At 41.4% G+C, this 72,089-nt stretch overlaps 4 protein-coding genes across 7 annotated transcripts in view; 1 reads left to right on the forward strand and 3 right to left on the reverse strand.

The window, feature by feature from the left end:
- clic4 (chloride intracellular channel 4) overlaps positions 1 to 14,139 on the reverse strand; it is a 17,797-nt gene extending 3,658 nt beyond the window's left edge. Inside the window, exons 1-4 of the mRNA XM_060879336.1 lie at positions 13,764 to 14,139; positions 3,219 to 3,328; positions 428 to 553; positions 176 to 282 (exon numbers count right to left, since the gene is read on the reverse strand). Of these exons, the coding sequence (XP_060735319.1) occupies positions 176 to 282; positions 428 to 553; positions 3,219 to 3,328; positions 13,764 to 13,829 (409 nt within the window). The 5' untranslated portion in view covers positions 13,830 to 14,139. The remainder of the gene's footprint in view (positions 1 to 175; positions 283 to 427; positions 554 to 3,218; positions 3,329 to 13,763) is intronic.
- A 6,244-nt stretch (positions 14,140 to 20,383) lies between these two features.
- srrm1 (serine/arginine repetitive matrix 1) lies at positions 20,384 to 33,100 on the reverse strand. Of its 4 annotated transcripts, none has more exons than XM_060880632.1 (17): positions 32,964 to 33,100; positions 31,120 to 31,209; positions 30,475 to 30,597; positions 27,350 to 27,520; positions 25,860 to 25,945; positions 25,551 to 25,739; positions 25,226 to 25,429; positions 24,979 to 25,095; positions 24,299 to 24,453; positions 24,029 to 24,109; positions 23,789 to 23,875; positions 23,564 to 23,711; positions 23,208 to 23,291; positions 22,757 to 23,065; positions 21,990 to 22,206; positions 21,496 to 21,672; positions 20,384 to 21,052 (listed from the first exon to the last, which is right to left on the reverse strand). In XM_060880632.1, exons 1-17 carry the CDS (start codon positions 32,982 to 32,984, stop codon positions 21,041 to 21,043), a joined length of 2,271 nt encoding a protein of 756 aa, XP_060736615.1. In that variant the 5' UTR covers positions 32,985 to 33,100; the 3' UTR covers positions 20,384 to 21,040. The 4 variants fall into 4 exon arrangements, with proteins under 4 accessions (XP_060736615.1, XP_060736614.1, XP_060736617.1 ...); XM_060880631.1 differs by having other exon boundaries at positions 20,384 to 21,059; XM_060880634.1 differs by lacking the exons at positions 30,475 to 30,597; positions 31,120 to 31,209; positions 32,964 to 33,100 and adding an exon at positions 30,015 to 30,423 and having other exon boundaries at positions 20,384 to 21,059.
- A 7,003-nt stretch (positions 33,101 to 40,103) lies between these two features.
- LOC132852411 (cytolytic toxin-alpha-like) lies at positions 40,104 to 57,155 on the forward strand. The gene is made up of 5 exons (XM_060879624.1): positions 40,104 to 40,223; positions 42,585 to 44,341; positions 44,498 to 44,617; positions 44,942 to 45,030; positions 56,948 to 57,155. Exons 1-5 carry the CDS (start codon positions 40,133 to 40,135, stop codon positions 57,153 to 57,155), a joined length of 2,265 nt encoding a protein of 754 aa, XP_060735607.1. The 5' UTR covers positions 40,104 to 40,132.
- Positions 57,156 to 65,601: 8,446 nt separating this feature from the next.
- Positions 65,602 to 71,201, reverse strand: tdh2 (L-threonine dehydrogenase 2). The gene is made up of 8 exons (XM_060879625.1): positions 71,117 to 71,201; positions 69,947 to 69,989; positions 68,293 to 68,363; positions 68,048 to 68,197; positions 67,052 to 67,224; positions 66,870 to 66,960; positions 66,475 to 66,744; positions 65,602 to 65,735 (listed from the first exon to the last, which is right to left on the reverse strand). The coding sequence occupies exons 1-8, from the start codon at positions 71,199 to 71,201 to the stop codon at positions 65,602 to 65,604; spliced, it is 1,017 nt and encodes a 338-aa protein (XP_060735608.1).
- Positions 71,202 to 72,089: the final 888 nt, after the last annotated feature.

The following is a 72,089-nucleotide window of genomic DNA, read 5'->3' on the forward strand; positions in this document are numbered from 1 at the left end:
TATGGATAAGTCACACTGTCATGTCTATCAGCAAACAATAGCAGAAAACAACGTCTCTGTGTGAGTGTATTTGTGTGTGCGTGTGAGCTCACAGGGCATGTACATTTTAGCCTAAACAACACGGTGGTGTTGTTATTGTTTGTCACTTAGGATCTATCGCAAGATACAATCTCACCCTCGTTGGCGTCCGGTTTGGAGTTCTTGATGTAGGCTGAGAACTTGGCAAAGATGTCCATCCCTGCTGTGTTGGACTCAGGGTGCCTGGCACCGAGCTTAGTGTACCTGAGCGTAAAAACACAGATGCATAAATACACAGCTCTGTAACATGCATCAGACAGAGCTCACACACACACACTCTCTCTCACACACTCGCGCACACTCACTCACTCGCACACTCACACACACACTCTCACACACACACACTCACTTGGGTGGGCTGAGTACATCTTCCAAGAACTCCTCGATCTTGTTAACATCAGTCTTGACTTCACTGTTGAACGTGATGAAAGGAGGGTGTGTTCCTGGAGCCAGGTTCTGAAGATCTGCTGGTTTCCTGAAAAAAAAAAACACACACACACAGAAGTGTCAGCACACAAAGACACACACACAAGTGGTGTTTTCCGGTTTCTAAGTAAATAGATGCTTTGAATAAAACAGTCTATTAGAAATCATGTGCATGATGCTCTTTACTTTCATTAACACTTTGGAGAAGGACAGCACTCTATCTCTCTCTCTTTTCCATGTTTTCATTACCCTCTTTAATGCCACTCAAGTCTGCTGTTTATATCTACAATGTTTACACCCCATCAAACTGGTACAATGTATTTTATATTAAAATTCTATTTTATATATTTAGAATTTTTGTTTCATTTATAACTTTGCATGTTTCAGAATAAATTTGCATCTATTCATCTACACATCCTACCTTCCATCCACGTATCCATCCATCCACCCACTCATCCACATACATAATCAAATCCATCCGTCCATCTATCCTCTCACTTAACCATTCACCAATCCACTCATTCATCTACCCACCAATCCATCCGTTGCTCAAACATATTCTAGAGTTGGTATGAGAGATAATAATAATAATAATAATAATAATAATAATAATAATAATAATATTCAAGCTATGAAAAGCTTCTCTGCTGTTAGTGTTTTTCCGCTTGTAAAATCACACAGGTTAATACTGTATGTGAATTTAGAGCCTGATTACAACCTGAATCACACTGGATTTGGGAAGAAAAGTCATTGCAATATACAGTAAATGCAGATGACTTCGGTTCCTCAATTACATCGGCTTTTTATTAAATGATTTCTTGCTGAACCAGTGCTCAATGTTGCACGGAGGTTATCTAGAACAGCCTAGCTTTTTATTTCCAGCAGCAATTTTCATCTATAGTGTGTGTGTGTGTGTGTGTGTGTGTGTGTGTGAATAGAATGATTGTTCCATTTTGTTTGGGCCGAACACATGCAGGTCAGGATTCATCTGGAGAACAACAATAACCAGCGGACCAGTCGTTTCCAGAAACCTCTGCGACACAAAGGGCTGTCATACGTAAGAGTGTGTGTGTGTGTGTGTGTGTTCGTTCCAGGTGTGTCTGTGAAGTGGGTGGCTTTTTGCTAAATATAATGAAATTCAGATGAAAGAGCAGTTTGCTGAAACGGAACACTCCTATAAACACACACACACAAACACACACAAACACACACACAAACACACACACACACACACACACACACACACACACACACACACACACACACTCTCCTACAGATTTGTTACAAATTTTAAAAGTCTAGAAAAATTTTGATTGGATTATGGAAGGTTGTACAACCTTTCATAGGGACTCATGCAAGCACGTTTAGAACGAAGCGCACATCAGAACAAATGCAAATAAATATCCCCTCGGGCACACGGCAATTTAACCAACTCAAAAAGGACAAAGAAATAATTTGCCATGAAAAGTCTGAATGCCCTGTGATGGGTTGGCACTCCGTCCAGGGTGTATCCTGCCTTGATGCCCGATGACGCCTGAGATAGACACAGGCTCCCCGTGACCCGAGGAAGTTCAGATAAGCGGTAGAAGATGAATGAATGAATGAATGAAAAGTCTGAAGCTTATTCAAAGACTGGAATACAACTGACTGGAACACGCTGTCATCGGTTAGCCCCACCCCGATTCACGACCACGCCCAAAACTTAGACATGACCTCATAATCTTGTCCTTTTCATAACAAATGCACACGAGCCATAAGAGATATGGGCCAAAGATCAATGCAACACTAAATCGTGACCGACAGGCCAATCTCTTGCCTGAGTACTATCTGTTCACCAAGTCTCGTGCCTCCGTCATGTCCTTTAAGGCAAAAATAAAATAAAACAGATAAACAAACAATAACGTTCCTGTACCTTCAGTGCTTGGGCCACTAAATGTACACAGTATATATCTATGTCAACGTTCATCATTATTCTGAGCTTAATAAGAGACCTGGCAGCCTGGAACACGCTGTTCTTACCACTGTTCTAGGCACAACAACTGGAAATGACCTCACATCTCTGGCATGAGCGCAGGAAGCACCCTCACCCTTGTAGCAATGTGGTGATGTGTGTGTGAAGTGGTCAGAGATGAAGAGAACACTGCCGTGTGAACTAGCGCTGTACAGAGAAGCTACTGTTCAGCTGAGGAGAAGTAAAACACACGATGACTGTTCTGTCTGCTGTAGTGTCAAGAAACTCTGTAGGCTGAATGGGATCATATGTGGAAAATCTCAGAGAGAGAGAGAGAGAGAGAGAGAGAGAGAGAGAGAGAGACCTTATTTTTTCCAAATGGCTCACAAGATGTCTTCCACACATAACTTCATTGTACAAAACAGCACCATCGACGACGACTTAAATCTCAGTATTGCTCGAACCTTGACGCCTTTTCACGTTATATTTACACTTTCGCTACACTCTGGGCTGAACGTGTGCTACATACGACTGAATGCTCGAATATTATCGGTCGGAATCGTATGTGCTTATGAAAACTCTGAGGAACTCTAATTTTAACCGAGACTCCGCCCACTTTACGCAAAACTATTATATGAAAATGAGCATACAGTGTTATTACACACACCCCTAACTTATTTAAATGAGGTTTCATCATGTCCTCTCAGTGTTTATATTGTTCATAAGGGATTAATGAATTTAATGTGTTTGTAGGTGACTGTACCTTTTCAGGTCAACGGTGGTGACATTAAATACCACTCCCTTCAGCCAGAGGATCATGAAGAGGCGCTGGGAGAAAGGACAGTTCCCTATGCTCTCTCCATCACTGCCAGCCTGAAACACAGACACACATGCATACATGTCATCATACACGCTGGGATTAAGCCCCATCACACTTGGTGGGATTAGCACAGTCCCACAGACTGGGATTAATCCTGTCACACGCAGTTAAACAGTGAAACACATTATTTCTAATTTATTTTTTAAGGAAATAAATGTTCTTTCCTGTAGTTCCTGAAGTGCTTCAAGAGAAGGAAACACAAACACACACACACACACACACACACACACACTATCAATGGCACTGTTAAAAAAACTGACCTAATTTAATTTGATATGATTATAATACGAAAGTGCAATGACATCCTCCGGTTTGAGAAAATACTAATCTGTCAGGATGGTTGACAAGTCATTTATAAAATGTTTTTTGGTCTTTATTTTATTGTGTTTAATAGTGTAGTGTGTGCTTTCTTAAACACACTCATCCCAGCTCTCAGTACAACCAAGTACCATGCTCAGATTGTGTGTGTGTGTGTGTGTTATGCATCTGTCTTATTACTTCAGTGTGTCTAAATCATGCAGCACTCCTCACATTCCTCAAATTGTACAAACTCCAACAATCCTGAATCCTGTGTGTGTGTGTGTGTGTGTGTGTGTGTGTGTGTGTTTTGTGGTGTGGGGGTTCCAGGTTACTGGGGGAAAAACAACACCACATTTTTATTGCCACATTCCTTTGTCTCCTTCTCTAATACGTGGCTTTAAAAAGTCCTAAATCATTAAATATTACTGAGAGAAGACAAAGAAGAAAGAGGGCAGGGTTTATGGAATTCCTCTTTGTGTGTGTGTATGTGTGTGTGTGTGTGTGTGTGTGTGTGAGAGAGAGAGAGAGCACATGGAAACAAGTAACAAGTGCTTAAAGAAATAAAAAAAGAAGAAGAGTTTTGTACAGTCTCTCTCTCTCTCCCTCTCTCTCTATCGCTGAAATCCCCTTCATTTTTATAGCCACTCCATCATTTCATTTTTAATTTCTCTCTCTCTCTCTCTCTCTCTCTCTCTCTCTCTCTCTCTCTCTCTCATTGAAAAAGCATTCCATAGATATCCTACTAATGAGTTTGTTTAGGTTTAGGCCCAAGCATTTGCTTTGAGATGAGAAAGTAAGACAGACAGACAGAACTATAGCTAGAGAGGCAGACAGACACAGACAGAAGACAAAGAGAGTAAGACAGAGGGAGAGAGAGCTTTGGCAGTAATGTGACTTATAACCATCATGCCCTGATGATGAGTTTGTTTAGGATTTAGTCACAGCCAAGCGTTTCCTCTAAAACAGGAGACTGCCTCCAAGAACTCTCACACACACACACACACACACACACACACACACACACACACACACACACACACACACACACATACACACACCTGCCAAGTCGTAATGCACACTGCTGAGAGTGTGAAATGTTTATATAAGTGTCCTGGTTGCATCCTGCTGATTCACTTCTCTACAGGAAGAGAGAAACAAGTCATCAACATGATCACCATCAACATCATCATCACACGCTTTGTCCTTTCACTCCGTCATCACCATTACACATCTACATCACTGTTATCTCCACTTTTAGTATAAAGTGGATGAAGCCAATCTCAGTCTTTGGCCTATAGTCTCACACACACACACACACACACACACAGAGCCATCTGGAAGAGTATTCTTTGCAAACAAACCAATCATCACAGTGCCCTTTTGTTCGACACCTCCCTCTGAGAAGCAGGTTATTCACTGCAGAGCAGAAATAAGAGAAAAGAGCTCTGAGAGAGAGAGAGACTCAGAGAAAAGATTCAATTATATTTAAATATAGATTTTATTATTAATAATTATTCATCAATGCTTTGGCAATAGAGTCATGCCTTTAAAGCTCATTATAGAAAAACGGAGAGAGAGAAATTTTTAGCACTACACACTATATATGGTGAAAAGTAACCACAGCACATGGAGGAGTTTACGCACGGCTCCACCCACTTTGTGCAAAACTATTTATTATATGAAAACAAGTATACAGTTCTTCTGAAATATGGATGACCAAATGTGACAGAGTTTCTCTCACACACACATGTGACTGTCACTGATTTTACAGTGAGACAAATCCATCACACACATACACACACACACACACACACGTGACTGTCACCGATTTTACAGTGAGACAAATCCATCACACACACACACACACACACGTGACTGTCACTGATTTTACTGTGAGACAAATCCATCACACACACACACACACACACACACACACACGTGACTGTCACTGATTTTACAGTGAGACAAATCCATCACACACACACCCTAACATTCAAATGAGGTTAACCACCCTAATGAGCACAGCTGTCCAACACAGGCAGTGAGTCATGCCACAGCTAAGTGTGTGTGCACTCTAAATCAGAGGCAGAGCTCATTCAGTGTGCGTCAAGATATCCAGCATGAATGGAAAGAGAGGAAAAAAAGGACAAACAGAAAGAAAGAAAGAAAGAAAGAAAAAAAGGACAAACAGAAAGAAAGAAAGAAAGAAAGGACAAACAGAAAGAAAGAAAGAAAGAAAGAAAAGGTGTTCCATCTGTATCTGACATGATCAAGTATCCACACAAACACACACACACACACACACAAGTGCACAGATACATAGACACACACACACACAAGATGCTCAGTTTAATGTTTGATATTTTACATTCAGAATCAGTTGTGTTACAGAATTAAAAGGCATCATTGCGTAGGGTTTATTTTTTTGCGTGAAAAGTACAATGTGTAGGGTGTGGTATTTAAGATGTAGCTTGCATGGCTTTAGTTTAAAGTAACATTATGTCCTTCTCTGAGTCTGAATATCTCTCTCTCTCTCTCTCTCTCTCTCTCTCTCTCTCTCTCACTCACTCGCTCTCGCTCCCCAAGGATGGTTGGCAAAATCCCAACCCCTAACACAAGCAATTTACTGTGTGTGTGTGTTTTGGGGCATTCCATCCTTCTGTAGTGGAGCACTAAATTTAGCTCTTTAACTGGCAAACACTTCTTATGAGACTCCAGACCACACTGTTACCCAAAAAAGGAGAGAGAGAGAGAGAGAGAGAGAGAGAGAGAGAGAAATGAGATTTTCCCTTCTTACAAACAGTTATGTGTAAAGAGAAACAGAACCAGTGTGTCAGTTGCTTGTGTGTGTGTGTGTGTGTGTTTGAGGTGGACGGTATGACACACTACCATGATGACATTAGGTGTATAAATAAATCCTGGGGAATCAGTGCTATCATTTACTCCACTTTAACACTGGTGTCTGTCTGTAGGGGTGCTTATTTACCCTTGAGGCCATACAGTCCAGTGTTTAGTTTATACGTTCTGTGATTGCTCACTTCCGGGTTGGGAAACAGACCGAGGCAGAGAAGACTGTAGGGCTGGGACAGTCTATAAACTGTCTCAACTCAGTGCTAAATCTGTGTGCTTACACCACTCCAAAACTGCACGCGCACACATAGTTCTGTCACAAATAGCACATGACAGAGAGAGAGAGAGGGAGAGAGAGAGAGGGAGAGAGAGATAGAGAGAGAGAGAGAGACTGGAAGACATCTTTATGACTTCAATTCTGTATTCAGTATAGGACCTATGGACTAAGTATGGGTCAGGTAGGCAAGGGGAGGGAGGGGGCTAGGTGAGGTGTGTCATGTACACTTTGTCATTAAGGATTTTTTTTTTTTATCCAAAAACCTACAACCAGGTCTTGGTGCAAAATTCTATGTTGAGATGCATGACATACCGGGAAGAAATATCACAATATAATACTGCTCCACCCTAAAAATCAAACCCGCTTACTCCCACAGTTATCGTTGTTTGCATCGACCACTCCCTTCATCTCTACACCGTCCATCTCTCTCTCTTTCTCTTCATCTTCTATTCCTCATCTCATCTCATTTAGTAGATCTTTCTAGTTTTAGGTTTGACTCTCATTTCTATTATTTATTTCACAGGAAATGTCTCATTAGTGATGAATTTCCTGAGAGAGAGAGAGAGAGAGAGAGAGAGAGAGAGAGAGAGAGAGAGAGAACAAGTACTACGTTCCTTGAAAATTTGCAAAAATCAGTCAAACAACGTTCTCTTAACAATGACAATCATTGATATCGATTGACAATTAATAAGAAACAGCAAACATGAACCCAATGTTATTGAATGACCGAGCAAACTTCCCCGAACGAGCCCCAGAGTGCGGCCTAAACTGTGACCCGTGAGTCAATATGAAACATGTGGGCACAAAATATTTTTGGCAAACAAAAGAGACAAGCTCGACCAGTCTGATGAGGACATCTTCATCCTTCATACCATGTCATCTGCATGTCGGAATTGTTCTTTGTTATATTATTTACACTACACAGAACTTTAGGCAATGTTGGAAACCTCCAGAGATACACACCATCCTAACAGGACACAGCACATCTTTACAGCCTATGTGTCTAGCTAGTTAGTAGACATATAATTATACAGTGCTAGCTTAGAGTGTTTATAATGTGCTGTGTGATAGTATGATTTATGATGGGCTACGTTATTGTACGTTCTTTAATAATTTGAGTAAATTCTAAACAAACACAAGAAGACCAGAAGAATATCCTGTTAAAAATCCAGAAAACATGCGACAACAGTAAAAGTGGTCTTAACTCAATATGGATACCAAGACAGAAGTATTTAAAATAACATTCTTGTTGTACTTTTACACACACACACATGCGCACGCACACACACACACACACACGATCTGGAGAGTTCACAAATTCCTGAAGAATAACATTTTTTCACACAAACAAGTGTAACGCGAGACGATGATAGCTGGACGCTGACACCGATGTGTATTTTTAAACACGCTTCTGTATCACAAGGGTGTTAGACACTGCATAACTCGGACGTGACTGACAAAGACCAGACGGAATGCAGATGATGATGGCTGGGTGGGGGGAGGGGTAGGGGTTGAAGAGGAAGAGAGCAGAACGAAACAAATGTTCCATGGGACGTGGAGTCTCTGAGGAAAAAAATGACGAGTGAGTGAGTATCATCGGTTGCTAATGTCTGGGTTTATAAAGGTTTTATGCTCTTTCTTTACAGTATTACACACACACACACACACACACACACACACACACACACACACACACACACACACACACACACACACAAAGCAGGGCAATAATTAATGCTATGGAGACTCTTGAGGCGTTTTACGAGAGTGCAGCCATGAAGAAAAACAGCCTCTTCAGCTGCTCATCTGCTGATCCGTCACTTTCCTTCACGTAGAACAGACTGAGGACTCGCTGTCTGGACCCTGCCTTCACACACAGGCCATTTTCTTTCCATACATGGTTCAGTACGCTAGAGGTTGCTTTGTCGTCTTGTGCTTTGACTGACGTTTGCATAAAGTTGAACTTGGCCTAAATGTTTCTCTGTGCCAAGCCACACCCACTTCACCTGCTAATTCTGTTATTAAAAGTGAAAAATGTGCGGCTGAAGGTTACAAGCATTTAATATGTGATACTGTGTGTGAGTGAGTGTGTGAGAGTGTGTATGTGTGTGTGTACACTCTCAGCATTACACAAGGAAGCATTGCTGAGCCAGCATTAATTTAGTCTACTGCAGTGTTATGCGTCGTGATAAATCACAGGTTTCTCTGGCTGTGTTTCGTAAATTGTTGCCTTTTGAACAGAATTCGTATTCTGTGTTATTGTCAATAATAGAATTGGTGCCTAAAGAATTCAACCATATTAGATTCACAAGTATCACCAAATACCAAATCTTGCCATATCAAAATTATATCGGATTGAATCATATTGTTTCAATAGTATCGTATCAAATAATCCTAACCTGAACATAGCCCACACACATCGTATACGTTCACACACAATCTTCTCGTTCTCCATCTCCTTAAACCTGACCGCATACGAGCAATCCAACTCCCATTTGTGTTGTGTTAATACGGGGGGTTGATACACATCTTAGTATTCCTGTTAAGAACATTTGAATTTCACTAACATTGTTAACTCTGTATCGTCAAAACAACTTCTTTCTTCTGCCTTCATGGCCCTCACAGTGGCCATGTCAACAGATATGAGCTTTACATTGAGGCTGTGTCGTTTAGCGCGAGCTCGTCCCGTGACTCAAACAAATAATTAAACTGAAGAGCAAGTGCAAACAGAGCTGAGGTTATGGAACAATAAATGCCGGCACTAAGGTTTAGAGCCCTTAGCGAGGTAACAGCACAGTTGACCTGGAGACACGCTGGGTGTCGAGGATCGTCCTGTGGAAATGCCCGCACTGCTCTTTGCCTTCGTTTTGCAAACAAACAGGTCTAGTGTCTTCAAAACTGCTGTGGCTACCTGTAAAAAGGTCATCTTTTGATTCGTAGGGAATCAAAAGTCAATCTGTGCGAGATCGTCATGTTGTCCTCCGTCATTACAACATTAAAATCTTTAGTTAAACTTTCCTCTCGGCTTCTCCTGACCCCGGTCATGACCTAATGTGGTTAAAATGGGTGTGTAAGAGACGATAAAACAATAAAGTGTTCAGTACAGAGTGACTAACACGCCGGGATTAGAAAATATGTGTTCACCTGTTAACAGAACAACTCAATAATTCAATAACTCCATTGAAATAATTGATTTACAGTAGTATTATCTCTCAGAAATTATGGGCCAAAAACCTGGCTGCCTCTGTCAGAAGGTTTATTCTTGGAAATCAACAGAAAGAGTTTTCACAGTAACAAAGCTTAACATGTTGTGTACAAAGAACAGGAGCAAGATAAGTGTCTTCAAGTTTGTGAGTTATTACAGGAAAAGCATCTAAATCTGTCCAAGGCCATCGCTTTGAAATAGATTATGTTTTTCTATCATTTTAATTTTTGCTCATGCTTATGAACGGTGGCAATTTAATTGCTAGTTAATGTGTACAACACATCTTTAGTTCTGCAGTAGAGCTACAAGGCTAGTGCGGTTGATAAGTAAGAAGAAACTAATGGCTACCAGTTTAGCACTGTGGTAGAAAATTTGTTAAAAGGTTCTGTAGAGATTTTCAGGTATCTCAGACCTCCTGACATGATTTCTGGCACTGTTATCTATCAACATGAACAAAAGGAGCATCACAGAGAGACGTAGATTAAAAAAAAAAAACTAAACTAAAACAATGAGCCTTTTGCACAACCTCCTCTAAAACGAAACCCGATAAAAGGAACGAATGTGAAAATATTTACAATGAAAACAGCAGTGCAACATCGTGTCCCGTCTTAACCGCTGGCTCCACAGGGGTGTGTGTGCGGTTACCACGGCAACCTGAAACTGCGGCAGGAACAAAAGAAACCGGCGATACACTCTGATGAACATAGCCACGTGTAAACGCCCGCAGAGACGGAGCTGTGATCACCGCTCACCCTTGTGTGTAAACACAGAACCGGTATTCTCTGTACATAGAAAGGGAATAAAAAAAAGGGAGCTACAGAAGGATCTGGAAAGAGGGTGTGGTGCGAAACCCAAAGCTCACACTGAACGATGCAGAGGGTTTTTTTTCTGTTTGGAAACAAAGCAATTGTAATTATACTAGAGATTCGGAATGGTCAGATACTGAACACTGGTGGAATAACTCAAAAGAGGAGACAGATCACTGTGACGACATCAAGCCGATGAGAAAGAAGGAAATAAAAGAGGGGAAAAAAAGAAAAAGCAAGAACCTGCCCAAGGATGACCTCTAAAATCCTTGCAGTAGAATCAAGTCTAGTTAAACACGTGCTGTAAAATTTGTTTAACACAAACTCCTCCTTAATAAACTGCAGCATTGAGGAAGCCTTCAACAGCTTCTTTAGCAGAGAAAGAGAATAAACCTAAAATCTCAAATCTCCATCCTTCATGTATACACGCACACACACACACACACACACACACACACACACACACAATACATTCTAACTTCCTTTCTATATATGAAAACACACAACAGATGTAAGGTAGCAGGCATGAAAGGAAGATGGAAAGGGGAAAGACAAAGGATGGGGGAAAGGATTTCCCACGGATGTACAGAGGAAAACACAACCCCCACTTGAGCAACGTAGGACCGGAGACACTCAGATAAACAACTCAGTATAATACTGAACTAATTAAAAATAGTGCAGAAGGAGAAAAACCAATGCTCATATTTTGTATAAATAATTATACGTTAAACACATCTGAGAAGAAAAACATCAAACTCTCGGTCTGTTACTATGGATATGTTGACCTAATACCCCTAGATCGTCTTGATTCCGTCTTTGGACGTTTTAATCAAAAGATCTCACACCTTGATGTTCGGGATGTCTGATGGTGCAATTCGTCATGCTCCAATCCATATTCCAATGGTAGTTCCTTTCATACATGCCAAGAACGTGTGAGTCTTTGACTAACACCGCATAAAGACTAGACTTTAATATACGTTGCGTGTAACGTTCACAGACTTAAAGACGAGAGAAATCGGCCCTCACTACAGTATCTCTGATGCTTGACCTATGAATCACTGTAGATATTGTTTTATTTTCAAAAGCTATCAAAATCGTACAGGAATAAAAGTGAAACTAGAAAAGGTTCGACTAAAGCGGTCCCCTCAGAGGACTGAAGCGTTTTGCTGCTGCAACCTTTTCGCTAGAATACAGTCTCCCACAGATTCCAGGAACATCGATCCCAGTTCAGTCGGATAGAATGCAATCCTGGAATCCTGAACTCTCTGTAGGCCTCGTGTAGGAGGAGGCCAGAGCGAGAGAGAAGAAAAGATACCACCCTGTACGGGGGTGAGGCGAACATTTATAGCTTTTGGATAGGCAAAAGGACGAAAAAAAAAAGTTATAATGGGTTGTTCCATATTTGGAATTTTTTATGCTGTAGCTTGGCAAAGTGAAATTTGTTCAGACAAAACAGCGGTTCGATTGAAATGCTCATTTTTTTTTTGTTTTTTTTTCCACAGCTTAAGCAACTATGGGCTCCGAGTGAATTCAGACTTCTTCTCCCCCTCTCCCTCTTTGCCCTCCCACCGAGTTCCCCTCTCCCTTCTCCTTTTTTCTCTCTGCCATTTTCCCGCTCTCTTCCAAAACGCTGTGCTTCTAAGAAAGACAAAAGCCAAAAGAGAGAGAGAGAGAGAGAGAGAGAGAGAGAGAGAGAGAGAGAGAAACAGCAAAAGACAAACGTCTCGATCTTTCCATCAAACATAATCGGGCGGAAACATTTTTCAACCACTGTCCTCTTTCTGAGTTTGTGTCTTATCCGTGTTTTATACCAGCAATTTTAGCAAATGAGAATGATGGTGTGGTACCAAAAGAGGACAGATGCTCCACCCGTTCATTCTTTATTTTTTGGTACTTTCAGTACTTCATCCATATGATAACTACATATTACTTTAAAGCCACCTAACACTTAAAATATTTCTTTCCAAAGCACTGAGTATGATGCTAAATAACACAAGCTTAGGCACTAATAACATCGAAGACCTGAGAATAAAACACTTCTTATCGTATCATTTTAGGAAAAATAATCAACCACCAGGAAGTGCTTTATTCCTTTTATACTACAGCAATTCACCAATGATAACAATACAGTTTTTATTCAGCCAACAAAGTCTGAAACGTGCTAGTTCCTGTTTTAGCCTCTACACACGGTCATTCACTGACCAGCTTTGCTTTTTTCTCTCAAAGTTCTTAACACACACAAAAACAAAAAACCCACAATACTTCATTACATTATTGACATTTGTTTGGTTTCTCGTTACCTCTGACCCTGGAGACTCCATCCATAAACATTAACTAAACATCATCTTACATATATAGAAACGCCAGATCAACTCTTCTGACCAATCAGAATCCAGAATTCAGTAGCACTTATTTTACCTGACATAACTTAAATATCACAATAAACTAAAGACAAAAACTATGTTGCTAGTTATATATAACAATAAAAAGTACACGAATTTAAGATTGTATTTTGTAAAACAGCTTAACAAACCTGCTGTGTGTGATTAATAGCTACAAGACAAGAGCTGCAACAATTCACCAGTCAGAGATATATCGCGATACAGAATCCTGATGGTAAACCCAAAAGTGCAACATATTCCTTCTTCTCCTGATGGTTTTAATCATTAAAAATACTTTCTGTTTAAATATCGGTTAACATTTAACATCCCGTTCGGTATATCACGATAATATTGTGTATTTTATATCAGAACTATGTTAATGATAAAAAATGTTAATGATAAATCACTGCTGACTAATTTAGAAATAACAATAACAATTCTAATCGCAATTTTTTATCCTAATTTCGATGAAATGCTGAATATTTTGTCCACATTTAGCTAGTTTAGCTAGTTTTAACTGTTTAAAATGGTACGATTAACGGTTTGAGCTCGCGCAGCTGGCTCGTGAAACGTCACAACAATCAATAAAGGTATACATTTGTGACTTACCTTGACAAAAAGCTCGATAACGGGCTCGTTATCGCCCTGTCCGTTCTGCGGTACCGACAGAGACATTCCCGAACTTTCCGTGTGAAATTTGATTTAGAGGAGAAAAACCACACACACACACACACGTACACGCGCGCGCGCGCGCACAGAAGGTGGTCCTCGCGCAAACTTTCCTCAGCGCTGAGTTAGCTTGAAGCTAACAGTCTGTCAGACCGGGACGATAAATCACCGTCGACGGGCGCTTATTCCGGTAGATTATTATATATTGTTTTGTCACAGATTCAGGATTAGGACTCAGTTCGGCATCGCTAGCCAGCAGCAGCAGCAGCGTGTGTGTGTGTGTGTGTGTGTGTGTGGACTCGAGGGCGGGATGATTGTGGATGTGGATGTGGACAAACTGAGGAGGACAAAAAAAAGCAACGGGAATATTTAAAGGCGTGACGTCACCACGCACAAAAGAGTGGGCAGGGTTTTGCAGAAGGAACGAGACGCGGTTATCCTGTACTGTGGAAAGCCGTAAGGGACAGAATTGTGGGTTGGGGTCTGCCTCACTTTTTCTCTTTCTCTTTCTCTCTCTCTCTCTCTCTCACACACACACGCACGCACACGTACACACACGCACACGTGTCCAGATCAGAGACAGTAATATATGTCTGGACGTCACAACATTTGTCTCTGAGGCCCCCCAGTGGCTGTCTGCAGTACAGGTTATAACCTCCCCTAGAATGATGTAATGACCAGTTCAACATTAGCAAAGGTTTTATTTATGGTTAATTATCAGAGGTGTGAGTAAGTCACACATGCTCAAGTCACAAGTCTCAAGTCATGAATTTCAAGTCAAAGTCAAGTTGAGTCTTTTTTTAATATTTGTCAAGCAAGTCTCAAGTCTGGGGGGTCACCGTGTCTTAGTGGTTAGCACGTTCGCCTCACACCTCCAGGATTGGGGGTTCGATTCCCACCTCCACCTTGTGTGTGTGGAGTTTGCATGTTCTCCCCGTGCCTCGGGGGTTTCCTCCGGGTACTCCGGTTTCCTCCCCCGGTCCAAAGACATGCATGGTAGGTTGATTGGCATCTCTGGAAAATTGTCCCTAGTGTGTGATTGTGTGAGTGAATGAGAGTGTGTGTGTGTGTGCGCCCTGTGATGGGTTGGCACTCCGTCCAGGGTGTATCCTGCCTTGATGCCCGATGACGCCTGTGATAGGCACAGGCTCCCCGTGACCCGAGGTAGTTCGGATAAGCGGTAGAAAATGAATGAATGAATGGGTCTCAAGTCTCAAGTTTGCGACTTAATTCTGACTCGAGTCAAGTCGAGTCCCCCATCTCTGAGTCATTTAACTCAAGTCCGAGTCAAGACTCAAGTCATGAATGTCAAGTCAAAGTCAAGTCGAGTCTTTTTTTAATATTTGTCAAGCAAGTCTCAAGTCTCAAATTTGCGACTTAAGTCTAAACTCAAGTCATATGACTCGAGTCACGTCATATGACTCGAGTCCCCCATCTCTGTTAATTATACAAACTCCTCTGACTGACAATGAGTGAACAAGTGCTGCTTCCTATCCAGCTGATACCTATCCATGGCTCCAGTTTTTCCCTTTCAAAACAAAAATGTCTACAAAAGTACAAAGGGACTGAATGTTGTCCTACTGTTCAGTCATATATACAGTTTAAAATACACAAATATGCAGGTCAATAGGTGTTTCCAGGTTCATCTGCACCGCGTCTCAGGTTTGGATACCGAGGCCACATACAAATAATGTCTATTCAACCAATACATAACGTCATCATACTCCATTCTCACTACCGCTCTTTTCGGTCACTAACGATTGAAAATAAAACACTTTACAGATAACAGTCTATGTCCACATGAATCCAGATCAATCTCAAAGCTGTTGTGTCTTTTTAAGATAGGGAGCTATTGCTGAGACCGCAAAAAAATAATGAAATAAAAAAACATTAACATAATCAATATAACACGTATATTGACACCACAGCTCTGTCAGATTCTGTATTGTGATTGGTCAGAAGCTGTCCAACTCGTTCAGGCCGCCCTGTAAACTAGCCGTTGCTATGGAAACGATAACCTAAGTAACATGATAACACGAAATATATAACTATGATGTTTTTTATTCCTCAGAATACAAATGAGTTTCGATCGGTTTGCCTGCTCTGGCTGCTGAAGATAAAGTCGCTAAGGGCATCTATGGTGTTCCCCGAGGGACACCAAGGAGACCTGAAAACATGTACACACACACACACACACACACACACACACAGTTATCTTATCTTTCAGCCAAACAGGTTTCAGCTTACTAAAGTACCTGGAATGTAATAAGTTTACAATAGGACAACATCCCAAGTCAGTATCACAGTTTTTAATACTATTTAAATAAAATCTACAAAAAAAAATATATATATATATACATGAAGTTATATACATATACATATACATATACATACATCTGAAATAATGAACATTCAAACAACAGTAAATAATATAATTCACAAACAGAAAACTAACATGATTTAGAAACAGGTTTTACTATTAGTTATAAAAATAATCTCAAGAGCTCATTAAAAACAAATCATCTGGGTTGAAGAAGATAAAACAAATCTGTTAAACTCTGGCCAATTTTTCCATGGGAGGTGTTTGTCAGCTAAACTGTACTCTAAACCTTTTTAAGGAGGAACACGTTTTTTGGAAAGAGAAATATTACCCTTGAGGAAATGGTAATGTAAAAGGATAATCTCCAACTTTAATCTCCAGTGTTAAGAGGAACTTCACTGTATCGAGTCAAAAAAAAATCCTTTATTCGATTCAAAAACTGATGCACAAGAAGTTTGAACAACAAATTAATTTTACATTTAGTTTCAGGAATATTATATAAATGTGAACATAAAAAGAGAAGAGGAAAAGGACGAGGCTGGGCTTATAAAGGGTGTGCGTGTAATAACTAAACGAGACAAACCCAAGATTTACACATGAACCCTTGAACCACTTGGTGAAAATCTGCACCATAGGCCAAAGACCACTGCAGTAAAACAACACACAGACACAATACTGATAATTACACAATAACTGACTGGCTTCAGAATGTTCTGTTATTGCGTAAAATAATTGTCCATTTTTTTTTACTAATAACATTTTTTTACCAATTTTTTTTAAATTGACATTGTGTTTATCCCCAATGAGCAAGTCTGAGGTGACTCAGGTGACTCCCTTAGATGGTAAAGGAAGAAACCTTGAGAGGAACCTCATCCTCATATGGGTGACACTGGAGGGGGTGATAATAAATATACAGTCTGATAAATGTTGTATTTATGATTTGGTTCTTGTCCTCAAAGACCACATGGAGTTGTGTCTCCTCTTTAGTACAGCAGAGCCTAACTGGAGCTGGTAGATCTCTAGATGCCTCAGGTTTCTCACAGAGTCGCCCTCATCTCAGCGGAGATCCAAGATCTTCATGGCACAGAAGACAATCGGAGCTGGTACAATTTCTGGATGCCTCGGGATGGGTAGAAAGAGAGAAGCAGTGGGGAGAAATTAACGTAGCTGATGTTCATAATATTAGCAAGCACTAGATGATAATGTGCATTTGGTCAGATGTATTAGAGCACAATATTATGGGATGTATTATGTGTATGAATGAATAAATACAAAAAAGCTTTAGTAGACTTAGATATCCTGGGAACTACCAGGAGTCCTGAGTTTTGTGATCTCAGAGAGCGTGAAGGATTGTAACGTGTTAGAAGACTAGTTAGATACATGGGAGCTAAACCATTAGGAGCCTTGTGCATAAGTAGCAGCAATTTGTAGTCGATTCTAAACTTTACAGGTAGCCAGTGTAGAGATGATAAAATTGGGGTTATATGGTCATACTTTCTTGTCCTAGTGAGAACTCTGGCAGCTGCATTTTGGACTAACTGTAGCCTATTTATTAAAGATGCAGGACAACCACCTAGTAATGCATTACAATAGTCCAGTCTAGAGGTCATGAAAGCATGAACTAGCTTCTCAGCATCAGATACAGACAGGATGTTTCTCAGCTTGGCAACATTTCTAAGGTGGAAGAAGGCTGTTTTTGTAATATGTGCAATATGATTTTCAAAACACAGGTTGCTGTCTAATAAACACCAGGTCTTTCACTGTCGAGCTACTAGTAACAGTACATCCCTCTAAATGGAAGTTGAATTGTGAGAGTTTCTGTGTACTGGTTTTTGGTCCGATAAGTAGTATTTCTGTCTTATCAGAGTTTAACAACAGAAAATTACAGCTCATCCAATCTTTTATCTCTCTAAATCTCTCAGTTAATTTGAACACTTTAGCTATTTCATCTGGTTTTGATGAGATATATAACTGTGTATCATCAGCATAACAGTGGAAACTAATCCCATGTATTCTAACAATGTTCCATAATAGAAGCATGTATATCAAGAAAAGCAGAGGTCCTAGAATTGATCCTTGAGGGACCCCATAATGAGGATTTACCATTTAATTCTACAAAATGGTATTGATCAGACAGGTAGCATCTAAACCAGCTTAAAAGTGCTTACCAAGTGCTCAATTTACTTTCTTTCCTAATTTGGTCTCTTCCATTTCCTATCTGTCACTCAGTTCTTGTCCATCACGATGGCTTTGAATAGTGAAGGAGTTTAACATGTGACATTTGGAACAAACCAGCCGATTCTCCTTAAATTCCTGCTGGATCACATAGCAGCGTAACACACAGAAATAAACCTTATGAATTCAAAGCCAAGTCATTATTAGATCAAAAGACAATCGCTCAAGTTGTAAATCAGTTGAGGAAAACCAGACACTTTCCACATCGACTTCGGTTAGCGACAGACATTTACGTGATTTAGTACGTTTACCATCTCAGAGCTAATCAGTAAACTGTAATCAAATTTAAAGATGTAGTCTATCTGCATGTTTATTGATCTAAAGCTAATATACAGAATAACTCCTTTGTACTTATGGTGCAGATATACACTGTTGAATTTTATACCCAAACACCAAATCTCCTTCCAAAAAAGTTGCTCCGCCCACTAGTAAATCAGGGTTTCTGCAGGGTTTAATCAGTCAAATTTAAGACTTTTTATGACCATTATGATTTGAATTTATGACCTACACGAATTACGATAACTTCAGTCATTAAAATTCCTTTCAAAAGTCTTTATTATTGACTTTCATTGAAAGTAACAAGTTTTATTATTTAAAGAGTAATTCTATTATTTCTTACTTAAGATGAAGAAACTAAAGCCTTCGCCTTCTTTTTCTTGAGTATCAAGAACACAGGAACACTTAACAATTGTAACATTGTAAAGTAACAATTATTTTATGGCATTACTTTCCAAAATAACAAGTCAGTCAGTCAGTCAGTGTCTGTCTACATTTTTCTCAGTTCGTCTCCCTTAATGGTGATCTCCTCCTCAAGGCCCCGAGACCTTGGACATGAGGTGTTTTTTAATACAATCTGCCAAGTCAAACCGGGTGATGTATGAGGTCTTATCTTTCCCTCAGGTAAATGTTTTGGCTATATCAGAGTCTTGGAACATTGTTCGGAAAAGTGCGGCAATATCCTCGTTCCCGTTGTACGACTGGTGTTTGGTCACAGTATTCAACACTCACAGGACCTCCGCTTTCAGTGTGGAGGTTGATCCTAAACCACTGTGTGTGACACTGGATGCGACAGAAACGGAATCCCGCGCTGTACTTGGACCGGTAACGTTAGTGACGGAGCCGAACAAAACTGACGGATCGCCTGCACCCGCTGCAGGACTTTTACAGCAACGATATGCTTTTCCGACTTTGCATGCGACTTGAAGGCTTTTATGCCTAAACTAGACTCCAACGTCTTCTTACACAGAGTGCAATAGGCTTGATACCGATTGTTAGCGACGGGCTTGATCCAGCTACTAAACGCACCGTCTTCGAGCCACAGATCGTTAAAGGTACATTTTCCCATTGTGATAGTCAGGATGATGTTAATTAAACTAAGCAGTGACTCAGTATGATACAGTATGTTCGGAGTTCGCGCGGGTTTCTGTGAAAGTCCTTCCGACAAGTCTGTATGCTGCCGCATGGACCTTGTAGTTCTGGAACGCTGTGATACCAGTGTGACACCACCCAGATTCATCATACAGAACTACAACAGGCCAAACAAATGAACGCCATCGCATTTTGATCGAAGAACAAATGAATGGACGAGCAGATCAATTTAAGACCATTTAAATGTTTTTTATGACCTTGTATGGAAAATCCGGACGTTTTTATGTCTTTTTATGGCCTTAAATTCTTATTGTTAAATGTATGACTTTTTATGACCCCGCGGAAACCCTGTAAATGTTATTACTATGACAACCGGAATTAGAAACACTGACCGGAGTCTCGCAGTGATAAAATCACAGCATGTCAAAATACTTGAGACGTGGGAGAAGGGGCGGGGCTTCTAAGTCGTATCGTACATGTAATTTCACACTTACACATCTGTCAATCATTCTAGATTCCTATATGGATTTTCTCAATTCCCTTTTCTTCACATGGAAATTGATAGATTGTGTATTCGAGTAGAAACCGAGTGAGAAACAAGATTGAAACTTGTAAATAAACCACCGCAGACACGATGCCAGTTTTATATTTTCATTTAATGCGACTTTTTCAAAGCCAGAAATCTTTAAACGGTTCAACAACTTTAAACAACTTAAAAAGTTACAAAACAAATGTTGGGACGAGAAGCAGAGCTTTTTCGCTTGTTCTCAGAGTTTGCACAGTGCAGTGTGTGTTTTTACTGTACGGATCATGCGCATGGGGGGAAATCGTGAAACAGATATGTGCATTGAAACCCCAGAAAACTTCTAAAAAAAAAAACACTGGGCAAGGTTATGATAGAAAAAAACAAACAAACTACACGCTAACTCTGTCTCAATCTCGATCTCAGTTATCAGTTGCAGGAAAAAGAAAAAAAAAGGGAGGAAGGAAGGACAAAAAGGATGTTTATTAATTTTGTAAAACTGCATTTTAGTGGATGAAGAAACAAATATCATGCTGAAAAGTTCAACACAGACTGCATCAAAGAAAAAAAATAAATCCACCATGCCGACGTCGGGAGTGAACCTCGAACAATGTATACAATCTAAAGCTGAACAAAATGTCCAAAATAATAAATGTGAAAGAAAGACAGAGAGGGTGGTGGTTCAAGACTGGGGAGGAGACAGCTGGGCTTTCCTCATGGAACGTAGAGCTTTTTCCCTCAGGTGCTTCTCCAAATCATCCAGACTGTCCTCTACTTCACTCTCTGATTCCTTCAGGAAAGGTAGCATTAATTAAAATCTGATCTGTGTTAGTTACATGTTCGCATACAGAGCAGTAGAACAAACTTTAATCATTAATAACACACACACACACACACACACAACACCCCGTGCTTGGATAATTACTCCTGAGACTCTACAATCACACACTATACACACACTCAAAATCTCTCTCTCTAATTCGACCTCTAAACATCTTCGTGAGATTACAAATGTTGGGAAGAAAGGAGCAGAGATTTTTGTTTGTGTGTGTAGTCTGTGCGTCGCTAATCTAACCAGAGAACGAAGCATGCACGGTGTCACGGTTCACTGAATAACATGCTGTTTAGATTGGGCTGAGCTTTAGAAGTGTGTTGAACAGGCCACGCCCTCATGCGACCTGCTAGCACGAACGTCGGTTTCAGCGGATCAGAAGTGCACACTTCACCTTTTTCTGACTGGGTTCGTGCTCTTCCTCCGTCCGGACGTTTTCCTGGCCGTCCCCTGACGGAGCGGCGCCGCCTTTCTCCTTCTTGTGCTTCTTGTGTTTCTTGTGTTTCTTCTCCTTCTTGTGTTTCTTCTCCTTCTTTTTCTTCTTTTTCTTGCCGCCGTCTATGTCAGAGTTCTAAACGGTTTTGAGAGAGAGTTGCGTTCAGTTTTAGAGAAAAACACATTAGTAAAGGGTTAATAACCGTCACACAAATAAGGCATGTGGCACAATCCTGGACGGTTTAAGATAACAGCTCCCCTGATGCCAGATCTGATGATCATATGATCAGATCTTTAACTACCGAGACACTTTTTCCCAAACAAAGTGACAAAGTCAGCACAGATGATCACAGACACTATAATACTGGTTTCTATATTTGGCTGAAGATTTATTTGGTTTTTTCTTCCTGGGGTTTTTCCGAGATGCAATATATTAAATGAGACGTATATTACCTTGTTGGGGGAAGGGCTTGGAGAGGCACTGCTGGCCTTCTTAGCCGGAGGTGGGGGAGAGCCGCTGGCCGAGCGAGCGGGGGACGGAGAGGGGGACGCAGACGCCGGCCTCTTGAGAGACACGGGGGCTGCCGCTGAGGATGCTGGGAAATGATCAGGTGAGGCAGAGCGAGAACGAGATGACTGTCTTCTCATTGGCCGTGGGCTCTGAGAATCTCTGTAAAAAGACGAGAGAGAGAGAGAGAGAGAGAGAGAGACAGAGAGAGAGACAGAGAGAGAGAGTTAGGACATTTTGGTTTCAGTCTGGTTTGTTGTATTTGATTACAGACAGATTGATGTGCACTCTTAGCAGGATTCCAGTATTAAGGGACTGTACTTTTATTTATTCTGGAAATAATCTCAGTGCCCAGTTATATAACGCTGTATAAATGCTTTAAATCACAAACACATTCCACCTCTCATCCTAGGAGTTTTCCTTTATTTAACTGAACTGAATCCAAACGCTGCCCTAATTACATTCACTCTGTGCTTTTCACACCATTTCACACCTCTGACACTCAGTAAAGACATTATGTGTAATGCTGAGAGTGTGAACACACACACGCACACACTAAACTGTGTAACACAGCTTTAAAGTTATTTAAATATCCAACCAAACCGGATGCATGCAAGAGATCATTCCAAGTAAAAAGCAAAACCAGGTAAACGCACGTTTATACCAATAATGTGTTTAACACAAATACCTTAATTGTTAAAAGCCTGCTCACCTCTGCAAGTTCCGTGGCTCAGGTGTACGAGACACCCTGCGAATGGCTCTGCCGTGAGACGGAGACTGGCCCCGCCGCTGCGGGGACGACCCTGCAGCCGGGTACCTGCCTTGCGGGCTGCTCTGACGTCCTGAGGACATCGGGGGGCTACGGCGTGAGCGTGGAGGGGGAGAGGAAGACGAGCGTGGACTGCTACGCTTCGGAGGAGCAGGTAAAGGAGAAGGGCGTCTCTTGTGAGCAGGAAGAGGCGATGGGCTGTAGCGCCGCTGGATGGGCGGTGAATAGCGGCGAGGAGGGGGCGAAGGCGACCTGTAAAGACACAACACAATGTGTATCGACTTCTGGCATCAGAAGAAAAAAAAAATCTCTAACTTTCTACAAAATTTAAATTCTCTCTCATTAGTTCAGGATGCAGAATTTATTTATTTTTAATCCTATATGAATGTAATACCTGCGTCTGGGTGGAGGCGATGGTGACCTACGCCGTCTGGGTGAAGGTGAGCGGTGACGACGAGGAGATGGAGATCGTCTCTTTCTGATGGAAAAAGTCATGAGAATTAAATGTTTCCATCTGAATTGCGGAATACGTTTACAGCATTTAGGAGACGCCCTTATATCCAGAGCGACATATACAATTGAGGGTTAAGGGCCTTGCTCAGGGGCCCAGCAGTGACAGCTTGGTGGACGTAGGAATCAAACTCACAACCTTCTGATTGGTAGCCCAACACCTTAGCCACTAGGCTACCACATCCCGTGTACGCTGCGCTACTTTTATTAACCCTTTACTGAAGACAAACAAACCGGCACCTCGGTGGTGATATGTCTCTGTGCCGTCTCCTAGGTGACACGGGTGAGTGACTCCGCCTCCTCCTGATGTCCCCGTTCCTTGCTGGTTGCCCTCTGCCCATTCTCCTCTGCCCTTCATCCTCGGAGGACGAGGAGGATGATCCGGTATCTAAATGGAGGGCACATGTTAATACCACATACCCATCTTCTGTTAGAATAGTAAAACTAGAAAGACAAAACAACAACCTGAAGACGACTGCTGGTTCTGTCTACGATACTGCCGTCGCTGTTGGACTGAATCGACCGCAGCCCCCTTCCCCAATTTATCCTCCTCTGTAACACAGCAGTGGGGTCTCGTTAGTCAAAACACACAAACATCCCAAGTCTATTAGTTAACTAGATTGGATTTTCGTTGTGTGTCAGAAAGTCTGATGCGTGTTAGTACACAAAAGTGCATAAACAAGCAAACAAGTCAATCGTACGTACCGGATTCGGAGAGGTCTGATCGTCTGGGTTTAGGAGCAGGAGAAGGCGACTCGTTTCTTCCAGCAGGTCGCCGAGCCGAACCTGAATTTCACAATATGTATTAAAGTTAATACTCTAATTATAAGTTAACAGATCAGAGAAATTTGTGTTTTTAGGAAAACAAAAGTGTTTTGAGAGAGAGAGAGAGAGAGAGACAGGAAGAAAGAGAGAGACAGAGAGACAGAGAGAGAAAAAAGAGAGAGAAAGAGAGAGAGACAGAGAGAGATGTACCTGAGGGGCTGCGGCGCCTCCTGCTGGGGCTGGATGATGTATCAGTGCGGCGTGGCTGCTTCCTGGGTGGTGTGATAGAGCTGCGTTTAGTTGGCTTCTTATGAGGTGAGCGTGAAGAAGAGCTGCCTGAAGACGAGCGAGAGCGTGAACGCCGCCTGGCAGAGAGAAAGAGGACGGCAAATAAAGACGATATTCAAATATGTAATAATGATAATCATATACAGAATGAAGCACGAACCTACACTTCACTAACACATTAAAGACAATACATTCATTTTCTACCGCTTATCCGAACTACCTCGGGTCACAGGGAGCCTGTGCCTATCTCAGGCGTCATCGGGCATCAAGGCAGGATACACCCTGGACGGAGTGCCAACCCATCACAGGGCACACACACACACACACTCTCATTCACTCACACAATCACACACTACGGACAATTTTCCGGAGATGCCAATCAACCTAACATGCACGTCTTTGGACCGGGGGAGGAAACCGGAGTAACCGGAGGAAACCCCCGAGGCACGGGGAGAACATGCAAACTCCACACACACAAGGAGGAGGCGGGAATCGAACCCACAACCCTGGAGGTGTGAGGCGAACGTGCTAACCACTAAGCCACCGTGACCCCCTAAAGACAATTATACTTCATTTCTGCTAACACTCAAAAGGAGACGTACCTGCGGGCAGGAGAGCGGCTCCGTCTGTGTCTGGGAGGAGGTGGTCTCCTTGGAGGACTCCTGCGTCTGGGGGACATGCGTCTCCTCGGGCTCGGTTTGCGCCGAGGTGAGTATGACCTGTGATGAAAAGGTAAACACGTTATGAAGGACGACCAGACTGATAGTGAAGCTTACAGGACAGTGTCAAGGTGCACAAACTCATACACACACACACACATTCCTACAAACAGAACAAACTTTGACTTACCTAGATCGTGACCGGTGGCGACGTCGTGGCCGAGGCGAGCGAGACCGTGTGCGATGGCGTGGACGATCTCTGCGTCCATCTTTCTCCCGATCTCTCTCTCTATCTCTCGGTTTCGGTTTGTCCTCCGTCTTTGCGGGTTTCTCAGGAGACACGTCCTTAGGAACTTCAGCCACCAAATCCAGCTTTGTTTCGTTTGTCAGATCACTGAACATGAAAGGAAGAAGGAATTTAGGACTTAAAGACATTCACCGACACAGCCGAGGACCGTGGACGGCTCTTAATTACAACAAATTAATAATGTTTTCCTGATTTCTGCCATAGTCACCTGGTGGAGGAAGCCTCCTGGACCAGAGGTTCTGGTTTGGAGCTCTCTGATTGGTCGGGCTCAGGTTGAGGCTCGGGTTTGTTGCTGGGTGGACTGGGCAGGGGCAGGGCCGGTGGGCTGGGTTTGCGTCGAGGTGAACGAGAGTGGCTGCGTTTCCTTTCGCGCTTCGCAGGTGAACGGGATTTTCTCCTGGAGACAAAAAGACTGGAGGGTTGTTTAAAGCCGTAATATACATACAAACAAATGACTTATTTTGCAAAGTAAAAAAAAAACCAAAATACAACCAAAGCATCTATTATTTAAACTCACCGTTTGGGACTCCGGGACTGAGCTTTCTCTTTGCTCTCTCTCTCTTTCTTATCTTCATCTACCTTTTTCAATACCGCCAGTGACTCCTGTTCAAACAGATAAACAAGCATTTAACAGAAATAATATAGGAGTAAAACAATGGCACAGGATGGGAAGTCATTAAATATAGGACCGCATCCTTCAACAAGATGAACCGATCGCTCAGAACTGATCGACGTAAATCTGCACAGTTACAGATCAGAATCGAGGTGAAGCGACGACTTGCTAAGATGGAAGTTTGCTAATCTGGTAGCCCTCAATAGCTCTTCATTACCTTTAGATACTCGAGCCAGCGACAGGCGACTGGTCAGGTTCCTACACAGAGCTGCGCTGTAGACAACAGCAACTTTAGGCAAATGAGGGACGGCAGTGACGAAATGACTGTCTCGAACACAACCTCCTCAGACTAGTGCGCTGTCTTTTCGGTTCTCTTCATAAATCTAGTTTTCAACTAGGGCTGGGCGATACGGCTGAAATCTGCATCACGATATTACAGTGTTACATTTCGGTTGATATCGATAACTATAGATATTTTTTTGACCCAATTCAAATAAGGACCAGGAGAAAAATATTACATTTAAACATTTTTATTTTAAACTTAACCTTCCTCTGATCGTAATCCCCTCAGTTATTAAGACAGAAATGTCAACAAGCAGGAAAACTCACACAATTATAATGTAAACATAAGTCTAAAGTCACAATGAACACTTAACTGTTATCTCTTAACGTTTAAGGTGCAAAATGAAAGAAAACGTAAGAAATGCTTAATAAAGTGTAATAAAATAGTGCAAAGTGTTGAATATAAACGGGGACAACGGTCTTGCATAATTTGCAGACTACATTGGTGTGACTACGGTCAGACTTATAATATCCAAAAACCTGCCGTACTGGCGAGCTGACTTCCTCTCTTATTTACAATTTTCTCACTCGCTGCGGCTCATTTTCTGCTCATCAGTCGCCGGTTACAGAAGAGGAATCCATCAGACCAGCACGACACAACAATATGGCGCAAACAAACACGATACTGTTACGATTGCCTGTTAGCGTGCCTCTCCCTACATTGCTAGGTTACTAGTGAGCGAGTGCCTTTGTTAATACAACCAAACTTGCTTCGCAACCTGTTTCATTCCGACAAAGAATCAAAAAACATCGAACACATTTTTTATTGATATCGATCACGATTTTATTGAGATCGATCGCGATACATATCGTTATCGTTTTATCGCCCAGCCCTAGTTTCACCTGCAGTTAGACAACTTTTGGTGATTTTATAATTTATGGTTTCAGCTTATCTGGTCATATCGGACCACTCGTTAAACATGTATGTTATGAAAAAATAAATAGAAACATTGTTGACGTCTTTAGACTTTTTTTTTTTTTTTTAACAGCTAGCATGTGATAAGAGACAGTGTCCTTTACACAGATATAATCGTTTTACTCCCATCTCTGACCTGTCTGAGCTTGATCTCCTCTTTCTTCTGCTCGAGAAAGGCGGACGGGATCCCGGCGATGTTCTCCTGCGCGCTCAGCAGCAAGGGCCAGAGGTCCTTCATGAACTCGCGTGCGTTCTTCCCGTTCAGGAAACCGGTCAGGTTAATCTGCATCATCTTACCGTCTGGGTTCTACAACACACATCGGGGACGGAGAGAGAGAGCAGAGTGGTGGGGAGAGGGGAGCTTAATACGGCGACAGGAAATGACGGCAAACGACAAAAAAAAACAAAAAAAAAACAAAAGGACGGGCTCTGATGGTCAAACCTAACGCTTTACAGCAAATATATAAAATCTAGTATTTACGATAAGGAGTTTGCTGTTGGATTTATTATTCAATCTGTCTTGCAGAATATTCTTAACTAGTTGTAAGCATGCATTACTTCTGGTTTCTGGCCTGTAGAAAAAAAAAAAAATAGAATAGAGCCCTCCTTGTAGACAGAAACACACATTATAATGAATAGAAATGATAATGAGACCAGAACTCCTTGCACTGCAAGATAGGTTGAAAAGCTTTGCCCCGCCTCCCTCTACCTCCCCTAACTGTTGGGACACAGCAACAATAAATCCACAATACAGAGTGTGTCAAAAACCCCAAAGAGCCAAAGTACAGTCCGGAAGTACACCGTCTTCAGTGTGTGCGCATCCTCGGGGCTGTGGGATTGGAGCGCCCGCCGCTCCTGCACAGACAGGGACGCTCCGATTGGCTCGCTTCCGCCTCCCTACTGCTTGTGACTCAACCACCTTGAGTATAATGTTATATCACTTATCTAAATTGCAAGAGACGAACAAGCAATAATGAGTACACAGGACATGGGAGGAAAAAAAAATTTTTTTTTCTTTCTTTACTTTTCTTTCATTGAAGTCAGAACTAATTCAAGTGCAGAAATACAGTTAAAAATATCATCTCGGTTGTTTAAACCTTTGTTAACAGTGAACAAATGAGCCATTTAATACCACTACGGCTCCATTTCAGCCTGCGTCTTTATTAAAATGCCCAACAAAGATCTTGTCGTTGCCCCTCGTCCTGCACGGCCACTGTTTAAAATCTACAGAACTTTGTGCAGACTGATCGAACGTCCAGTGATGAGTTTAAAGGTATAATTCATCCTGCGCATGGACACGGTAATGTATTTATACCACAGTGCTGCTGAATCCTGGTGCTCATCGGAAGCTGCTGATACACAGTTAATGATTACATCCACACGCTCGTTCTAAAACGTTATCCCTTCCATAGCAACAGCTCATTTGTGAAGATTAACTAAATTAATTAAAAATCAAGGAAGGAGTCTCCGGTGTCGGCCCTTCGTCACTGCAGTGTTTAAGAAACATCTTTCGGAAGCTTTTTGGTGGTTTCTTGGTTTCAGTTGTTTCTATACAGAGATGTTTACTGAACATTTACTGAAGGAGTCTCCAGTCCCAGATGTTTACGGTGTCGTATTAAGCTTGACTATTTACGTGTTTCTCTGCAGCATGACGAGCCGTGTTGTTTTTGTCTCGTTAACTTCAGACAGTCTGGTGAGGGGAAGATTGTTTATAGCTGTTGGGACGTGACGTGAACCGACGTAACGGTAAATAGATCAAAACGTACGACGTGTCAACGTTTAAAGAGTTCCCGAGGCGTCTATAACGAGATTATAGCTGAACGGTCATCGTATTCAGTGTCGTAACAGACAGTTACACCGTACAAACCAGGAGTTGCTTTATGGTGATTCGTTACATTTAATAATTAGATTAATCTTTTAATAATTAGATAAACACGTTCATTCTGTTATGTGTAAATGTTCCAGTGACAGGATTATTTTTAATGATTAAAACCTTATTTTATTATTTAATCATTGAATCACCTTTTCTTTAAAAAGCATTACAAAGTATAAGATCATCAAATCTCTTTATACGTAAACAATTCCTATTTCTAAACTAAATTTCTTTTTTAATTCAAAATTTCAATCTTTTGTTCGTTCCAGGATTAGCTGCGTGTCCTCCGATATCCGATCCACCCTCTGGCTTCTCCTGGTCCCTAACGCCGGCCTTCGAACCTGCGGCATCTCTAACGATCACGTGTTACAAACAAACGAGGATTGTGTTCTTCACGTGTTAAAAGCGCCTTGATGGAAACGCTGCTCGTGAGCCTAACGTAACACTTACACTTTCTAATCATTTAAAGACAAAAACACAAAGTGTTACAAGAAACGTTTATAAAAGCAAAAATGGAGGGGAAAAAAAAGCACAGGAATGATTGTTTAGATCTGTTTTTGCTGTCATTATATTATCTTTATAAAGAGAACAAACTTGAGATATTTTACAATTAAAAAGAATAAATAAATAAACTGAAAAATTTCCTTTAGCAAATTTATAAAAAGTTTTTTTTTTTTTTACAGAATAATAATACTAATAATAATAACATCAAACCAATAAACCATTAGTACCAAGTCCACCCACCCCCTCCCCCCAAACTGTACTCTACACGTTTATAGCTTTTTTTTTTTTGGTGTTTTGTCTTTCCCCCCCTTTCGCTCGTGTGTATATTTCCACTTAAAAACGTCACCCCTGTAAATGAAGAGAATACAAACAAAGTGACACGATTCATCACTGACATAATGCCAAGCCCTGATCGAAAACTCACCTCAAAGACACAAAGCTCATGATGAAGGGAGACCTGGGGTTCAGCGAGACTTTGGGCTCAGCTGAGATCTAATTAGGTTGTTGGTGCTATACTTCAGTTGCAAGGAATAACATCCATATTGGTTCAGGCCTTTTAAATCATAAATCACATCATCATTAGAAACAAAGTGCCGGGCAGAAGACACGCTGATACACATCACAGCATCTTGAGAAAGTACCAAACCAATACCTAACCAAACCAAACCATTTCTTTACCCAGTGCTAGCACAACATTACTTGTGCCTCTTGTCTTTTCTTTCTTTTTTTTTTAATTTTTGGGTCTTGTTACAGTACATTTTTTTTTTTTTAAGTTAAATGTCTGATTTCTGATGCATTCACTTCTCTCCAAAAAAAAACCCTGGCACTTATCCGAGTACAAAAAGAAGAAGAGGAGAATCAGGGGAATGGAAATGGGTGGGTACCTTCTCCTCCAGCTGGTTGAAGACGAACTCGACCACGACGTCGTCCTCGAAGCCGAGGATCTCGGTGACACGCTGCGTGATCCATGGCTTGATGACCTCCAGGTTTACTTTCGTCATGTCCACCTGTGTTCAGAGTTGTCCGATAAATAAAATAAGCAAAGATGAGAAATAAATCGATTCTATTTACACTGTGGACAGCAAATACAGTGGCGTGCAAAAGTATTTACACCCTCTTCCTTCGATTTATAATTGGCCCTACATTTGAAATTCACACACACACACACATATGCGCACACACGCGCACGCACACACACGCACGCACACATCCCTGAAGAGGAAATGAGGGGAGTGGATATGAAGAGGAAGGAGCATTATAAGGAAGTTAGAGATATCAGAAATAGGGTGTAAATAATGGTTAAGAGGTTGTACACCTACAGCAGAATCTCTTATCCTGAGTGACTTACATTAATCTCTTTTATATAACTGAGTAATAGAGGGTTAGGGGCCTCCCTCAGGGGCCCAACAGTAAGTCTGGTGCTAAAACTCCCTCTAAACACTGATGAATCTTTCAAGACCTGATTCAACACAGTCAGGAACCTGAATGCTCCACTAGTTAAACACCAACAGGACCAGGTTACTGCGTACCTTTTTCTCCAGACATTCTGCAAACTTCAGCTGCTTCAACAACTTCTTATGTTTATTACTGAAGCGGTTGTCCTGCTCCGCACTGGTGCCCTGCAAAAAGAAGGGTGCCATTACTTATTAACACTGACCTGACAGGAGGACGGGGTGGGGTGGGTGGGACAGAGGTTTTAAATGTATAAACCAAACAGATCAGGAGATTATTACTAAAAATCAACAAATTGTAAAAATTCATTTTAAATGTATAAACAATTACCAAAAATTAAAACCACCAAATTTAACTAAATCACAAATTTCACACACGACAAATAAAAATAAAATGATTTAATTCTATTTATATTATTTTAGTCACCAACGTTGATGTATTTAAATCAGAATAGTTTAATTTCCACACAGTAAATAATTTATTTTTAAACAAAAGATAAATCACATTTAAATAATAATTATATAATTTATACAATAATTGTACAAGTCATTTATGTGTGAAACGTTTAGTGCACATTAGACTTTAATCATCTGTAAACATGTGATTTAATCTGATTAACACAAGTAAACATTGTTAATAATAAAGTAACACACCGTTAAATCCCCTGACATTAAACCCTCCCGTTAATAACTCACTATAAACTCAACACAAACTCATCTGTGTGTCGATAATAATCACATTATACATTAATATAAACATTAAGTTTAAAACCTTCAGATAGTTTGAGAAACACGACGGAGGATAAAAACTTTAACGTTAAACATTATTCAGTATGTATTAGGTGCGCGCGCACACACACACTTATAATAACACACACACCTTAATATAAAAGGTATTCAACAGAAACAGGCCTGTGCTACACAATGCTAACGCCTCACACACACACTCTCCCGCACACACACACACTCTCCCGCACACACACACACTCTCCCGCACACACACACACACTCCCGCACACACACACACACTCCCGCACACACACACACACACACACTCCCGCACACACACACACACACTCACTCTCTCGCGCGCGCACACACACACACACACACTCACTCTCTCGCGCGCGCACACACACACTCACTCTCTCGCGCGCGCACACACACACTCACTCTCTCGCGCGCGCACACACACACACTCACTCTCTCGCGCGCGCACACACACACTCACTCTCTCGCGCGCGCACACACACACTCACTCTCTCGCGCGCGCACACACACACTCACTCTCTCGCGCGCGCACACACACACTCACTCTCTCGCGCGCGCACACACACACTCACTCTCTCTCGCGCGCGCACACACACACTCACTCTCTCTCGCGCGCGCACACACACACTCACTCTCTCTCGCGCGCGCACACACACTCACTCTCGCGCGCGCGCACACACACACTCACTCTCGCGCGCGCGCACACACACACTCACTCTCGCGCGCGCGCACACACACACTCACTCTCGCGCGCGCGCACACACACACTCACTCTCGCGCGCGCGCACACACACACTCTCGCGCGCACACACACACACAGGCCTGTGCTACACAATGCTAACGCCTCGCGCACACACACGCTCTCTCACACACAGGCCTGTGCTACACAATGCTAACGCCTCGCGCGCGCACACACACACACACACACACAAATATAAAGGGTATCTAACAGAAACAGGCCTGTGCTAACAATGCTAACGCCTCGCGCACACCGTCCGCCATTTTGTCCAACCTGCTTAAACCCCACAGGTTTATAAACACACAGTAATTATAAAATGCAGCTAATAATCAAACCCCACACAATCCGGTCAGATAAAAACACACATTTGTCCCTTTAAAACGTTATAACACACGCGGTAAATGTTACTTACGCGGAAAAACCCCGCGTCCATTTTATAACCGTCAGCAAGACGAACGACAGCGCGCGTAGAGACAAGCTAACACATCCCACAATGCACCGCGGCGCCTCTCAGATCGCTCTTCTGCCTCCGTCACTTCCGGATGGAGCCGCCTGCGTTGTGGCGTCATCAACCAGCGCCATAGCTGCTGCCTCATTATTCAGTTTTTTAACTCACAAAATCTGTGCCAGAGCAATAAATTATATTATATTGTTCAATAGCTTCATGTGAATGTAAAACAAAACGATAATAATAAATGAAAAAGCATAGAGAATCAAAACCACTGACTAATAAAGTTTCTTGTTTTGAAAGTGTCAACTTATTAAAGGTGAAAGTGTAATATAACTGTATACATGATGTGTGTAAGAGTGTGTGTATCTTCACCATCACACTAATATGTGTGTTCTTATGCTGTAACAGTTTTACAGCCTGTTCACTGACAACACCTGCTCAGAACATGTAGTCTAGGCCACTGCTTCTCACACTGGGGGCCCTGAGATGGTGCCAGGGGCCCCAGTTCACTGACAACACCTGCTCAGAACAAGTAGTCTTGGTTTTAGTGCTTCCACATTCTAATGCTGATGCCCAAAGGGTATTTTTGATGGTCGGTTTGAACAAAACCTCAACACGAAACAGCTTGTCTCTGGACGGGACATTGTCCTCAATCATGACCCTAAAAATGTCTGGGCTTGTGCTGAACTGTTTTAAACAGGAGCAACATTACAAATGATAAAGGAGTCCAAAAAGGCAACAAACACTTACAATAAACACCACCAGTCATAATCTCTCTCTCTCTCTCTCTCTCTCTCTCTCTCTCTCTCTCTCTCTCTCTCTCTCTCTCACACACACACACACACACACACACAAACACACACACACACATATCTATATATATATATATATATATATATATATATATATATATATATATATTCTTTACTACCGTTCACTACCGTTCTAATGTACCTTAATTACAGTAAATGATAAATGATACAAGTCTTTTGCATTGTATCTCTATATTAAGACATTTCGATGCAGAAATTAGAGCAGTCTATGGCTAAAATAATCGTATGATTTCTGTTTCAAATGATAAGCTGTGTACTCTTTTTATCTATATAAAATAAATATCTTTTTTTTAGATAAACCCATTAAACAGTAACAGAGGTTTTAGAAAAAAAAAACATTGTGGAAACTGGACATATGGCACTGAATGTAATGTCAAAAAGGTTTCAGCACATCCCTTTATACTAACACCAAATACAAGGTTGAAGTGGACACTGTTTTCTATTTAAGTAGTCAGTTCATTAAATACTGATGCAAATACCCTATTTCAACTGTAGAGAGCACTCATTGCTCATTTCTAAAAAAAATGCAGCGCATTGAATCGACTAATTTGACCTCTTACCCAATAGCAATATGGTGTGTTTTTTGTTTATTGTTGTTATTACGAATTGTAAAACTATTTATTTCTTGATGAAATCCTATTAACAATATACTTATTAGGCCCATTGAATAAATAGTAATAAAATTAAGATGTGACACATTGTCTGAACTTTGTAATAAAAATGCATGTTATTAAACTAAATGTCTTCTCTTTTAAATTAATTATAATATATCCCATGCATATAAATCAGGCAAATCAAACAAGTGAATTATGTCCTACAACTAGTTCATAGTATTTATTTATTTATGTATTCATTAATTAATTAATCAATTAATCGATTAATTAATTAAAGGTATTTAGCAGAAGCCTTTATTCAGAGCAACTTATATTTATCTCTTTTATCTAGCTAAGCAGTTGAGAGTTAAAGTTAAAGATCTTGCTCAAGGACCCAGTAGAGACAGTATGGCAGTACTGGGATTTGAACTCACAACATTCCCCTCAGAAATTCAATGACTAATCAGTACCTGATTGGGAAGCTGAAACTATTTACTTGACAAACACCTCTGAAACTGAATCCTGAACTTCCGGATTGGGAACATCATCTCCAGCACCATCACACTGAACACGGGAACCCCTCAGGGCTGCGTGCTCAGTCCACTGCTGTTCACTCTGCTGACTCACAACTGTGCAGCAATGCACAGATCGAACCATATTATCAAGTTTTCCTTATTATTATGTTTGTCTCTGAATGCTGATAAAACCAAAGAGATGGTTGTTGACTTCTGGAGAGCACAGAGCAACCACTGCCCGCTTAACATCTATGGATCATCTGTAGAGATCGTCAAGAGCACCAAATTTCCTGGTGTTCATCTAGCGGAGAACTTCTCCTGGTCACTCAACACCAGCTCCATCACCAAGAAAGCCCAGCAGCATCTCTACTTCTTATGAAGACTGAGAAAGGCACATCTCTCTCCCCCCTTCCTGACTACTTTTTACAGAGGGACCATTGAGAGTATTCTGAGCAGCTGCATCACTGTCTGGATTGGGAACTGCACCATCTCAGATCGCAAGACCCTGCAATCGATAGTGAGGACAGCCAAGAAGATCATTGGCGTCTCTCTTCATTTACACCACACATTGCATCCGCAAAGTCAACAGCATTGTGGATGACCTCACACACTTTTCACCCTCCTGCCATCTGGAAAACGGTACAGAAGCTGTCTTTTGACCTGCACTTGTAGATGCCCTTATAGGGACTCACTTTGGAGACAGGGCCGCAGGGCAGTATTCCAACATGATAACAACCCCAAACGACCCCAGACCCACCTATAAGAGTTTAGGTCTCCAGACCTAAACTCTTTTGAGCATCTGTGGGGCATCCTCAAATGGAAGGTAAAGGAGCACAAGGTCTCTAACATCCACCAGCTCCGTGAGGTTGTCATGGAGGAGTGGAAGAGGACTCCAGTGGAAACCTGTGAAGCTCTGGTGAACTCTATGCCCAAGAGAATTAAGGCAGTGCTGGAAAATATTGTTTTCACTTTTGTGGCCAGCAGTTTAGACATTAATGGCTGTGTGTTGAGTTATTTTGAGGGGACAGCAAATTTACACTGATAAAAAAGATAAAATAAAGATAAAATAAAATATTTATAAAAATGTGCAGGGTGTACTCACTTCTGTGATGTTATGGTAACATTACAGTGACATTTATGTGGTCCATGATGACCCTCTTGCATTTTAACATATCCTTAAACTTTCCTTAAGAACCATATGTATGCCAAAATGCTAACTGTGCACACATGACAGTACCATTTTACCCTTTGTTGTGTTTGTCCACAGAAGCACTAATTTGCCAACATTGCCATAATTCCATACAAGTTACAATGTCTCTCTTCAGACTTTTGTTTAACTACATGGAGTGAGCCAGTCTATTTCTCAGCTGTTTCTTGTCTTTACTGTTCTGCATAGGCCAGCCAGGTCCAAGGCTTTGACTGCAGTGGTTAGGCCATTCCTGATATGAGACAGTGTAGATAGTTGATTGAAATTGTTAAACTTCTTACTGTAGACAGTTTCAGTCTTTAACATATTTTAGTTATTAAATATTTGTACAGACTGGTCAAAGCTATGTGCCACCATGACCTTTAGTTGGCCTTAATTGCTGCCTGACCAGCATTTATTAACAGTGTGGGAAATTTTCTGGTAAATTATACAGTGAGTGGGTCATTACATTTGTTAAGGCCCAGGAAGAACATGGGTAAAGTCACGAATATAGAAAAGTAAAAGACACCTACATACACACACTTAGGAATAAAAACACATACACACGAAGGAATAAGGCTCAATGCTGCTCAAACACTTCTTCGTTATGAAATAAGGTTTAACACATCGCTTAGGATGTTGAGTTCTTCTGTTAACATGCCATGGAGCTTGAGTGGCTTGTGTGCTTGTGAATGAAGATGAGAAGGAAGGAGTTTGGGGAGCCTGAGTAGTGAAAACAGAAGCTTGGGTAGAGACATCAACCCTCTCAGCAGCAGAAGAATCATTAAATCACTAAATCTTTAGTGTAAAGAATAATGATTTAAGTGAGAGGGCCAGCAACAGGTAAAGAAAACAGGTAGCGTGTCGACTTTATCCAGAAATCATTTAAAAAAACAGATGAATTGCAGCTGGAAAAAATACATACATAGTGATTAAAAAATACATAGTGAATTTCATTAAGCACATACAGCCACTGTTCACATGAACAGGATTTGTACATTCAGTTAAATAAGCAACCGGACAAGGAAGAACAAGAAGAAGAAAAAAGAGAACTATATAGGAAAGAATGTTGGTAATCATTAAGGAATCATTCAAGGACGAACATACATACCCATGGCAGAATGAGAGTTGTGTTGAAAAAAGGCTCAGAGTAAGAATAAAGATTACAGCAAAGAAAACAGCTTAAAAACACCATTGCCTGATGATGTAGAAAATGAGCCTATAGCCTGTTGAGGTGGGAATGGGCCTACAAGTTAAAGATAATAGATTATTTGGGTAAAAAGGTATATAGGTAAAACAGTGACCATTTAAATATAATGGAAAATTTCTGGAGGCCACCGGAATGAGTACGTGAGCTGAATTTTCATTAGTAATGAGAAGGAGGGGGTGGAAAAAAGGGTCCACGTCTGAACTGTATATAAGGCCCGAGTAGCCTGCGGTATTTACGTGCAAGTATCGTCTACTGGATAAACTTGTATCCCTTGTACCAGCTGGTTTGTTTGCTGTCTTTGTGACTGCCAATAAACCTACCTCAACTGAATCCAGTCTTTGTGAGTGTGGCTGATCATTTCTTCTTTGAAATTCAACTTAGCATTATTGTTTAAACTTATAGTCAGATTGCAGCATGGGCCAATGTAGGTTGGAGAGGAGTTTGTCCTACAACAACAATTGTGCAATATGTATGCATTTCAACAGTAGTGTTTTACTTAATTGCACTTGTATTAGTGCTTGCAATGGCATGCTGGCTCAGTGGGTAGAAATGTCACCTCACAGCAAGAAGTACATTTACATTTACAGCATTTGGCAGATGCCCTTATTCAGAGCGACTATAAATTGTTCTTAGGTTTGAATGTGTGTGTGTCTGTGTGTGTTAGTTTAGTGATGGAGTATATTTACAAAGTACATGCTAGGATACATTCAAGTACTTTCTGACTTTTTTCTATGTGTACTGCTTTTCCTAGTTTTAAGGGGTTAACTGTAACTTGCCCCAAGGTATTTTTCTCTCACACACTTGCAGGTTTGCTAAATTTGTATGCAGAGTTTGAATGTAAGACTATATAAATATATAAAACTAATAAGATTTACTTTAAATTTACATAGAAAGATGTTAGTGTTAGTATGATCAAAAATCTTTATATAATGAGCAACATGTTTAAATGCAGATAATTATGTTAATTTCACATACCTGTGTATGTAATTTTAACCAACAGAATAAAAAATATATTACTTTTTCTGTGAAAAAATCAGAAAAAAAATTACTTTGCCATTAATGGCATAATAGGTAAAAAATAGCAGTTTGTTTTTTTTATTCTTGCAATGAATTTCTTAAGTTTAAAAAGACATCTCACCACATTGTTCTTTTGTAATCCTGAATATGAAACTCAAACATTTAATTCTATAATTATAAATATTCTAAAGATGTTTGGAAGCAGGTATCTATGATGGTTTTTGATACATTATACAAAATAATAAAAATAGCTGGATCTATGAGCCTCTTTTGGATTGTAATACCAGTTTTGATATAACTGATAATGTATTGAAGTTAATAAAACTTTTTAGGAAGTATCATTAAATTAATTAAGCCATCATTATTTCTGTAAAGATTGGACACAATTACTAGAAATAAGAGGTGTATAAAAACATTTCTTATATTGAAAAATGTCATATGTATAATTTAACAATACCTGTATGTTAAAAACATGTAAATAACAACAACATTTTTTATGCAGAAATAGAAAAAATGTTACATGCCTCCCCATGTCTGTTTTAAGTTTGGGCATAAATGACATTGCATATGTCCTGTAAAAAAAAAAAACAGAAAAAGCAGAAAATGCGTTATTATACACATGTCTAACATTGCTATTATTTAGTCATTATTTAATGAAAATATAGACTAGGTCAGTCAATTCTAGTGAAATCTGAAATTTTATACGGAAGAGAGAGGGACAGAAGATGTTGAATTGGGCAAGAGACTTAATTATTAACTTTTTTAATAATTAATGTAGTTCTCTGTATTCCAAGAAATAAAAACACAAATCAATATTACAGTGAAAACAAAATACTGCATTTTTAAAAGTGAATTTTATTATTCATTATACAATATTATTACAATTTAAAGGCAGAAAATCCTGTTCTATGACTATAATCTAATACCAGACTCAAATTTAGTGAAAATAAAAACTGTTTCTATTACAAACAAGCTGAACATATCTGTTCGAAATTTCTTTTAAACTGCACAGACTTAATATACAAGTTTGTCTTTCAACAGAAATGTGAAAAATGTAACCCAGTGTACACAGATTGAAAATTGAATGCAAAGCTATATCTACCTCAAGAGTTAATGTACTAAAGGTTTTTTAATACAATAATAACTAACCCTAACCCTTGTCTTTACGTTGTATGTAAAGTCACCCTCATGGGAAGTCTGATCTACTCTATATTTGTATTTTGCTGAGATATGCGTTTCAGAACACAATATGAAGGTGTCTTTCCACACTTCTTCTTTCGCAATGCTACTTCCAGGGCAACTGCCATTTTCAATCAATCGATCAATCAATCAATCAATCAATCAATCAATCAATCAATCAAATTTTATTTATAGAGCACCTTACAACAACCAAAAGGAGCACAAGGCGCTTTCAGTGAAACAAAAATAGACAATAAAATATAAGAACACAATGAACATAAAATAGCATGAGTCAGGTATGAGTCACAGGGACTGGGAGAAGCAGTCTACAATGGAAAGGTTAGAGGTGTTACCAGGGATAATTTAAAAGCCTTCTTGAACTGCTCATATAGCTTGCTCAGCTGTCACGCTTTAGGTAAATGTGAGTGAATTAAAAAAACTGTCACTATTAAATACATTCAACTTTTGGATCATTTTCCCCTCATTATTATGTAACTTGGGATTACAGCCTTGATCATCATTGTCAGTTTTATGTAGTTTCAAATCTTCTCCTTTTTTTCTTCTTCTTATTTTCTGGCCTTTTCTCTTGCAGCAGTCATGGATTCCAGATGCATGGAAATAGCTGCCCTGGGAAGACCTCTGTATCCTGGAATGTTGTATGATTGCCGGAGCGACTCCTTTATTCCAGGTGCAGTTAACATAATCATTTAAATACATATTTGCAGACTAAAGATGAGGGTCAATAATAATACCTCTAAAGGGGTTTAAAAATTCAAACCTTATGACATTATGTTCACTGGCAAAAATAACTCATCAGCTTAAATTTACATATAATCTTAGTCAGTTTCTGTTATAAGTTTCTTAGCATAAACAGCTCTGTAAAAATTAATAGACCACTGCATAATAATTTATAGGTACATGTTTGAGTAAAATAAACAGTTTTTGTTATTCTATAAACTACTAACAACATTTCCTCCAAATTCCAATTAAACATATTATCATTTAAAGCATTTATTTGAAGAAAAGACAACTGGTTGAAATAAGTATTCCCTTTCGAGGGAACTCTGTGCACACACCAGTTTAATGGCTCAGGAAGGACAAGTGATAAAGTGATTACACCCCAGTAAGTCCATTTAAGGGCATCAACGTCACATCGTCACATGCGCCTCGTGGTTCAAGTCCTATGGGGGATTCGATCATGGGGTTTGCAGGTTGATTTAGTGGAAGTGGAGCAAGAGACAGGTATTTACCTTTTTCTTGCCCTCTCCCCTGACTCCGTTTGCTCGGTTTCGGTTTCGGGAGCTCATGCTGCGATTTCTCTTGACCCAGAAGAGAGCATGCTGCTTTCCTCAGAGCCTGATGCGGGTGGGGAGGGGCTTTCCCCCTCTGAACTGCCGATGCAATCGAGGTAGTGACACGTGCTGTGTCGAAGTTACATTTAGATTGGCCGGAAGAGGAGGTAAATGTCATCCGTTCTAAGCTAGACTTCAGGCGTAGGCCATCTTCACACTGGCGGCTGCCTTTTTTCACAGACCTCCATGCCGAGGTGTCGGGGTCTTGTTAAAATCCATTTGCAGCACATCTTTTTTCCTCTGCCATGTCTGACTATTCTTGAAAGTCATGGGTATGGGGCGATGTCTGGGATTGAAGATAGCAGTTGTGCAGGCCTACCAGGCTGTTCTCCATGCCACAAAGCAGACGACGCCCTGCATAGGCCATTCAATGGCTGCACTGGTTGCCACGGAGAGGCACCTGTGGCTCAATTGGACTGGTATTAAAGATAAGGATATGTCCTTTTTCCTGGATGCCCCAATTTCACCTCAGGGCTTGTTCGATGACGCAGTGAGTACTGTCGTCAACAGGCACCAGGAGGTGAAACGCCAGTCGGCGGCGTTCAGGGAGTTTATCCCTGGGCGATCTCCAGCCACACCCAACCCCCTCCTAGCTCACTCAGGGCAGTCAAAAGGGTTAGTGTGGTGGCCCGTGCCCCCCCGTCTAAAACTAGGGAGGCCTTGATGGCCGCTCTGCCCAGGGTCTATGGGGAGGGCCCTTTTCTCTTATGGCACATACATTGATTGAAGATGAGGTCTGTGTTTCTAGCATTGAAACACTTTCTCCCACACCTCAGGGGCTGCCATGTCTTAGTAGGGACAGACAACACTGCGGTGGTGTCCTATATTAATAATCAGGGCGGTCTGTGTTCGCTGTGTTCTCAGATTCTGCTCTGGGCAGAGACCATGTTCTTTTTGCTTAGAGCGTTTTTCATTCCGGGACACATAAATTTACAGACTTCCTGTCGAGGCAGGTTGAGGCCCAGCGAGTGGCATCTCCCCCCCCACGTGTTGGAGCGAAATTGGCAGATTTTCAGCCGGGCAGAGGTGGATCTGTTCACCTCCAAGGAGTCAACCCACTGTCTGCTGTGGTTTTTCCTCTCTCATCTGGCCCCTATGGGTCTGGATGCTTTGGTCTGGACGTGGCCGAGGCTCCGTCTGTACGCCTTCCCCCCGGAAGCTCTGCTCCCGCAAGTCCTAGCCAGAGTGCCCCACAACCGAAACAATCTTCTCCTAGTTCCTCGTCGTTGGCCCTCTCGAGTTTGTTTCGCGGACCTAGTCTCTCTCCTGAATGGCACAAGAATTGATCAGTTGAGTTGCATTGATCACTTGCCCCTAATTGGGGCAAGAATTCCATTCGCAAACTATACCCACCTTTTCCAGTTTGTCTGAATTGATATTGTTTTGCTCTTATCTTAATCTGTAGGGATACTGATTATAAGAGAAATGTTTTTTATACTTTTCCTCATTAAAGAAGACTTGGATTTCAATAAACAGAATGAAGTGTACCTGTGGTAGAATTCACCAGACACTAAAATGGAATGGCTGCCGTACATGTAGAGATGCTGGTTTAAGAAAAATAAAGTGGTCTAATTTAAGAAAAAGTGGTCTAAAGATTTTTCCAGAGCTGTATATTTTTCCATATGTCATAAAAAATATTTGATAAATCACAAATAGTTATGAATCAGCTCTCATTTCTCATCACTTTCCTGTTTCAGGTGTTACTTTATGGGATAAAAATGCATTGCATGATGACCTTGATGTTCATCAGAAGCCTAAAACACATCTGAAATTTTCTGCTTCTGATAGTCTCAGTGAAAAGGCAAACCTCCTAGACATAAGCGCTTCCCTTAAAGCCAGTTTCCTAAGTGGATTGGTGGAGGTTGGAGGATCGGCCAAGTACCTGCAAGATACCAAATCTTCAGCACATCAGTGCAGAGTTACTATGCAGTACACCCAGACAACAACATTTGAACAGCTCACTATGAAGGAGCTTGGTAATATCACCTACCCACTAGTATTTGACCAGAAAACAGCCACTCATGTAGTTACAGCTGTACTGTATGGAGCTCAGGTTTTCATGGTGTTTGATTATACAAGTGCAGAAAATGAAAACAAACATGAAATTGAAGGTAACCTTCATGCAGTGGTCAATAAGATCCCTACCATTTCCATTGAGGGGCAAGCATCCCTTAACATGACTGAAGATGAAAAAAAAATGGCAAAGAATATTACTGTCACATTTTATGGTGACATTAAACTTGAAGAAAACCCCACTACATACAATGAAGCCCTGGAAGTGTACAAGAAGGTGCCTGATCTGATGAAGCAACAAGGTAAAGGTGTGCCTCTGACAGTGTGGCTGTATCCTCTCAATCTTTTGAATGATAAGGCTGCAAAGTTGTTGAGAGAAATTGATTTGAGCCTGGTGTGTGAAACAGAAAGTTTGCTGGAGGAATTCGGTGAAATGGAGAGAATATGCAACGATTTGATCAAAAGAAAAATAACAGATGATTTCCCTGACCTAAAGTACAGGTTGCTAAAATTTCATGCATTACACAAAAGTTATACAAGTTTGTTAAAGAAGGCACTATGTAGAGTTCTGCCAGCGATTCGTGGTGGGACACAAGAGGACAAGGCACTAAGTGACATCCTGAGCAACCATTACACATCACCCTTTAATATAAGCAACATGAACAAATGGTTAGATGACATTACAGCTGAATTAAATATACTGAGCTCCTATACCATTGGGTTGAAGGACATCACAGTTGTAAAATCATCAGGGTCACTCAATTCCATCTGCCTTCATCCTGATGTTGATGTGGTGGTATGTTTATCATTTACATCTCTAAAGCATGATGACTCCTGCCTAGAAGCTCTACAGGACTTTAACAAATCTGAAGGATTTACAATGATGAGGCAAACAAGTGAGAGAGATTCCATTCTAAAAGCAGCACAGCCTTGGTTCACTTCTCCTGACATTTCTAAAAGGATGAAGCAGAATCTTTCTCTCTTTACTACTTTTTCAAATGGCAATAAAAATGAGAAGAGAATCAAATTCATCATTGCCTCCATATCTGATCCCAGCAATCCAGGAATCTCCATCCAACTTTATCAGATTGGCTCTCTGACAGATCCTAAGTTCCAGCCTGTATCCAAACCTCCCAAACCTGTAGTGGAGACCAGTGATGGGAAAGTCACCCTGAAGCTTTCAAAATCCCCAACTGGAGAGACTTTACACTTCAGAGTTGAGTACAGGATGACATCTTCATATGATTCAGCAGCTGATGTTGAGGAATGGACAGTCAAAGACACGTCAAATGCACAGAATACCTTCACATTGACTGGACTAAAGCCAACAGAACAATACTGGGTCCGATACAGAGCTGTTAGTGATGTGGGAGTGAGTGAAGCCAGCGACTCTGTCCCCTTCACCTTTCAAGGGAAGCTCACTGTGACAGTACACCAATGGGTCAGTTATGACATATATATAAATTCTTCGTCATGCATATTTATGAGTTTAGCTTGATTTTTAATAGCTGTAATGAACAAATGATTAATATTTGTGTGCAACATGTAAACATGTATATTCATGTATTTATTTTGCACATAATGTCTTTTGCCACAGAACTTCTCCATGCCTTCTCTCATTACTGAACTCAGGACTAAAATAATGACCACTGTCGGCATGTCACGATGGTCTCCATCTACTATCAAGTCAGAGGTTATAAATATTGTCAACAATCCTGTGAGTAACAACAGTTCAAAAAAAAACCTTAAATTACATAAAACACACAGAATTAAAGAAATTCATTTATTATTCATCATAAAATGCACTATGGTGCAAAAGTCAAACCTGGTAGACTGACATTTACAGGTAATTTTATTTTTTTAAAGACTTTTTAAAGTCCTTTTTACTTACACAAATACACAAATGATATATCTACATGTCTTGCTGGGTACTAGTCTTAAAAATGAAGATTTAATATTGTGTATGATAATATGTGTGTGTTTGATTTCTATAAAAACATTTATCCTCTATCCTTTTATACAATATGCTTACACTCTACAGACCATTTCTTACACTGAGGAAATCCCTGGAGGGCTGAGAGAAGGAAAAGCTTTGTACTTCCAAGGGGTCGTTTTTTCAAACGGTCAATCGTATGTATTCACTTTATTTATCCACTAATTAATTTTAGTACTGTAGTGTTAAGGGATTTTATGGGACACATGATGTGATGTTACCCCTTGTGGTTAGGCGGGGGGCGTGGAAAAGCTAACAGATTAATAAAGGCTATGCTTGTGTGGCGGGGCGGTGGAGGGCCAGAATTGACACTAATACAAATAAAAATTAGAATAGACTACGCCACCCTGTTTCTGTAAACAGGGAAATTTATACCCAAAAATATAGCACACAGGTTCGTTACCACTGAACACAAGAGACGTGGATATAAATACAAAAATACTTTATTGCACAATAATTAATTAAAATGTAGAAAACTGTTGACCAAAACAACGAAAAGAAGTAAAGAAAACAAAAAAAACTTTGCAGCTGAGGCTTACCAGTAGGGAGCTAGCTGAACAGTGAGTATCCTAAGACACACCACTCAAAACACTCACACTCACACCACACCCACTCTAAGTGAGGGAGACGCAGATATCATATAGCAAAACACTCTGTGAGAGAAACACCACCACCACAGGGCCAAGGCAGCTAGCTTCCCTCACTGGGGCCTTCAGCTCCTGAAATAAACAAAAAAAGAAAAGGAAAAATAACAATTAGTTCAACTCGCGTACAATCCAACAACTTGCATTAGAATAAGTTCAAACCATAAAGGGGAACAATGGACAATTTATTGGCCACAAGGGTCAGGCAGAGAGATGTAAAGACTCAACTGAGCCAAAAGCTCATGAACCTAGACATGCCATGGAGCAGCAAGAGTTGAAGGAGAAGAACAAAACCAGGAAAAAAAGGAAATAAAACCAACAATACAAAAAAAAAAAAAAAACTTAAAGCTGAAAAGAGCTTTCAGCCAAGAGACTCAAATCAACAGTAAACAAAACAAATAGGAACTAAATCTTCCCAGGTACGAGATATTACCCGATTCTTCCACGCCGTCCTTAGGAAGAGTGCAGATCCAACAAAAAAACAACCAAATAGATAAACAAAACAAACACGCTGCTGGTGGCAATATAACAGCCGGTGGCGCTAAGCAAGCACCGTGAACGGTACAGCTTGCTTTAAATGACAACTCGGACTAGCCACTCTTCACCTAACCCACCAGCATGAGCGTGAAAAACAAACAAAACCAAAAAATAATAATAAAATGCAAATAGTCACAATCGTAAAAGTAGCAGCAGAACAAACAGTGCAATCCTAACGCTGTCTAAAGAGCGTTGGCCCTGCAGTCCACAGTGACGAAGGGCTCACGAGCAGATGCACTAAAATGGACAAAAGTTAATAAAATCAGTCAAAGACACCACCCCAATAATGCTCAAAGGACTAGATATACCTACCTGGAAGTAGATCGCTAAACCCACGGGCTCAGTTACTCACAGCTGTATCCATAAGCGGCAAACAGCAAATATGCAGGTGATCTAGAGCATACACAAACTGGAGGGAAGGACAGCCTGTACCCAACAGCAACATCGTCCCAATCGCGACCATAACCTGGCTATAAACAAATATACACACTTAAATAATGCACAGACACTAGCAGCAATGTTAGCCAAACAGCTAGCTACATACCTCTGGCTGAGAGGGTTGTTGTCTGTATACACAATACACTTCTGCCCTAACAAGTACTCCCTAAATTTCTCAGTCAGGGCCCACTTGAGCGCCAAAAACTCCAGCTTCATGGAGCTGTAGTTGGACATGTTGCGCTCAGTGGGCCTAAGACTGCGGCTAGCATAAGAAATTGGCCGTACCTTACCTCCCTGTTCCTGTGAGAGAACAGCTCCTAAGCCACCATGACTGGCGTCTACCTCCAAGATAAAAGGCAGGGAAAAGTTGGCATAGGCGAGTACCGGGGCAGAAGTAAGCCTACTCTTCAGCTCATCAAAACACTGCTGACACTGCTCAGTCCAGGCGCTAGAAAAACCCTGAGCAGTTCGTGCTTTAGGCTTAGCAGCAGCCCATTCAGCTACCAACTTATGCAGAGGGGCTGCCAATTTAGCAAACCCCTCAACAAAGCGGCGATAATAGCTTGCAAAGCCTAAAAATGAACGCAACTCCTGCACACTAGTAGGGCGTTGCCAGTTAACTACGGCCTCAATTTTACTGGGGTCCGTGGATACTCCCTGAGCTGAAATCACATGTCCCAAATACTTGACTTCACGTTGGAAAAATGCACATTTACCCAATTTAGCCTTCAGACCCTCATGTTCTAGACGACTTAGAACTACCTCCAACCGCTCTAACTGCTGCGACACCGAGGAAGAGAAGACTATGATGTCATCGAGGTACAAAAGTAGAGACCTACACTGCTGGTCCCCAAACATCCGTTCCAGTAGATGCTGGAAGGTGCTCGGGGCATTGCAAAGCCCAAACGGCATGCTGTTCCATTCGAACAATCCGAAAGGAGTACAATATGCAGTCTTAGGCTTGTCTCTCTCAGTGACGGGGACCTGATTGTACCCACTGGCCAAGTCCATAGTGGAAAACCAGCAGGCCCCCGTCAAAGAGTCCAACGACTCCTCGATGCGCGGCAAAGGGAAGGCGTCCTTCCGGGTCTTTGCGTTCAACTGACGATAGTCGACGCACATTCGCAGACTACCGCGTTTCTTTTGAACCAGGACAATTGGGGATGCATATGGGCTACAGCTCTCCCTTATAACATTAGCCTCCAACAGCTGATTGACGTGAGACTTCACCACTACATATTCTGAAGGAGGTATACGCCTGTACCACTGCCGGATGGGAACGGTATCTAACAGGGGAATGTCATGGGAAATCAAGCCGGTACATCCTAAATCACCCTCATGAGTGGAAAACACAGACTGGAACCGGTGAAGCAGATCCCTTACCTGACCCTGTTCTGCTTCTGACAACACAGACAAGTCGAGTGCATCAATTTGTGCTTTAACACCGGAGATCACTTCACAATCTGGGGAGCCCACGGTGGCCACTACAGACCGGACCTCACTAACTCCTGATGGCAAACTAACCACACAAACATGATTCAGGGTACCAAGAACAGTGTTAGCATAAAGCAACACATCAGTGGTCCCCACATTTATTACAGGTAAATAGACAGTACCTCGTATAACCTGCACTAGTACAGGAGAAGCCAACAGACCAGCTGGCAACCCGGACTCTGGGGGTTCGAAAAGTACAGTACTCTTGGCATATTGTTCTGAACAAGTTGCTGCCACAAACTTCATCATGCCACCTGGGATGCGACATGGTCTCCGCCCTCGCACTCTAACTCTTCCTGAACGTACCCCAGGAGACTGGTTATCAACGTGACGGCAATGTTGCAGCGCCTGAAAAACAGAATTTGGAACATCTATGGTTAAAAGTGAATCAAACAGGGCCGGTCCATGTTGCCCGAAAAGCCCCTGGTAGCATCGACTGAGGACATTCATTCCCAGAACACCTGGGACCCTTGTACACAAGCCACCAGGAGGATCCCGTACAACAAGCATGCCACATCCGGTAATCACTTGACCACACAGCTCAATGCTCAATTCCATATAACCAATATAGGGGATTGAAAGACCATTAGCAGCTCTAAGCTGCAACCACTGGCACGATTTAAGTCGATCCTGCCCCCAGGGTTCGAAATGTTTCCGAAAACAACTCTCAGTAATTGTAGTTACCATGGAACCGGTATCGACCAGACAGGGCACTTGAACTCCGCCAATTAAAACAACAAGGTGTGGGCATGATGACATTAAATGCGACATATTTGAGACGGTTGATCCAGTTACCTTCCCACCCGTGCTATGGCCCTGAAGCACGGTGGGGGCTAGTTTTCCAACGTTGCCGATAGGCCAGGCTGTCTACCTCCAGTTCTTCGCAGGATGGAGTGTGAGGGGAGCTGAGGACGAGAAGGGACACGTTACTCGTCACAATCTCTGGCAAATTGACCAGGCTTTTGACACCTTCTACAAATAACTGGTCCCTGTCGGGAAGATTAACCCCGCAACGGAGAAGCCTGCAAACGGGCAAAACTTTGTGTAAGTTTAGTCAACTGTGCTTGTTGGGCTTTAAGCATATCCCTCAACTCGGCCAACTCCGAATTCCCAGATGACCTACTCACCCCAACAAATGGGTCCCCTTGCACCCCATATTGAATCCCCTGAGCTGATGGAACAGAATGACTTCGGGCCCTTGTGCTTCCTGGCATACTATCTCGCTCCCATCTAAGGGCTTCGCTACGCACCTCCAACAAAGTTAACGTAGGTTGACGTATCAACTGCTTTAATTCACGACAGAGGGCACCATCAAAAACATGTTCAACGAATTGGTCCAGTAGTAAAACATGTGAATTTGGCATACCATGAGGTGATCGTTGTTTCACTTGCTCAAGGAGACTCATCAGGACAAGGGAGAACTCCAACAGGCTCTCACCCTCCTGCTGCTTTCTCGAGAAAAAGGCCTCCTGCAAAGAAACATACGACTGCGAGCAACCATACAGTTCCCGCAAAGCCGAAATAATTTTATCTGGGTCTTTACGTTCTACTTCTGGGCGGTACTTTATCTCTTCCCTTGCCTCCCCTTCTAAGTGGTCAAATAAATAAAACGTCTTATCGGTATCAGAAAGGTGACGAATGCGCATACAAGCCTGGGCCTCCTCAACCCACTCCTCAATACTAAGCCCGACCCTGCCATTAAATTTTGGACACTTTCTGTCTCGTGGTACAAAAACAAATCGTTCTGGTCTAGCAACCTCAACATTACTGGGTTGTGATGGAACGGAAGGCCCAGGAACAGGAGCAGAGGAGTCACTGGGACCTGGGGGCACAAAAATACGCTCCTGACGCAACCTAACATTATCTGCTCTTAACTGGGCAATCATATCCCTTAATTCTTGTAATTCCTCTTCCATACTCCATACTGCAGAAGCACTTACCAGTACAAGGTGAAAATAGGCCCACAATAAGGGCTGGGTTTAATACAAGATGTGCACTGCTGTTCTGCTGCCACTACTCACAAAGGGGAATCACTCCTGCAATACTCAAAAACAAGAGAATAGAGGAGAAAAAAAAACCAACAAACAACTGTATGTACACCCACGTCTCTGTCAAATGTGGTATACTTTTTTTTTTTTTTTTTTTTTTATTATGCAAACAGACAATTACAATATTTACAGAAGAGAAATTAGATGCAAAATACGAATACAAAATACAATATACAAAATGTGTGTGTGTGTGTGTGTGTGTGTGTGTGTGTGTGTGACTGTAAGTGTAACTGGGTGTGGGAGTGGAGATATATGAATGAAGGAGCATGTAGGGAAGTACAACAGATATAAAATGTGACAGTATCAACAGTAATAGCAATAATAATAATAATAATAATAATAATAATAATGAAAAAACCCAATTAATAAGAAATAATAATATAGTATTAGCAGTAGTAGTAATGATAAACATATTTACAAATATACTCATGAAGGGGAGGTTAAAGGATCAGGAAGAGGACAAATAGAAATAGTAGTAGTAATAGCAATAATAATGCTGATACAGCCATTAATAGTAATGATAATAGTAGTACTTATAATAGCAACGATAATAATAATAATAATAATAATAATAATAATAATAATAATAATGGTAATATTGATACAGCTATTAATAATAAGGTATTATAAAGCTGCTTCTGATACCCCTCATGGCCCTGGCATAGTATAGACCCCCGCCAGCATCATCAAATGTGGTATCCTGCCGACTACGCCAAAGTGTGGCGGGGCGGTGGAGGGCCAGAATTGACACTAATACAACTAAAAATTAGAATAGACTATGCCACCCTGTTTCTGTAAACAGGGAAATTTATACCCAAAAATATAGCACACAGGTTCGTTACCACTGAACACAAGAGACGTGGATATAAATACAAAAATACTTTATTGCACAATAATTAATTAAAATGTAGAAAACTGTTGACCAAAACAACGAAAAGAAGTAAAGAAAACAAAAAAAACTTTGCAGCTGAGGCTTACCAGTAGGGAGCTAGCTGAACAGTGAGTATCCTAAGACACACCACTCAAAACACTCACACTCACACCACACCCACTCTAAGTGAGGGAGACGCAGATATCATATAGCAAAACACTCTGTGAGAGAAACACCACCACCACAGGGCCAAGGCAGCTAGCTTCCCTCACTGGGGCCTTCAGCTCCTGAAATAAACAAAAAAGAAAAGGAAAAATAACAACCATAAGGTTGAAAACCATTCAGTTCAAACCATAAAGGGGAACAATGGACAATTTACTGGCCACAAGGGTCAGGCAGAGAGATGTAAAGACTCAACTAGGTTCATGCTAAATGCTCATGAACCTAGACATGCCATGGAGCAGCAAGAGGTGAAGGAGAAGAACAAAACCAGGAAAATAAAGAAATAAAACCAACAATACAAATGAAGACAACAGGCTTCAAATTAAATCTCATAAAATACAAAAAAAAACAAAAACTTAAAGCTGAAAAGAGCTTTCAGCCAAAAGACTCAAATCAACAGTAAACAAAACAAATAGGAACTAAATCTTCCCAGGTACGAGATATTACCCGATTCTTCCACGCCGTCCTTAGGAAGAGCGCAGATCCAAAAAAAAAACAACCAAATAGATAAACAAAACAAACACGCTGCTGGTGGCAATATAACAGCCGGTGGCGCTAAGCAAGCACCGTGAACGGTACAGCTCGCTTTAAATGACAACTCGGACTAGCCACTCTTCACCTAACCCACCAGCATGAGCGTGAAAAACAAACAAAACCAAAAAATAATAATAAAATGCAAATAGTCACAATCGTAAAAGTAGCAGCAGAACAAACAGTGCAATCTTAATGCTGTCTAAAGAGCGTTGGCCCTGCAGTCCACAGTGACGAAAGGCTCACGAGCAGATGCACTAAAATGGACAAATGTTAATAAAATCAGTCAAAGACACCACCCCAATAATGCTCAAAGGACTAGATATACCTACCCGGAAGTAGATCGCTAAACCCACGGGCTCAGTTACTCACAGCTGTATCCATAAGCGGCAAACAGCAAATATGCAGGTGATCTAGAGCACACACAAACTGGAGGGAAGGACAGCCTGTACCCAACAGCAACGTCGTCCCAATCGCGACCATAACCTGGCTATAAACAAATATACACACTTAAATAATGCACAGACACTAGCAGCAATGTTAGCCAAACAGCTAGCTACACACCTCCCGCAAACTGCGCGCACACACCCACACACAATAATGGCTGTACGATGCGTAGCCAGATGACGTAAACTACGCCTTAAATATACCCGGAGCAGCAGCCAATAGGCTGTCGCACCTGTCAGTCAGGTGAAAACCATGTTTAATAGGGCGGTACCTAGACTGCCCTACTACAATCGGAAACCACACGCTGGACGTACGTCTCTCTGTTTATTTGGCATTAGTTAAGTCAGAACCACTTAACGCTACATGGTGTCAGAAGACTTCAGTTTCTCGAGTCGGGTAAACATTAGATATGGTTTTGCCAAGTTACCTGGAGAGAGCTCACGTTAACTTTAGTTAGAAAGTTTGAAGTTTAGCTAGCTTGCAAGGCTAACGCGACTCGTAGTTACCGTTTGCGGTGGGTGGAAAAGAAAAAATGGAGCGATTCCATATTCCCCCACCACCAAAGTTTGACTTCACAAAGCCAGAAGAGTGGCCCAAGTGGATTCGGAGGTTTGAGAGATTCCGGAATTGCATCGGGTCTAGAGCTACAGTTGGATGAAAACCAGGTGAACACTTTAATCTACACTATGGGTGATGAGGTGGAGGACATCGTGACTTCACTTCGTATGACGGAGGAAGAGGCAAGCGTGTACGACACTGTGAAAGAGAAACTAGAGAGACATTTCGTGGTGAGGAGAAATATTATTTTTGAGCATGCCAAATGGTTGTAGGCTTGCGCGATAAAAAGCTGTCAGAGCAACTGCAGCTTGACTCGGAGCTAACGCTGGAGAGGGTGGTGACACTCGCGCGTCAAAGCGAAAGGGTGAAAAAACAACAGGATCAGTTGAAGAATAACTTCAAGGCAGAGGCCACAGATGTGGACAGCATTCAAACAAAACACAGGTTTGACAAAGGCAGACAGCAGAAAATGCAGGCTGGAACAAATGATAAAAGCAGTTATCAGTCACAGCCAGGTAACCAGACACAATGCATGTGGTGTGGTAGAACACCAGCACACAGCAAAATTAGTGCCCAGCTAGAGAAGTAGCATGTAACCGGTGTCAGAAAAAGGGTCACTACGCAAAAGTGTGCAGGTCAGGGGCGCTTAACGAAGTTAATACAACAGAGTCAGATGAGGAGGAGATAGTTTTCCTAGGCACAGTCAGTTCAGATAGTGAACCATGGCTGATCAACCTTAAAGTGAATGAGCACACAGCTGTATTCAAAATAGATACAGGGGCAGATGTAACAGTGCAAGATGTATTTCGGGAAGGGCAGTTTCCGGAGCTAGAGAGAGCAAGGAAAGTGCTGCAGGGTCCAGGTCTGACACCCATCATAGTTAAGTGGAAGTTCACAGCCACTATAGGAACAGACAGTAAAAGCACCACACAGGAAGTGTACGTAGTCCTGGGTCTGAAGTTTAGCCTTCTGGGGCGTCCAGCTATCCAGGCATTAGGGCTAGTGGCTAGAGTAGACACAGTGGCACTGGATTCAGTCGAGAGAGTCAAGGAGCAGTTTCCCACACTGTTCAAAGGGCTAGGCAAGATGGAGGGTGAATACAAGATAGAGCTTAAAGCAGACGCCAAACCATTCTCCATATCAACCCCACGACGTATCCCACTGCCTCTCATGTCTAAAGTAAAGAAAGAACTCGCATGCATGGAAGAGATGGGGGTGATCTCAAGGGGGAGGATCTCAAGGATCTCAAAGTATTCTCAAAAATCGATGCAAACTCAGGGTTTTGGCAAATTCCCCTTGCCAAGGAGTCCGCTCTCCTCACAACGTTCCTCACTCCCTTTGGGAGGTTTTGCTTTAACCGTCTCTGCTTCGGCATATCCTCAGCACTTGAACACTACCAGAAGAGGATGTCCAAGATACTGGAGGGACTCGATGGCGTCCTGTGCCAAATGGACGACATGCTCGTGTATGGGGACACACAGACCCAGCACGCCACACGACTACTTGCAGTGCTGGGGAGGCTGCAGGAGGCGGGCCTCATGCTGAGAGGTGAGAAATGTGAATTCTCAAAAGGCCATGTCAAATTTCTCGGACAGATCATAGATGCAGCCGGCTTGAGAGCAGATCCTAACAAAGTGAGGGCAGTGACCGATATGGAGGAGCCGGAGGACGCGAGTGGAGTGAGAGACGATTCCTCAGGATGGTGAATCACCTGGGAAAGTACTTACCTCATCTGGCAGAAAAGACACAGCCACTCCGGGACCTGTTAAAGAAGCAAAACATGTTTCATTGGGGGCATGATCAACAAAGAGCATTCAACAGCATCAAAGTGAATCTGAGCACACCACCTGGGCTGGCGCTCTACAATGCAAAAGCGGAGACGGTCGTTTGGACTGGGAGTTGTGCTACTTCAGAGACAGGAGGATGGCCACCTCAAGCCGGCCGCGTTTAGTTCCAGAGCTCTCACAGACACTGAGAAAAGGTATGCACAGATTGAGAAAGAGGCTTTAGCAATCACATGGGCTTGCGAGTGTTTCTCAGACTTCCTGGTGGGCATCACATTCCACGTTGAAACAGACCACAAGCCTCTGGTTCCGTTACTAGGCTTCAGGAGCCTGGATGAGCTCCCGCCACGCATTCAGAGACTCAGAATGAGGCTGATGGCTTTCAGCTTCTCTATCTCCCATGTAGCTGGCAAGAAGTTGGCCACGGCGGACGTGCTATCAAGGGCGCTGTTGCAAGACAGAGGGCAGGTGAAGCAGGAAGAGGAAATCAACCTGTATGTGAACATGATCATGTCAACCCTCCAAGCTACAGAAAAGAGGCTACAAGGAATAAGGGAACATCAAGGTCGGGATGAAATACTGAGCCAAGTGAAAAAGTACTGTACAGAGGGCTGGCCAGACAGATCTACAATAGACAGAGCTTACCTACCGTACGCACATGTCGTGGAAGAGCTATCAGTGGAAAACGGCTTATTACTGAAAGGGTGTAGACACGTTTATTCCCAAGTTGTTACAGACAGACATCCTTCAGAAACTGCATGCAGGACACCAAGGTATAGCAAAATGTTGTGAAAGAGCCAAGTAATCTGTCTGGTGGCCAGGACTCTGTACACAGCTTCAGAAGCTGGTCGAGGGCTGCGACACATGTGATAAAGAAAGGATCAACCCCAAAGAGCCACTGCTGCCTACAGAATTCCCGGAAAGACCATGGGCAAAGGTGGGGGCTGACTTGTTTCAGTGGAACGATAACCAGTATCTGTTGGTGGTAGACTACTTTTCCTGTTTCATTGAGGTAGTTAAACTCACATCTACAACCTCATTAGTAGTTGTGGAACATTGCAAGTCTATCTTCGCCAGACATGGCATACCGTCCGAGGTCAGGACAGATAATGGACCCCAGTTCTCGTCTGAATGCTTCACTCAGTTTGCAACATAGTGGGGGTTCACACACACAACGTCCAGCCCCAGATATGCTCAGAGCAATGGAGAGGCAGAGCGAGCTGTGCGGACAGTTAAAGGCCTCCTCCAGAAAGAAAAAGACCCATATCTTGCACTCATGGCTTACAGAGCCACACTGCTCGCCAACGGGTACAGTCCAGCACAGTTGTCAATGGGCCGGCAGCTCAGAACAATAGTTCCGGTCACTCTGTCATCCCTCGACACAGGCCGGACTGACTGGACAAACTCAAAGAGAAGGAACAGAAAAGGAGACTGAGATTGAGCTGGAACTTCAACAAAAGACACAGAGCTCAACATCTCACCAGCCTGACACCAGGCGACCATGTCTGGGTAAAGGACACGAAGGAGAAGGGGACAGTGGTAAGGCAGGCGGATGCACCATGGTCATACGTCATTGACTCTCCCAGTGGGAACCTGCGCCGAAACCGAAACCATCTTGTCTCTACGCCAGTGGCGCCAGCAGCGCAGACCATCCTACCAGAGCCAGAACAATCTACTATTCAGCCAGTGAGGTCAGATCATGCGGAGCAGGGGCCAGTTCAACCATGCAGTCCTGAGCCTCTGGCACGTGATCCAGCAAGAGAGAGACGACCTCCAGGGTACCTGAAGGATTTTGTAGCTAAGTAGTGGGTACCCCTGGTGAGACTGAGTGATTTCGGGGCAGAATAAACCCCCACACGCAGTAGAAGGGATGGGCAGTCTAAGATACCATTGGATTTACAGTTCTACAGGATTTTTAAAAAAAATGACAATGGGTTATGTTGCCTTATGCATTGTGCAACAGCGTGAATTGGGAACAGTTAACTTTTGATATAGTCTGTTATAGTACAGAGGGGTAGTTTTATTTTGTGTTAGATATCAGTAAAGAGGGAAAGGGGGATGTAGTGTTAAGGGATTTTATGGGACACATGATGTGATGTTGCCCCCTTGTGGTTAGGCGGGGGCCGTGGAAAAGCTAACAGATTAATAAAGGCTATGCTTGGAGAACACACGCTGGACGTACGTCTCTCTGTTTATTTGTCATTAGTTAAGTCAGAACCACTTAACTCTACAAGTACCAGAAACACTAAGACACTAATACGTTAGTAGATTTTATACATTGAATACATTTACAGAAGACACCCTTATCCAGAGCAATTAACATTTATCTATTTTTTATACAACTGAGGGTTTAGGGCCTTGATCAAGGGCCCAGCAGCAGTAGCTTGGTGGACCTGGTATACAAGTTCACAACCTTCCATTCATTAGGCCTTAATTGCATTACTTTGATTTGACATGGATTTTCTACTTTTTACAAACAGGTTTACCTTGGATTTTGAAACCGACGAGGGAGACGTCGCTTTTCACTTTAGGTCCTGGTTCAATGAATTTTTTCGATGTAACAGCTATGTGAAAAAGAAATGGCAGGATGAAGAACGTGTACAGTGTAACATTTCCAAAGGATCAGCATTTGAAATTTTTGTTGTGATCAAAACAGAAGGTTATGAGGTATGGGAATTAAAAGAATAAGATAATGTGCATAATGTGAATGTGTTTAAAAGAATTACCTAGAGTGTCTGTTCTTTGCAGGTGTATGTAAATGGGCAGAAGTCTGTCCTGTTCAATCATCGCTTACCAATGGTCAAAGTGAATGTATTTAAGATTCATGGAGATGTCAAAATGAACACTATTGGTACTGTTGCAGTAAGTTGGATGAATAGTATTATTAGTATCTTTTAGATTATTTGTTTTTAAAGTTCTTTTATTTCCATTAGGACCTTCATTTTACACACAACAGGACAAAAAAATATTTTCAGTCCTTTCACTGGTAAACTGAAAGATAGGGTCTCTGATGTTTGAGAAATGCTTAGAAAACTGCATTGGGGCACCAAACAAAACAAATATCAACACAAACATGTAGCCAATGAGCAGAAAGGGGTGGGTCTTGTCAATATGGGTGGAGAGAGTGTTCAGTGCGCATGTGTGACATTAGCAAAAAGTGGTTTTAACATTGACATGGAGGATAAAAACAAAGAAAGAAAGCGAAGAAAGGCTTACGATAAGGAAAGAAGTAGGACGTGTTAATATAGGATCAGCTTTCCAGCGCTGGAGAGAACTGAAGGAGCAGGAAGTTGGCACATATTCACAGATTGGAGTTTCCTGAGTCAATAACTCCTGAGCTAAACGCTGTTACTACACAAATAACACCTCTTTTCTATCGTAGTAATGTAGAGACGCAGCTACAACCGTGTTTTGTGTAGTAACAGTGTTTAGCTCAGGAGTTATTGACTCGGGAAACTCCAATCTGTGAATATGTGACCAACTTTACTTAAGACGCCGAGGCGCTTTTTTCCTTCTCGATAGGTGAGTAACATTGATTTTGCTTTGTTACACAGAACTAATATATGCCTTTGTCCTTTACATGATTATGCTTGTGTGTCATTTTTGCTTGTTTGTTTATCTGCAATCGTATTGTTCTTCCCTTCAGCTATGATAAAGACACATTTCTTTCCATTAATTGCCTGGGTTATGTATGTATGTGTGGGCGGAGATATCAATGCAGGGGTGGGACCCTTTTGGGTTAGGGGCGTGTTTGTTTTGGTGCTTTCAAATGTCGACATTGGCTTTCAAACATCGGAGACCCCACCTTTAATTATATTTGTTAAATATAAACAAATGTATAAATTGATGCCTGTAACACACTCAGAAAGGTTGGAACAGAGGCATGTTTAGCCATGGTTATACATTTCTGTAAATTACACTTAAATTACACTAAATTTCACAAGTTTTATTTTTAGTTTTATTTTTAGTGCTTTGTGCTGTTTTTAGTTGAGGTACATTTCTATGATTGACCTCTTACTCAAGTTTAGCCATTTTTACAATCCTCTTGGCTTGATCACCTTCAGATCTCCTTTTATATTTGCTACAATTGTTTTTTGTCATAAAAAAGAAACAAACAGGTTTCAACAATATTCCTCATCCGTGGGTTTGAATTTGTATACCTCTGCTGTCTCCAGAACTGGAGCAAATCTACATTTGGTAAGGAACTAGAGACAAACATCACTCGCACAAAGAGTTCAGACATCCAGTCTAATGTGCCACATCCAGTCTGCAACCCTGTGAGTAACATCATTTAATTATAGAATGAATGAACAAGCCAAAAGATTGTATTGTTATGGTAATCACATGATCAGAGATTTGTTGTTATAACATGAATGATGCTTAACCACAACAGAGCAAGCCATATTTGAGATCAATCCCTGGAGGCTTGAGACCTGGTCTGGCTTTGTTCTTCCAAGGGGTTGTTCCATCAGATTGGGAACAGTATGTTAAATGCATATTTATTTCATGACAGTTTGAATGAAAGACAATATGGAATAGATTAGTTTGAAATTTCTAAAGATATTCTGGTACAGCCAAATAACTTTTTAAATAAATAAATTTTGTTTAAAACAAAATCTTTCAGGTTTTCAATAAATTTGAAGGCTGGCCGGTCTGACCAACATGACATGACACAACATCGCTTTTCACTTCAACCCCCGTATATACTCTGTGGTCCTTAATAGTAGCTGGAATGGGACATGGAACCAGAATTGCGTGGAGACACCAGAAGGCCCATTTGTCTGTGGAGCAGCTTTTGATATCATCATGGTCATTAACTCAGAATGCTATGAGGTGTGATATTATGGGGAAAAGAAATGAGAAGGTAAATACTTTAATAATTTGTTTTAAATAAGCTTAAACTTGTTCAGGTGACGGTGAATGGCCTGATGCGCTACACGTTCGAGCACCGTATACCGGTGGACAAAGTGACTACACTTAACATTAATGGAGACGTCTTCATGAACAGCTTTGCCATTACTGAAGTAGGTCATAATTATTATTTTTTAATAGTTACGGAGTCTTTAATAAATAGGGTCTAAAGAGAATAAAACTATACAAACAACCCCAGAATAGTGTGGACTCAGTAAAGGCTTAGTAATATCAGTGATCTACATCCAGCCTGCATCAGGAATGTTAAGAGATGCTTTCTTTTTTTTTTAATAGGTGGGTGATATGAATCTGAAAGTCACCTTCCCTGCCAATATTTGAAGCTTTGCATCGGCTCCAAAATCACTGCCTGTTTTTTTTTGTTATATTCTGTATACAGTATCAAAAGTATATCACAGTTTGTGGACATGGTCTGTTTATTTTATTAATAAGTCTTTTTTTCCCTACTGAGCATTCTTATGTGATTTTTCTTGCTTATTATTGTTAGAAACAATTGCTATATATTCTTTGTTATAGATATTATACCTTTGTTACAGTAAATGATACAGGTCATTTGTATTAGCTGTCTAGATAAAGACAACTTTGAAGCATTAATTAGCATTAGCACATTAGAGCAATTAGTCCATGGCTAACATACCACTGTTTCACTGTTTAAAATTTGGAGCCATGTACTGTCAAAAGACATATCCTTTTAGATAGATCCATTTTATATTAACAGAGACTATAAACATAAATTTAGTGAAACAGTGGTTTTAGAAATAGATATTAGAACAAAGCAATAGTTTATTAGTTACTTGTTCTTATAATAATAAAACAAAAATAATCTTTCCATTCTAACCAAATACATGGTGGACAGAGTTTCTTATTTAAAGGTGAGGTGCACGTTGTGTGAGAAATGCTTCAGAATGCTTCGGGCCGACAAACAAAACAAACGTGTAGCCAATGGGCAGAAAGGGGCGTGTCTTGTCAATATGCGGCAGAGAGTGCCAGGTATGAAGAACGTGTACGGTGTGGCGGTTCAGTGCGCATGTGTGACATGAGCAGAAAGCGATTGAAACATTGACATGGTGGATAAAAACGAAAAGTGAAGAAAGGCTTACGATAAGGCAAGAAGTAGGACCCGTGTTAATACAGGATCAGCTTTCCAGCGCTGGAGAGAATTGAACGTCTTCCGTGTGAAACGGAGCTAAACCTTTCACAGTACAACACACAGTACTACAAAAACACATTTGTATTACCATAGTATTACTCATTGAGTTCATTTATTGATAAAAATATCCCCTCGGTCAGCCGCCCCAGCAGGTTCCCCCATAATAGTTGCCTGGGTTACGTATGTATGTGTGGGCGAAGCTATTTAAGCATTTCAACAATGTACTGATTATAAGTATGATAATTCTAATAACCACTGCTCTAGTCAGTAAAACACCCTTTTTGAAGTGCACCACTTGACTAATGTGTAGCTCTGTTGTGTATTTAGAAAAGCATGACATGACTTAAGGAACAGGGGCAAAGTCTAATAATTCATCATGTGCCTTAATTATTTGTTTTTTCTTTATTTTATGGATCAAAATAAATGAATCGTGTCAAATAAAAAACTGATTTATGGCTTCTTCCTTAAAGGTATCATAAAATATCATATAAAATGAGGAGAGAGAGAGCGCAAATGAACAAAAAGTGATCACAGGATCACAATTCACACACATTCACTGTCTACATTAGGTTTACATGTGTGCACAGATATAAACAGTGCTATTTGTGACAAAATGAGAGATCACTTGTGGTATGTTGATCAGCCAAAAGTATGAAATTGTGTTTTAGGATTAAATGACTTCATGACTGTCCAACTCTGATGCTGCAGTGATTAGTTTCAGCCATAATCTAAAACACCTAAATCACTTAATCTTAATCTTCATTCATTCATTTTCTACCGCTTATCCGAACTACCTCGGGTCACGGAGAGCCTGTGCCTATCTCAGGCGTCATCGGGCATCAAGGCAGGATACACCCTGGACGGAGTGCCAACCCATCACAGGGCACACACACACACTCTCATTCACTCACACAATCACACACTACGGACAATTTTTCCAGAGATGCCAATCAACCTGCCATGCATGTCTTTGGACCGGGGGAGGAAACCGGAGTACCCGGAGGAAACCCCAGAGGCAAGGGGCCCCGGTTCACAGAAAACACCTGCTCAGAACAAGTAGTCTAGTGCCAGTGGTTCTCAAACTGGGGGCCCTGAGATGGTGCCAGGGGGCCCCGGTTCACTGACAACACCTGCTCAGAACAAGTAGTCTAGGGCCAGTGGTTCTCAAACTGGGGGCCCTGAGATGGTGCCAAGGGGCCCCGGTTCACTGACAAAACCTGCTCAGAACTAGTCTAGGGCCAGTGGTTCCTTTTTTCAAAGGTGACTGGATTGAACCAATTTGATCGTAGTCTAGGTTTTAGTGCTTCCACATTCTAATGCTGAGGCCCAGAGGGTATTTTTGATGGTCGGTTTGAACAAAACCTGAACATTAAACAGCTTGTGGGCTTGTGCTGGACTGTTTTAAATGGGAGCAACATTACAAATGATAAAGGAGTCCAAAAAGGCAACAAACACTTACAATAAACACCAACAGTCATAATTTCTCTCTCTCTCTCTCTCTCTCTCTCTCTCTCTCTCTCTCTTTCTCTCTCTCTCTCTCTCACACTCACACACACACACACGCACAAATTAAATTGAAACTGAATAAACACTTTGTTTAAATTATGGTCAGTGATCTTTACCAAACACAACAACACCCCCATTGTTGTGTTTGGGTGGGGGGTTGGAGATGGGTGGGTCACTCTTGCCTGTCTTCAAAACTTGAGAGCCCTGTATGTATGTTCTTATGCTGTAACATTTAAAATTCCTTTCTGGTGCTAAAGGCCCAAAGTGTTCCAGCATGTGCTCCTGTGTACGAAGCAGCTTCATGTACACACTGTTAACTCTGGAGTGTCCTACACACAGCCTTCACTCTCACTCAACCCCACCAGGGGCGTAGATTACGCGGGGGACACGGGGGACATGTCCCCCGCACTTTTTATAAAAAGTAAATTCGTCCCCATCACTTTTTTAGTGGAGAGTTGTGTTCACCAGATGTTGAGGTTTTAATGGAGCAATGTATATAAATGCAGAGTGATTTAAAATTCAAAGAGACAAGAAAGTTTAAGATTAAGTCTCAAGATTTAAGTTTAAGTCTATACATGACATTCATGGCAAACAGTCACTCACTTGTCACGTCATCATCACGCGCCCCCAGTACTGTCGCACGCACGGTCCAGCATTCGGTTATGATGAGCTCAAAGCGGCAAAAAAGGCTTCACTCCTTTTTTATAAAAATGTCAAGCAGTGTAAGTTGGCATATGGTATCCGAATCGTGTTGCACAATGTTTAGTAACTCTGCCTGTTGCTCTTGTTGAATAATTAGCAAGTTTTAATTTAAAGGAGCCTTGATGCCCGATGACGCCTGAGATAGGCACAGGCTCCCTGTGACCCGAGGTAGTTCGGATAAGTGGTAGAAAATGAGTGAGAGTGAGTAATTTAAAGGATGGGGGGCACGGTGACTTAGTGGTTAGCACGTTCGCCTCACACCTCCAGGGTTGGGGGTTCGATTCCCACCTCCACCTTGTGTGTGTGGAGTTTGCATGTTCTCCCCGTGCCTCGGGGGTTTCCTCCTGGTACTCCGGTTTCCTCCCCCGGTCCAAAGACATGCATGGTAGGTTGATTGGCATCTCTGGAAAATTGTCCATAGTGTGTGATCGCGTGAGTGAATGAGAGTGTGTGTGTGTGCCCTGCGATGGGTTGGCACTCCGTCCAGGGTGTATCCTGCCTTGATGCCCGATGACGCCTGAGATAGGCACAGGCTCCCCGTGACCCGAGGTAGTTCGGATAAGTGGTAGAAGATGAATGAATGAATGAATTTAAAGGATTATAAGGAAAAATAGCTGCTTTGACAAACGTTATATAAACTCTTTTATAACGTCTTTTGTTTTAACAAGTGTGTTATCAAAACCCTTCAAATAAGAATAAAGATAATGTTGAACTGAGATTTTACAGCATGTTTAACTCTGCCAATTCTACATAATATCAAGTATGTGTCACTGTATGTACACGACAGAGACGAGGACGACGAATAGTGACATTAAAGATGTCATTTTAATAATAAGGAGCAGGAAAATCACACATACAAACAAAGTAGTAAAGACGATAACCGACAATGAGTGAAGACGGTGGTGATGAGTATAAATAGAGTCCGGGTGAACAGACAGGTGAAGACGGGAAACAAACATGGTGGATGACGGGGTGCAAAGGATGATTGGTAATGTAAAAAATGTAAATAAGGTACAAAGATGTCCTTTTAAGGGTACTGTCCCAGTGGCAAGCTGTTCTATTTCTGTCTTTCTTTCTGTTTTATAATCATATATAATCATAACGCATATAAAGCATGATTAAAAAAATCATGATTAAAAATAAAACCTGTCATTTACACAAGGGTTAACTGAAAAAAAAAAAACTAAAACAGATAACACTAGACATTTCGTACCCCCCACTTTTTAAATGATGGCTATGCCCCTGAAGCCCACTGACAACCTTTAGGATGAACTGAAACCCTGACTGTACCCCAGACCTCCTCAGCCAACATCAGGACCTGATCTCACTAATGTTCTTGTGTCTGAAAACTAAATCTAGTGGAAGTCTAACCAGAAATGTCCCGATGCGAGGAATCACTGAGCCTGAGGCGTTAATACATTTGTGTACTGATTGATATGATACTTATTTACAACAAGGGATGTGATCAATGATTTTAAGAGGGATATAAAAGCCAAAGAACCTGTAGAAATCCCACACAGACAACAAAGACTCTACCAAAAAAATCACAAATTCGCCACACAGAGTAAATGGTTTATTTCACAATTGTAAAAAAAACCCAGTAATTTACATCCAAGTTCACATACTGATAATAAAAGCACACATCCATCGTTAATAAAGAGAGTTTTAAGCTTTCTGTATTTTTTTTATATGTATCATCTTTCCTTATATAATTGTTCATTGCGAATGTCACCAAAATTAATTTATCTTCAAAATGAACAACTCAAAACCTTGTTTGTTTACAGTATCTCCAAAATCATATTCAGTGGATAAAGACAGATATTTTCTTTTCATTTCTCCTTTTTTTCAGCTTATTTTGCCTTGAAAAGGATCCAAACATTACATCCTGTATATTTTCAATACCAAAACCTTGACGCTTTTTAAATCCCTTGTATCTCACACCTCTTTGGGCTATTTTAAAAGCAGCTAGCTCAAACCAGGCAGCTGTGGATGTTCTCTTCATCCGTCCTACATCCTGTCTTTTTCCTTCATCACGGTGAGGCCTAGAATTAAACTGATATTTCAGTGCTGTGTCCCGCACTTTCTGTAACGTTCCACTGGAAGAGAAAAACATGGTACAGAAAACTCAGGTTTGTTTTCTTGCACCTTTCTTCATCCTTCAATCCATCATTCTAAAAAAAAAATCCACTGATTTGGGTTTGGATACTTCTAAAATCTTTAACAATCCACAGAAGGGGGGGTCACGGTGGCTTAGTGGTTAGCACGTTGGCCTCACACCTCCAGGGTTGGGGGTTCGATTCCCGCCTCCACCTTGTGTGTGGAGTTTGCATGTTCTCCCCGTGCCTCTGGGGTTTCCTCCGGGTACTCCGGTTTCCTCCCCCGGTCCAAAGACATGCATGGTAGGTTGATTGGCATCTCTGGAAAATTGTCCGTAGTGTGTGATTGTGTGAGTGAATGAGAGTGTGTGTGTGTGCCCTGTGATGGGTTGGCACTCTGTCCAGGGTGTATCCTGCCTTGATGCCCGATGACGCCTGAGATAGTCACAGGCTCCCCGTGACCCGAGGTAGTTCGGATAAGCGGTAGAAAATGAGTGAGTGAGAGATGAGAGCGAATCCACAGAAGGTATAAAATTCATTAATAAAATGTATAAGTTAATGTGATGTTCTGCACCAAACCTTACTATATCTGAAAGAAGGCTGGTTTGGTTTCTCTAGGACTTCTCAAGCTACACTATTCTAATGTGATGTACACAGTGTTGACCCTGAGCAGATGCCTGCATTTTGTAAGAAATAAAACACTCTGTGTTTTAAAGTCATTAGCAACGTCGGTGTGTGATGAGGCTGCTAGCTAACACTGAGGTCCGTGCTTGTTACGGAGGTCACTCAGCATGTCCGCGACAAGCTCAGGAAGACCAAACGCCGGCTCCCAGCCCCAATCTCTCCGAGCGTTAGAGTCATCGAATCGCATTGGCCAGCTGTCTGCTACACACACACACACACACACACACACCAGTCAATGAGCATTTACACAAACCAAAAGATACCAAAATTAACCATCCATTCATCAGGTCAGGCACCTATTATTCGTTTATGTATTTATTACTTCATCCTTTCATTCATTTAAGAATCCAGTCATTTATTCCCACTATCAATGTTTCCAGCCCTTTATCCTTCATCTGTCCATTCCTTTATCGATCTCTTTTCCCCTTTTCATCCATCCATCATGCAAGTCATCCATCTCTTCCCTGATTAATCCATCCAATTATTCATTAATTTATGCACCATCTAAGAATCCAAACCTCAGTCCTTCTTTGTTCTATCTATCTATCTATCTATCTATCTATCTATCTATCTATCTATCTATCTATCTATCTATCTAGCCATCCATTCATTCAAACAGCTATTGATCAGTTTGTCTACACCTTAATCTATCTATCTATCTATCTATCTATCTATCTATCTATCTATCTATCTATCTATCTATCTATCTATCTATCTAGCCATCCATTCATTCAAACAGCTATTGATCAGTTTGTCTACACCTTAATCTATCTATCTATCTATCTATCTATCTATCTATCTATCTATCTATCTATCTATCTATCTATCTATCTATCTATCTATCTACTGATGAATACAGCATCTCATCCATCCCTCCATACATCCATTTTACATTTTACATGTCTATTCAATGTCAGACTGCTTTTGGTTTGGTTCGTACCGATGTTCTGGCGGATTGGGTCTGATTTATAGGTGACCCTCAGGTGAGGAAGGTGTTTGCGGATCTCCTCCACCACCTCCTCGGGTGTGAAGCTAATGGCGGCGATGTTGTAGGTGCGCAGATTGAGCAGACATTCAGGAGTCTGCATGAACTCGACAGTGGCCCGGTGGCAGTCGGAAATGTGCATCATGGGTAGGCGTGTCTTTGGATGCAGGTAGCACTCGTGGTGTCCAGTGCTGAGAGCATCATGGAAGATCTGGACTGCGTAGTCTGAAGTGAGAGAACAAGTTACTGAAGAGAGTGAGCAAGTTACTAAAGCACCATGGACTCCAGAGTTCTTGGTCAATGTATAGACCGGAATTGTTTTTTATTTATTGTGAATGGATAAATTTTACCTGTGGTTCCTCCACCAGGGTGTGTGTAAGCTGAGATAACTCCAGGATAACGCAGACAGCGGAAATCCAAGCCGTATTTATGGTGAAGATACTAAAAGCCAACAGATCAGCAGATAATAGATAAAACATTTCCTCTCAGAATGAAGAGGTCTAAAAATAAAAGTGAGAAATGACAAGCTGACCTCGCCCATGAGCTCGGCATGGACTTTGGAAACACCGTAAATGGTGCGAGGCCTCTGGATGCAGAGATCGGGAGCGGGGTCTCTGGGAGAGGACGGACCAAATGCTCCAATGGTGCTGGGGACGAAGAGACGCATGGAGTTCTCCAGAGCCAGGTCTAATACATTATGTAGCCCTGAGAAGATGAGGAGAAGATGAAGACTAGAGAAGAGGAGGAGATAATAGAGGAGGAGAGAATAGAGGAATAGAGGAGGAGAGAGTAGAGGAATAAAGGAGGAGAGAGTAGAGGAATAAAGGAGGAGAGAGTAGAGGAATAGAGGAGGAAAGAGTAGAGAGTAGAGGAGGAGAGAGTAGAGGAATAAAGGAGGAGAGAGTACAGGAATAAAGGAGGAGAGAGTAGAGGAATAGAGGAGGAAAGAGTAGAGAGTAGAGGAGGAGAGAGTAGAGGAATAGAGGAGGAGAGAGTAGAGGAATAAAGGAGGAGAGAGTAGAGGAATAGAGGAGGAAAGAGTAGAGAGTAGAGGAGGAGAGAGTAGAGGAATAGAGGAGGAAAGAGTAGAGGAATAAAGGAGGAGAGAGTAGAGGAATAGAGGAGGAGAGAATAGAGGAGGAGAGAGTAGAGGAATAAAGGGGGAGAGAATACAAAAATAGAGTACAAACAGAGGAGGAGAGAAAAGAGGATAAGGGAGTAGAGGAAAAGAGGAGGAGATAATAGAAGAGTAGAAAATCAAGGAAAAGAGGAAGAGAGAATGGAGGAATAGAGCAGAAGCGAATAGAGAATCAGAGGAATAGAGGAGTAGAGAATAACAGAACAGAGAAAAAAGAACAGAGGAATAAAGGAGGAGAAAATAGCAGAACAGAGGAGGAAATAAAAGAAGAGTAAAAAAATCAAGGAAAAGAGGAGGAGAGAATAGAGGAGGAGAGGATGGAGGAATAGAGGAGGAGATAATAGAGGAGGAGAGGATGAAGGAGGAGAGGATGAAGAAGTAGAGGTGAACCTGTGATGTTGATGGCTCTGGACAGCTGGACGTTGGTTTCTCCCACAGCACTGAGCATTGCGCTGTAATGCACCAGCCAGTTGATGCCATTGTTCACCACCAGCTCACGCAGGTTCTTATAATCTAGTACATCAGCGTACACGAAGGGACCTAAACACCTCAACAGTGTGAACAAACACTGAACATTTCACACAACAACCAGCACAAAACATTTCGCACTGAATGTAGTGAGTAAATTTGTGTACCCATGTCATACACCTCTGCTGAAGGCTTCTTGATATCGGACAGGATCACGTTTTCTCGGCCAAACTGCTGCCTAAGATCAGAAAGATTCACAAAATAATAATAATAATTTGAGTGTTTATGTGTTTACTTTGTGGTTTATTAATTATTTGAAAACTGAAAAAGTGTATGAAAGCTAATAGAGAAAGTTAAAGGTGGGGTCTCCGATTTTTGAGAAATGCTTCAGAAAACTGAGTCGGGGCGAATAATAAACAAAAACAAAACAAACGTGCAGCCAATGAGCAGAAAGGGGCGTGTCTTGTCAATATGGGCGGAGAGAGTGTTCAGTGCACATGTGTGACATTAGCAGAAAGCGGTTTTAACATTGACATGGAGGATAAAAACAAAGAAAGAAAGAGAAGAAAGACTTACGATAAGGTAAGAAGTAGGACGGGTTAATATAGGATCAGCTTTCCAGCGCTGGAGAGAACTGAAGGAGCAGGAAGTTGGTCACATATTCACAGATTGGAGTTTCCTGAGTCAATAACTCCTGAGCTAAACGCTGTTACTACACAAATAACACCTCTTTTCTATCGTAGTAATGTAGAGACGCAGCTACAACCGTGTTTTGTGTAGTAACAGTGTTTAGCTCAGGAGTTATTGACTCGGGAAACTCCAATCTGTGAATATGTGACCAACTTTACTTAAGACGCCGAGGCGCTTTTTTCCTTCTCGATAGGTGAGTAACGTTGGTTTTGCTTTGTTACACAGAACTAATATATGTCTTTGTCCTTTACATGATTATGCTTGTGTGTCATTTTTGCTTGTTTGTTTATCTGCAATCGTATTGTTCTTCACTTCAGCTATGATAAAGACACATTTCTTTCCAGTAGTTGTCTGGGTTACGTATGTATGTGTGGGCGGCGCTATCGATACAGGGGTGGGACCCGTTTGGGTTAGGGGCGTGTTTGTTTTGGTGATTTTATATGGCGGCATTGGCTTTCAAAAATCGGAGACCCCACCTTTAAAGTCAACTTAAAGACTGAAAGCTATTTTATTCACTGATCTTACTAACTCAAGAGGCAACCTAGAGAGTGAAAGCTAACCCAGAGAGTGAACGCTAACCTAGAGAGTGGATCCTAACCTAGACAGTGGCTCATAACAGAGTGAAAGTTAATCTAGTTAATTAAAACTAACCGTAGCTAGTGAAAGCTAACATAGCTAGTGAAAGCTAAGCTGGAGAGTGAAAGATAACCTCCACAAATATAATGTAATCTAGAGTGTAAAAGGTATCTTAATCTTGCGATTGAAAGATAATCTAAGGAGTTAAAGCTAATGTAGAATGTGAACAATAATATAGTGAGTGATAGCTAACCGTTTAACCGTTGTGACTGAGTGGTTGCTACGTGGAGGTTGACCAATCCTGATTATGGTCACATCATGTCAATCAACCAGGCTCAAGCCAGACCCACATAGTTCTCAGCTTGGTCAAGCTGTTGTTTAGCTGTTGTCTTATTAGTATGAGAGTTTTAAGCCTATACAAATACTTTCTCTTCTTATTAGCTAAGACATTCATGAGACTTAAGTGGGAAATACATGAGTGTATTCTGCAGGGGTGATGTAGATTAATCCAATGCTAAATGCTAACTGCAATAACAGACTCTCTCACATACACACCTCAGCATTTGCGCCAGACCAACCCCGAGCTGCCCGAGTCCACCTTCGAACAGAGAGAGAAAGAAAGAGAAAGAGAGAGAGATAGAGAGAGAGATTCAGTGCTGTTTTAGATCTGGATTCTGATTGGTCAGGAGGTGTTGAAGAAGTAGTGGAGCTGCAAATCACAGGTTTATTTATTATTCTGGATGAATGCTGTCATTCCGTTAGGTTACGGTTCTATAATAACAACTGATTCACAAGGTTAACAGATCAAATAGTTTGACAAGGTGACGTTTTCTGTATGTTACATTAATGGAAGGAGTCTCCAGTTTCAGGGGTAAAGCTGTACTGTAAGTTGCAACTTTTTTGCGGTTTCTCAGTAACATGACAAGCTGAGGTTGGCCTGTTGTTGATTCATTTCCAGTAACAGCTTGTCATGTGGATTTATTCTTTACGTCCTATACAGACCTATACACACTCAACATAATACGGTGTTGTGTAAACACAATGCAGCCGAGTGCAGTGTTAAACGCCGCTAGACACCACACAACACCGTGTACCACCCGGCTTTTGTCCGCAGGATTGATCAGGACGATCTCAGATAAAAAAAAAATTCATTCAACCAGTTATTTAGCTTTAAATAATCCTCAGAGCTTTACTTTACTTCACTTCACTCATTTTTCATTTATTAATACACCACAAAATCTTATTTCTCTTAATTAGATTAATCAACGTTTGTCTCAAGCTTGAAATCTTCCAGGAAGAGAGACTCAAATTATCTCAGGTTTTAGCCTAGCCAGGTTTTAGCCTGAGCCGTTGAGTAAATACAATGCAGCTGAACGCACCAAAGGGTGCGTTCAGCTGCATTGTATTTACTCAACGGCGCATTATGCTGCGTGTTTACGGGTTAAAGCACGGCTCTGTGCCACCAGGACTCTGCTTGAATAATTGTACTTTCTTACATTCCACCACTCGATACGTCTCTTAAAAAAAATCAATATGATTAAATGTTTTTCAATCTGTATGTGTGAAGGGATCTACATTAATACATGTGATGTGCAGCTGTGCTACTGTCAGAACTCAACAAATCAACACCTTCTGCCCAATGACGATCCAGAATCCAACACAGCTGTGGTGTAAATCCTTTAAATATTGAGTTGATGAGGAAGACGTCCGTTCTCAGTGACATACCAGTAATCAGGATTCGAGGGGAGTCTGATGGATGATCTGAAGACTGCGGACTCCTACAGCTGATTTGTCTCGTTGACCAACTCATGGATCGACACAGAAAGCGGGAAAACGTGCGCGTCTTCATTTTCGGCTAAAACTGAAATTTAACACCGCAATACTCGATTAAACACCAAGTCTCGTCTGATGCTAATCATAAAAAAAGCACAGTGACTTCAGATGTTTAAACGAAAAACACTCAAATAAACACTAGAAAAGTTAACACAACACTGGCAGACCGAATCAAGCAGAAATTCTTTATTAAATACTAAATTTAATACCATTTAATAGAGTATGTAAATACAATAGTATTTAATTAACACATTTAACATGTAATACAAGGGTAATTAACCCAGTGTTTAGCTTAATAAATAAAGCTAGACCTAAAAGAACCATCTATGAATTAACTCCAGACTGGGAATGTTAGAACACTATAAGATTTATTAATAACACATTACATCGTTAGCACCTTAATTCAAAAGCGTAGGTGTTGATTCAATACTCAGGGGGTTAATTCAGCAGTGTGTGTTAGTTCAGTATCGAATCAGCTAATATAGATAATAATAATATAATAATAATAATAATATATAACAGTGCAGGTGTTGATTCAATACTGAAAGTGTGAACAGTGTGAATTCGGATCGAGGCTCAACTTTAACACACATTTTCAGTTCTAATCCAAAGAAGAACTAAATCTTTCCTACCTGTTTGAGGTCTGCAGGGTGAAGTAACACGGTGAGAATGAAGACTTGTGTGACTCCAGTGATGGCAGCAGGAGGACTTTCGAATTAGGAGGTTTAGAATAAAGAGATTATGATGTAAAACCAGCGGCTGCTGCGAGCGTCTCTGGGAAATGTAGTTCTTAAAACCATCTCTCTGCTTGATAATCACTTGCTCTGGACTACAACTAGCGCTCAAAGCTTCAGAGGCGACACAT

This window comes from Tachysurus vachellii, chromosome 10, assembly GCF_030014155.1.
Source record: "Tachysurus vachellii isolate PV-2020 chromosome 10, HZAU_Pvac_v1, whole genome shotgun sequence".
In the NCBI taxonomy this organism is placed as follows: Eukaryota; Metazoa; Chordata; class Actinopteri; order Siluriformes; family Bagridae; genus Tachysurus; species Tachysurus vachellii.

Excerpts from the sequence above, each read along its gene's own strand:
- srrm1 (XM_060880631.1), bottom strand. The coding sequence starts at position 32,984 with ATGGACGCGGGGTTTTTCCGC. Across the intron at positions 23,876-24,028 it reads ATCAGACCTCTCCGAATCCG|AGGAGGATAAATTGGGGAAG; the intron begins GTACGTACGATT and ends GCTGTGTTACAG. Across the intron at positions 21,673-21,989 it reads CAAGCCCTTCCCCCAACAAG|AACTCTGACATAGACGGCGG; the intron begins GTAATATACGTC and ends AAAACCGTTTAG.
- tdh2 (XM_060879625.1), bottom strand. The coding sequence starts at position 71,201 with ATGAGTTGGTCAACGAGACAAATCAGCTGTAGGAGTCCGCAGTCTTCA. Across the intron at positions 68,198-68,292 it reads AGCAGAGGTGTATGACATGG|GTCCCTTCGTGTACGCTGAT; the intron begins GTACACAAATTT and ends TGAGGTGTTTAG. Across the intron at positions 67,225-68,047 it reads CAGAGCCATCAACATCACAG|GGCTACATAATGTATTAGAC; the intron begins GTTCACCTCTAC and ends TCATCTTCTCAG.
- LOC132852411 (XM_060879624.1), top strand. The coding sequence starts at position 40,133 with ATGGATTCCAGATGCATGGAAATAGCTGCCCTGGGAAGACCTCTGTAT. Across the intron at positions 44,618-44,941 it reads TAAATATTGTCAACAATCCT|ACCATTTCTTACACTGAGGA; the intron begins GTGAGTAACAAC and ends TACACTCTACAG. Across the intron at positions 45,031-56,947 it reads GTTTTTTCAAACGGTCAATC|GTTTACCTTGGATTTTGAAA; the intron begins GTATGTATTCAC and ends TTTTACAAACAG.